Here is a 72089-nt window from a genome sequence, read left to right as displayed (position 1 = left end):
CCTGACCTCTAATGAGGGAGAAAAGGTACCAATAGCATACAAATCACATTTGTACACAAAGGCTGAAATAAAATTCAGTTCAACTGAGAAAATTCTAACTGCGGTTCAGACTGCTGTAGCAAAAGAAAGGCCCTTAGCACAAGGTAAACGAATAATAATCGTAACACCTATACCGGCTATAGAAGCGGTAACTAAAGCAAGCATTCCTAATGCTAAGGCTTTGCATCCGAGATGGATCCAGTGGGTTAATTCTCTTGCTGCAACAGACGTAGTTTACGAATTTGATCCTAACTTAAAAACACAGGAATTTTTACAATATGAATATGAATGTCCTCTGCCAATTGAAATCCTGCCTCTCGAAGAATACGGAAGTATTATATATACTGACGGATCAGCACAACCCACAGTTGGGGGTAAGCAAGCTTACAGTGCTGCGTGCGCGATTGTAAAAGGTCGCTGGCACAAAGGAAAATTTAGACCCCTGGTCACTAAAACACAATCTCTAGGAGATTGCTCGGCTCAACGAGCTGAATTAGTAGCATTTAAGATGGCGCTAGAAAATACTGATCGCGAATTCCCCACACTAATAGTGTGCGATTCTTTTTATTGCGTACAATCTTGCAGAATTGGGTGGAAAATGGTTTCAAAGATGCAAAAGGTGGCACAATAAAGCATAAAATGCTTTGGGAACAGGTAGTTCTTTTACAGAAAGAACTACAAAAGACTCACGTGATACATACACTGAGTCATCAACGTGATGGCGTTCACGTTGCAGGGAATTCATTGGCTGATGAAGCCGCGAAGGCAGCTGTGCAAACGGCTTCCGTAGCTGCGATAACTCGGTCACAAACAAAAATAGACAGCGATATTCTACAAGCTGTCAGTGCGTCAGTAAAAAATGATAAGAAAACACTCCCAAAAGGCTTTCCAGAAAAGTACTTATATTCAACAGATACGAATAATGTTCCTTTTGCTCGAATCCCTGGAGTGGGGGATAGGGTAATTCCAAACAGGGAACACAGGTTAGGACTAATCAAAGCGGCACACGAAGGGCTTGCCTCTGCACACGCTGGCGTTTCCGCAACAATATCACTATTAAAACAGAGATATTGGTGGCCTCGCTTGAGAATACAAACTAAAAAGTATGTATTAGAATGCGACATATGCCAAAGGATAAAAGTATCAACAGTAAAACGACCAGCGCAGACACCCCTTCTTATCTCGGATAAACCATTTGCATGTGTTTACCTGGACCACTGTGGTCCCCTACAAAGGGACGGCAACTATAGATATATCATGGTAGCAGTGGATTCCTGTACGAGGTTCATATGGATGTGGCCCCAGCGCTCGGCTGACGCTAGAACGGTTATAAAAGATTGGCGAGTCTTTATCGGCACATACGCAATTACCACGTTCCATTCTGACCAGGGTCCTGCTTTTAGCTCTCGAGCCTATAAGGAGGCCATGGCCAGCATGGGAATTGGGTTGCGGTATTCTTGTCCGTCGCACCCCGAAGGGAATAGTGTGGTTGAAAGAAAAAACCGGGACATAAAGTGATCTATAACAGCGAAGGTATTAGGTTCAGGCGCTGGGTGGGTCAAACATTTAATAAGTGTCCAGACTAGTCTTAATAACTTGCCAAGAAATTCTTTAAAAGGTTTCAGCCCATACGAACTATTGTTCGGAATTAGAATGAACATTCAGGACCTCGATAGTCAGATGTCAGTGGTACAAGAAAAAACAACAGACTTTGACATCAAAGATCGTTTGGCTGTTTTACAGGAACTGAATGAAACAAGAAAATCCTTAAGCAACATAAAGTTAAAGCAACAGCCATATACCACTGACGAGGCACCACAAGCAACAGCCTCAGCAAGGCCTGTCTGGATTCCAAAGATTGGGGATCTAGTCAGAGAAAAGATCGCGGTGAAGAAGGAATTTGGGCCTTCTTACAGAAAAGCAGTACCTGTCTTGGCAGTCACCGGAACAAGATCAGTAGTACTACCGCCCCTTGCTGGTAAAAAGGAGAACAGAGTCATGTCCATCGACCTGGTAAAACCACAAGCATGTGGCCTATAATCAACAGTAGGCCCAGTGGACTCCCAAGAAACAACAGAATACCCAAACTAGCAACAATCCAAGAGGTTCAAACTGAAAGACTAATCACATTCGATCAGCCTGCAGTGCACGGTGAAGGACTATGCAATAATGCCATGGAACTCGTGCCTCTTGAAACACAGATTGAAACAGTTCATCAAGAAACACCAGTCTACACTAATGTGGCATCAGAAAGTGCTACCGAGAGACAGATTGAAAGAACAATCCCATCAATTGACAGAACTGCCTCTGGTTATTTCATCAACTTCGACAACTTCTCTGAAGATCAAAACGACCCCGAAGTGATGCCAGAAACAAAAAAGACTTTTAAAGAAAAAGCAACGGAACTCTTTCATCATCTGAAGGAAATCTACCTTATTTCACCTTGGTTAGAGTTCTGGTTCGGTCTAGGTGTATTTTTCCTCCTGCTTTGGCTCATCATGGTACTTTGTTTGGGAAAATTCATTGAGGGAAAATATAGTACAATGGACACAGCAAGTCAGAACATCAACCTAGTCCTCAAACCACACAGATCATTCCACGTGAAGAAAAGAGAACTGTCAACAGTAAATGCCACAGCAATTCCAATACCTGGTGGGGTAGTATGGGAAAAAACAGACTATGAGATCTATGGTCCGGTCGAAATCCTGAAGTATCCTCATCAACTGAAGGTTTCCTTAAGTGACTTTGTAAAACCTAGTGCATTCTCTGATGATTGGGACTTTAACAGTATTAATGACATGATGTCTGATTTAGTAATGTCAGCTAGATTCACAGATCATGATTATTTACAAGGTTCATCTAGTTATGAGCAGCTATTCTGCTACACACACTATGGTGATCATTACTTGCATAAATCTGCACAGCCTAGAAATGTTTTTATGTATAATCAATGGGAACATTGTGCTACACCACCTAAAAGCAGTTCTAAAGCATTTTTTGAGAAATTCAAATACTTTTCAGGGTGATGCAGAAACGTTTTATTACAAACTGTTAGATAAAACAGGAATGACAAATTCTAAATTGATATATTCAGAAGCATTTTATGACAAAATGATGACATTTGGTTTTGATTATTGGAAAAATAACATTGAAACGAAAACAATTTGGGGTACAAAAGATTGGCAGGTGCAAGGCCTAGAAGCACTATTTAGAACCTGCATGATACCAGAACAAATGTTGTTTTTAAATGACACAATACACCAAACATCCTGTCTTGGCCTAGCTAAGATCAAAGACCTTAAAACACCGTCTATACCAAAGCCAATACCTGAAAATACAACTGCAGATATTGAGATAGACGTGTCACAAATTTTACACTTTAACAGAACACATCCTGATTGGAAAAAGTGGTTAATCTGGCCTACTGACACAAACAGCTGTCAAGATAGATTCCTGAATAAAACACAGGGGTTAAAAATGACCAGACTAGACCCGAGATACTCCCATAGACAACATCCAGGGATAATAACAACATACAGTGTAGGGAAACTCTGCCTTGAATGGCTAACATCATCCACACTGGCTGAAATTAAGCAACACTTGTCTTTACTAAAAGATGGTGCTGATTTGCGCGATTTCATTCTTGGACCACGCAAACAGCGTCAAAAGCGTTTCATAGCGACCAGTATCTATGCTGCTTACAACGAGGCTTGGAAAGTCAAACAAATTGAAACAGCTGAAAAAATACGAGAAATTGATCGTATTAATTTGGAAAAATCACTTTCTGTAGTAGACAATGGGTTAATGACTCTGTCTTCCAGAATATATTCGTTGGACAATATTGTATCCTCTGCCTTTGATGTGATAGATAGAGACTTGCTAATGTTACAACATGGCCAATCTCAATTACGTTCCATAATACAATTAGGCTGGACGCTGCAAAATCTTCGTTCAGGCTATGTGCCTTGGCGTTTAATCAACACAACGTCATTATTTTCCATTTTTAACCTTACTGATAAACAGATCAGTTTGGCACAGAAAGGAGCAGACTATACAATCCTGAGCATCGAAAAACTTGAGAGATTACCATTGACAATGTCAGAGAGTCCTGTCATTGAATGGATAATACACGGAATTATCACTATTCCGATAACAACTTTCCGATTTAAAAAGTGCCTTGAATACATACCTACTGGCCAGTATGAACGATTGGGTAAAGGATATGTAAAATCACAATGGAAATTACCAGACACACATTCTTGCTACAGTGACAGCGGCAAAAATGTATTTTTTTAGTGGTGAAAACTGTAAACATTCACTAAGCGGTATACTTTTGTGTCAGGATATTAATTTACACGGAGCATGTGATGGAAATTCTAACAACCTTTCATGCCACCAGCTAGTCACACCTGCAACTCAGATAGAGCCCTTCTTTATGCAACTTGCGAACGGGAGTTACATTCTTAGAACGGATCACAGATGTTGTGGCCTTGTGCTAGGGAAAAGTTATCTAGTAAGCGCAACATCCATGGTCAAATGCTGTATGCAGGCATTGTTCCCGAGTGGGCCTGCAGACACAGTGACTCCCATCTGGCCTCGTCTGAATCTCTATTCTATACGAATTGATACTTTAAGCAAAATGATGTCTGTGCTTTTACAGACAACAGTGCCTATAACGTCATCAAAAGAGACGTATGATCTTCTAGTTGCAAGGACAGCTACTGAAGTTCATGAACTTTTATCAACAAATTGCCCCGTGCATTTCGTAGAAATGCTCAGCCAACTCCTTAACATGTCTAGTGCCACAAGCATCCCAGGCATATTTAAGACGATTTTTACGGGACTGCTAACACCTTTTCAAGCAATTTTGGGAATCTTTCCTAATTTTGTACACTCTGTTTTTGGCGGCATACCATTATTTTTGGGACTTGTAGCAGGGATTTTATTTTTGACCGTCCTGCTTCGTTATGGCAAGCCAAAGCTCAGACATAGCTCCCATGGGAATGGAAGAGACAATCCTAGCAATGCGCTACCGGGACAGGATAACTAACGTCCTCGGATTGGCCAGGCTGAGAGATCTAAACATGACCTGGTTCCTTTCATTCAGACCTATATGGCAGAACTGTATCTTACCGGTACTTCGATGTATGCTATGCGGAGATGAATGCGTGTTGGCCATCTGTCTTTCACTTCCATCAGCAGTACCAATGGACGTCGATACTTTGCTCAGTCCAATAACGGCTCACGCATTGTGTTGTCCCCAGCGGCTACCAATCCTGATGACGGCATTCGTTGAGACTCCTGTACTACGACTAGGTGGTAACAGTGGAGCGAGTGACAAAAGCAACATCACCCAGGTACGACCTTCTGTGAGCTTTGCTGATCCTGACTATGATGACAGCAATCATTCTCACACCTGCCAAGTTACAGCACTATCGAATTTGGTTGAACTGTCACCTGATTTTGTAGACCAATTCTTTGAGAGCCTGTCTGATACGATGTTCTCACCCGTACAGAAACAATAACTTTGGAGAAGCTTTCCGACACACAGCGTTCCCATGAACTCTGAATTCGGCCTTCAGTTTTGATCAACGAAAACTGCTAAAAGCGTTGGAACTCTATTTCCCCGTTCAAGCATTACTTCTTTTGAATTGGACATTTTTTAATATTGACCTTTTTTTGGCACAAACAATTCTTTGCTTAAGGTAAAAAATATTCTTAGAGAACAGAAGCTTCAAACTTCTATTTCTAAACACATCTAGAGACATAACAAACTTACATCAGCCTCTAGCACATTTATTGCAATGCATTTATATGTGTTGATTTATCTCGCCCTTCTTCTGTTCAGAGATATTTCATATGTAATTCTTTTTGCATAATCGTTCATTGATTTCATATGCAATAATTTTTGAATGATTTCTATGCTTCAAAAACGTACAGTACCTAAATTTCACGTATTACAATATACGCCTATTTCGAATGCATTTATGTATTTTAGGGTGGGCAATGTTATACATGCATCCTATTGCTCTAGTTTTAGTAATTTAATGGACATGAAAACGTGGAGTGGGTGTTGCGTGTTTATCTAGGTTCCTGATCGATACTGTGACCTTATGCCCCTATTCGGCTATAAATCCATTTATTCCCTATATTGGCATAACCGTTCAAGTGCGATATTCAGAAAGTCATCTCTGGCCTCACACGAACAGAGCCACATTCCAGAATAGTTCTCTGCCACTTCCTTTGCAACCAATTAGTGCAATGACAGATCAGAAGTCACTATCTGATATTCCTAGATTAACACTCCGAGTTCTTCAACAAGATAAAAACTCAGCAAACCTGGAAATCCCCGCTTGCTGTGTTTTGATTAGTAATGGAACTCTAATGAGCAACTGATAGCTATCACTTCCTAGTGACATCTTTAATTGACGTTTTATGTCCAGCAAACTTGCGTCAAACCAGGCACCTGTCAGGTATAAATATTACCAACGTTGCCTTAAGCAATAGCCTGTTGCTGCAGCCTGCTACCCTGTTGCTAGTTGTTGTATGCTGTATGCAGCCTGCTGCTGCAGCCTGCTGCCCCGCTGCTGTTGGTGAAGCTACTTATACCATTATCGCTGCTAAAGCGCGAACGATGGTGTGGTGAGCTTAGGAGCTGATCAGCCGTCCCTCTGCGAAGAGCCCAGCAGATGCCAAGTTGCCCGCGGACGCTGTCCCCCCTCTCCTCCTCGACGCACTGAACAGAGAAATCCAGCTCCAGCGCTCTAGTCTGCCCTCGCGGGTGACTGGGATACCGAGTTCCTCCTGAAGGAGATACCAGACCTCCATCATTCTATTCAGAGGTATGGTGTTGACTAAACCCTTAGATGAGAATTCTTGAAGCAAGCCTTGGCAAAACCAACTTAACTTAAAGCTACTTACTTACTCCCCTTCCACGTGTTAGGCTTAGGTCAGGCACACTGGGGTAGGCTTAGTTAGAAGCACCAGTTGAGTATTTTAGCCTAATGTATATATGACTGTATATATGTTTTATTACTTTTAAACCATTGTATGGCTAAGAAACCATATCAATGCTTTTACAGTATTATTTTGCAATACTTATCTTACTGTACGTACTTTTTATCATAACAAGTCTTGCAATTGTGGCAACACATTTCTCTTGTACGAGAAGAAAGACTGTTCAATAAATGTTAACCCTTTATTGACAAACGCCCATCTCTCTATTCTCTACATATCGTGAAAGTAAACTGCACTAATCTGACTGAGTGAAATACATGTCTATTGTTTCACACGACCCTAGAGATCGACTCTTGATCTGAGGAGCAAAGTTGTCATGTTGCACGGTTGTTGGAAAACTGAATCCCTTCTTGTCTGTGCCAGGGAAGCTGATCACTTCCTATTCAGTCAAGAAAGTTTCCAGTGACCTCTGAGCTAGTTGGTAACAAACCCAATTAAGTTTAGCATAGTCAGTAGAGGCCTGGAAGATCCGCACTTCTACGTCGATACTACTGTTTATGTTATTCCAATGCGCAGGGCCTAGTGGGAAACTTGGAACTACACTACAGGGTTACACTGTAACTGTAAAACTGTAGTTGATCCTAACTCCTTTTATTCCTCAGGCACCTAAAACTATCTATTGCCGGGAGGAAAGGAAAAGGGGCCCAATTACTATACATTAGCAAAAGGGAACCTTGTTTGGGTGTCCCTGCCAGTGTTTCATTTCAAGCATCACCTGATGGTAATTTTGGACTCTAGCACTTGGACATGTCTATCCAGTGCCCATGTATGTGATCTGACCCCTAAGACTTGTTGAAATTGGCCTAAACCTGAGACTTGTTCACATTGGCCTAAACCTGACAGGCACATTTAACTCTCCTATATGGTCATATTGTCTGGTTCTGAAATACACCGCTGCCAGCAAAAGTTAAAGGCCACATGTGGGCTACTACACCTACTATGCTATCCACTACAGTGGCCATGAAAACATGGCTTCAGGCCCACAATATATGTAGTCTGACAATTTCAACAGTGGTCCACTCAGGGAGGATATTTATTCTCAAAAAGAAATCCCTTCCTGCATTAGATCTTAAAATAAATGTCAATGTTTATCTTCAGAAAAGTGGCAAAGTCCCTTTTTGCTCCGGACCTTTTAGACTTTGAAAACTTTCACCAGAACCAATCCATTTATTGTATCTTAGGAGAGGTCCATTACGGTCAGCCTCAAATCGTACCTAGAACCAGGTCTAACACTTCCATAGACTATAATTGAGAGTTTGTACTTTTTAATGTAATTTTCATTAAATCTAGAAAAATCATATCTTTAGTTTCCCTTATTAGAATTATGTCCTTTTGCTCTTATTTTACTCATGAAATATTTCTTGTATTTTAAAATTGGTTGTGGAATTTTATTGTGTTTTCATGTGACTTGCATGTATGTAACAGCTCAAATTACTTTACACATGCCCTTTTGTTTAAGCCTACCTGCTTTGTGTCACTTTACCAGGGATTGTACACATGTTTATATGATTTAATTTATGTAGTAGGGAATGACATTATCCTATGAGGTGTGAACATGTCGAATCTAAATAATATTCCACTACACAATCCATGCACCGGCAGTTCATACTTCCTCGCAAAAGTCTCCAATTCAAACTAACCTATTCTTCATTTCATAAAGAGTTTGTGCCTAGATGCATCAATGGTTTTTGCATTCGCAAACGGTGCGAATCGCAAAATTCGGCCGTTTGCGAATGTAAATCCCGTTTTTGGGATGCATCAACCATTTTGGTATTTTCGCAATTTTAGAAATCGCAATTTTGTTGCGATTTCTAAAATTGCGATTGCATTTAAGAAATCGCAATTTTGCGATTTCTTAAATGCAATGCATGATTACTTTAGAATTGCGAATTCGCAATTTGGAAGGGGTAAATTAGTATGAAGTTGAACTTCATGCTAATTTATAGAAACCTTTCAAACATGCACTATTTGCATATTTGAAAGTTTTAATTTACACACACACATGTCCTTGGGTCATGTGTGTGTGTAAATTGCACTTACAGTTTAATTTCAGGGGTGCAGGGAGGGGTTCTTTGAATCCCCCCTGCACCCTTGAAATTGCATTCACATTTTGCGAATCGCAAATTGAAATTCGCAAAATGTGAATGCCTTCCCAATGATTCCTATGGGCCTTTTGGCCCATAGGAATCAATGGGAAGGGTTTTCCTTAATTGCGATTCGCAAATTGTGAATCGCAATTAAGGAAAATTACCGAATCGCAAAAAATGTTGCAATTTTTTGATGCATAGCATTTTGCGATTTCTTAACTGCGATTCCTTAATTTTCGCAATTAAGAAATCGCAAAATGTTACAATGATGCATCTAGGGGCAAGTGACAACAAGTATTTTCAAAAATCCTGTCTCACCAATATTAATGAGACATGATCGTTGTGGTCAGATGCAAATACAGAGATGGAAGTGAGGCACTTCATGGCGCTGAGTTCTGGGGTTGTGCTGACATTATTACTCTAACTATAACTGTATTAGCTCACCCTTATCCCATTATACTTGATGTGGGATTAAAAAGAATTGCAAACTTGGCAGTATTAAAAACTTTTGTGGATTGGGTCCATCTTTGGACCACACCTGAGTAGTAGATTGCAAGGATTCGCTTATACATTTTTTAAAAGCTCCAGGACCTAGAATCCTTCCTTGGGCTAAGGTTGTCTGTGCTTGGTTGGGGAAACTAGGGTTGCAAAGTTATTGGGCAGAACTAACTGCAATTCATAAAGCAGGCCTTATCATCTTTAAAGTATACTACTGCGCTTAACCTAATGATGGATACACAATAAACAGCTCGAAAGGCCCCCTGACCAATCTGTTTCTAGACTTTGAGCCCTATCCGCTGTTTGAGCAAGTCTTAGATTTAATTTCTTCTCCTTTAGCCAAGAGTCTGCATATACACTTTCACCATAGGACTCTCCCATTAAGATTGTTTACTCATAAATGGCATCAGGAACAAGATTCTATCAACTGCCTAGCGTGTGGCTTGAGTGATGAGAATGGAATACACATTATGTTTTTTTGCCCTGAGTATTACAAATTCCCACTGCGAATGGATTCGCCTAATTTGTCCAAACATGCGACATCTAGACATTTGGTAGCCTTCAGGATCTGAAAAGCAATATCTAGAGGCATTTTGGTGCAAGAATCTCAAAATTATAACAGCAATTATTTAGTGATTGTGCTTATTTTTTCAGTTACTTTTCCCTTCATAACTTTTTAATTTTTGTAATTTCCTAGGATTCTATACATTCTATGCATATGTTTTAAACTGTTTGAATTGTATTAGGAATAATAATAATAATAATAATAATAATAATAATAATAATAAATAATATTAATAATAATAATAATAATAATAATAATAATAATAATAATAATAATAATATAATCCACATTTATAAAGCGCAAACAATCACCCGTAAGGGTCTCTAGGCGCTGGGGGCCGTCGGGAAGACTTAGCAAGCTATTGCCCAGAGTCACATGGTGTTGGGCTAACCTGCATCCGGAGATGGAGATCAAACCGTGATCCCCAGATTCCATTGTCAGTCGCCCTGGCCGCGGCGCAACACCACTCCTAACTGTAATTTTTTGCTCTTTGCACATGACTATTGGCTGTAATTTGCACCGTCCCCCTTCTGGGGTAATTTGTGCTGATCTACCCTGTACTGTCTCCGCTAAATTGTTTCTTTAAAATCTTCTAGGATGCTGCTACCAATGTATTACCAGGCTATGAAATTTGAGATTGTGCTTCATACAGATTTTGCTATAGATTAGGATAGAACGAAAATCTCTAAAAGGCCCAGGATGAAGAATGCATGGATTGTTATTGTACATTTGTTGTTTTTATGTCACATTTTTATTGTGTTTTTTTTAATATGTGCACATACTTTGATGGTTTACGATAACCGAATAACTACTACTACAACACAACCATGTGCCTTACTGGCAATAGCAAACTGGTCCCTGGATCTCGCAGAGAGGTCACCTTCAGATATAATCGAACACCATTGTCAAGGACAATTTTCAAAATGTCAATATCAGTATTGACAGCTGCAAAAGTATGAAAAATATGGACTCATACCTCGTTGATGTTAGTAGTAAAACAGTAAGGTAGCTACGTAGATCAATTCAGGGACTATCGACAAGACACAATGCCACTGAAGATTTTTTCCTCAGAGATTCAGAGAAGCATAATTGAACATCTCTCATTTTTGTTTTTATTCTTGACTTCAGTACCCTCTTTACTGACCTTCATTAGCCCCATAACATTTATCCCACCAACATTACATGCAACCTTACCCTGACCCTGCTCACAGGCCAGGCCGCTCCCCCTCTGTCGCACACCTCCTCCTGCTGCGCCAGTGCTCCTGCTCCGTGGTGCTGTTCAATACCATGGTGCCTGACTGCCGCCCGCCTTTCTGTTTCTCCCTGCTGCCCAGTGTTGCCCTGTTTTGCATAACTTACTGTCTGGTTTGTGTAATTTACTGTTTTGTGCCTTTTTTGCCCTGTTTTTTCAGTTTTTTCCCTTTGCCTTTTATCCCCCCTCTCCCACTGCCTCTCTCCCTCTCCCCCCTTTTTTCTGTAACCCCTGCCTGTTCCCACCGCTGCTCCCAGGCAGCCCCCCCCTCGTCACCCATTTGCCGCCCCGCTCCCGCCTCCCAGCTGCTCCTCCCTCCCTCCCTGCCTTATCATGGCACGCCTATTGCAAGCCCGTCTTTTCCCCTTCCGTGCCTGGACCGCGCCCAGTGCCAGAAACCCCTCGACCCCGCGAACGCCACAACACCAGAATCCACAATGACTTCAGCACCCTCAACGCCGGCCGAAACCACACCTGCTTCCAGGGAGCCCCGAAACGGACGCACGAACCCGTCTACTGCAGCACTTGCAGCTTCACCTGTGACAGAACCAACAAACCTCCAAGGACTGGACCCAACCACCTCCGCTGCTTACTCCTCAACACCCGCTCCGCACTCAAACACACCATCAAGCTCTAGGATCTGATCGACACCTTAGCCCCAGACATGGCCTTCCTGACTGAGACCTGGTGGAACGACTCCTCAGCGCCGGACATGGCCATAGCCATCCCGGACAGCTGCAAGATCACCCGCAGGGATCGCTCCAAAGGAATCGGAGGAGGAATAGCCATCACCACCCACGCATACGACACCCTCAACACTGCCAAACACCTGCACTTCCAGATCCACACTTACCCCAACACCACCCTCAGAGGAACACTCATCAACAGACCCCCCGGACCTCGGGCTCAGTTCAGCGACTCCATCGCCGACCTCTCCAGCACCCATGCACTCGCCTCCACGGACTACATCATCCTTGGGGACCTGAACTTCCACCTCGAGAACAACAACAACCCCAACTCCGCCACCCTGATCGACAACCTTGCTAACCTTGGCCTCAGACAACTCGTCACTGCACCCACCCACTCCACCAGCCACATGCTGGACCCCGTCTTCTCCACGGGCTTCCATGTCACCTTCGACCACACCACCGAATTCCACTGGACTGACCACTGCTGCATCCATTTCACCTTCAAGAAACCAGCCACGCACCACCGCACCCAACAGCTATCTCCCCGCTGCTGGAGCAAAGTCATCGACGACCAGCTGATCACCACCCTCGCCCAGAACCCACCCACCGACCCAACCAACCCAGACACCACAGCCCACAACCTCAGACAGTGGATCGACGACTGCGCCAACACTCTTGCCCCGCTCAAGAAACCCTCCAACAGCCACACCAGCAAGAGAGCCACCTGGTTCACCGATGAGCTCCAGACCTCCAAACGTGCTTGCCGGAAACTGGAGAAGATATGGCTCCACGAATGCACACCGGACAACCACGCAGCCCACAAGGACACCACCCACAGACATCACCACCTCATCAGATTAGCCAAGAGATCCTCCTTCAAAAACCGCTTGGACAACAACGCACACGACAGTAAAGAGCTCTTCAGCATCGTAAAGGAACTCTCCAACCCCAGCGCCAATGCCAACGACATCCCGCCCTCACAAGAACTGTGCGACTCACTAGCCATCTTCTTCCACCGCAAGATCGCTGACATCCAGGACAGCTTCAACACCATGACCGCCCTGACTACGCCAGACTCCACCTCCCCTGTGAATACCACCAGCGCCAACCACCTGACCTCCTGTCCAACGTCAACAACGACTGGACAAGCAAGGTCATGAACTCCATCCACTCAGGATCTCCGTCAGACTCATGCCCACACCATGTATTCAACAAAGCAGACGCAACCATTGCACCCCAACTACAGAAGGTCATCAACATCTCCTTCAAAACAGCGACTTTCCCGGAAAGCTGGAAGCGTGCCGAAATCAACGCCCTCCTCAAGAAGCCCAAAGCGTACCACAAGGACTCAAGAACTTCCGGCCCATCTCCCTGCTCCTATTCCCGGCAAAGGTCATCTAGAAAATCATCAACATGCAATTGTCCCGCAACCTGGAAGACAACAACATCTTGGACCCGTCCCAGTCCGGATTAAGACACAACCACAGCACCGAGTCAGCCCCCATCGCCGCCACAGACGACATCAGGTGCAAACTAGACAATGGCGAAACATCAGCCCTCATCCTCCTGGACCTGTCAGCCGTCTTCAACATGGTGTGACATCGCACTCTAAAGACACGCCTACTAGAAGCTGGAATCCAAGAGAAGGCCCTTGACTGGACCACGTCCTTCCTCTCAGGCAGAACCCAGAGAATCCGCCTCCCACCCTTCCGATCCAAAGCCACCAACATCATCTGCGGCATCCCCCAGGGCTCATCCCTCAGCCCAACGCTGTTCAACATCTACATGGCCCCTCTCGCACAAGTGGGCCGCCATCACGACCTCAACATCATCTCCAATGCTGACGACACCCAGATCATCCTCTCCCTCACCAAGGACCCACACACCGCTAAAACTAACCTCCACAAGGTAATGAAGGCGGTCGCCGACTGGACGAGGAGCAGCCGTCTGAAGCTGAACTCGGACAAGACAGAGGTCCTCTTCCTCGACTCATCCCCTCAGCCTGGGACGACTCCTGGTGGCCGACCACAATGGGAACAGCTCAAACACCCAGCGACCATGCACGCAACCTAGGATTCAACCTCGACTCCGCCCTCTCCATATCTAAAGAGGTCAACGCAGTCTCCTCCTCCTGCTACAACACCCTCTGCATGCTCCGCAGGATCTACAAGTGGATCCCGACCGAAACAAGAAGAACGGTGACACAGGCCCTCGTCAGCAGCAGACTGTACTACAGCAACGCACTCTACACAGGAATCCCAGCCAAACACCTACGACGACTACAAAGCATCCAAAATACCTCCGCCCGACTGATAGGCAATGTCCCCTGCCGCAGCCACATCACCCCCCACCTTAGAAACCTACACTGGCTCCCCGTAGATCAGAGGATCATCTTCAAGGTAATCACCCACCACACAAAGCACTCCACAACGCCGGACCAGTCAACCTGAACAGCAGACTCAGCTTTCACACCCCCACCCGCTAGCTCCGCTCCACCAGCCTCGCCCTTGTCGCTGTCCCCCGCATCCAACGTACAACCTCCGGTGGCAGATCCTTCTCCTACCTCACTGCCAAGACCTGAAACACCCTCCCTACCCACATACGGCAGACCCAAGACCTACTCACCTTCTGAAGACTCCTCAAGACCTGGCTCTTCGAACAGTAGCAGCACCGCTCCCCTCCCCTCAGCGCCTTGAGACACTTACTGGTAAGTGGCGCACTTTACAAGTACTCTGATTGATTGATTGATTGATCGATTGATTGGTTACTGTATTTGGTCTGTGAGATTCCTTCTGCACATAACCCACCCCAGTTCTCTCTTGAACCAGTGCTACTAACGCATTTGGTTTCATATGAATTATGAAAGGTAAAAGTAAAACAAAGAGGTTTCCCTATGGGGAGTATTATTTCCTGCTCCTAGATCAGGACTCAAACTGACAAACACCAATCACACCATTCGTTTTGTGGAACTGGAGAACACTTACCAAAAAGGAACATACCCAAACAAATTATAATTAAAAAAGTGTACAATTTATTATAAAAAAGTATACAAAGATATCAATGAATTATCAATTAAAAACATGAACGTCACATATAAAAAAACAGTTAAAACCACCTAATGTGGGCGTGGAGAAATTAATCAAAGGAGACACTAATATCTGTCTTTGTCATATCATTTCGGACCCTCGTTTGTCAACAATAGGATGAATATTATTCCTTTAGACCAGATTGGTTGTTGGCAACGCCGAATATGACTTAGGGATTGGCGTCGACGCGTTTCGGAAGCATCAAATGATAATGGCTTCCTTCCTCAGGACAGTTTGTATATGTATTCTCCACACGTTAAAAATCAAACCTAATGCACAAATAAAATACAATACAATGCAACTATTAGATCCACATATAGTTTTATGTCAATACCACATTTTTTCACATTTCTTTATCTTCTCCTTATCATCACAAGGAATGATTTTACTCCCCTCTCTAAGAGTATGATCGAGTTTCAACCCTGAGGTATAATAACCAAAGCTAGCTATGTGTGCCCACAGACAATCTATTAGTATTCTTCAATTATATATATTTGTTAAAACTCAACGGGGGCCTGTTTGTAATCACAAGGGGTATTATGTACAGGGATCAGTCTCTTTTTCTAGGCATTATATAGTATTACCACATTGTCTATAAATAAATCCTTGGTGAAAATTTTTTACACACACAGAAACAGCATGTCCCATGTCATTGTGGTTTCCAAAAAGCACATATTATTCCCAAAGGTGTCAGACAGAAATCTTGCAACATCAAAAAAACCTTAGTATGACCAATATTTCTAAAGCATTTTTCTAAATATTCTAAAACATTGTGCCACATTTTGACCTTCTGGTTAGTGTTGTCCACATTCTCTTATCATATATACACCCACACCACTCAGATATCACTCATACGTTTTAATATATATGGTTACTAACCGTGATGGTTATATTGCCAGTGGTGATCTACCAAATGTGTAGTATTCCTCTGGTTTTCGCCTGTAGTAACATCAAGCTTCTACAATCCTATCTGCAATTAGGAGGGATATAATATTAAATATTTGGGTATTGTATTCCCATGACCTTATTAATTTATTATTGAGCGCTGTGTTTATTTACCTCGATATATAAGAAAGCGCTTCTATTCCACAGCTAGTCTGTTTGAAGATAAATCCAAAACGGACTTTGCACAATCCTGCATAAATTACAAAAAGTCAATAAATGGTTTGCCTCTCGCTTGTTAGTCGATGGCTGCATGGTTCTCGTGGATGTATTATCCAGTTTGTATCAAAAGGAAATTACCTTGTTTATTGCACAATTGGGCGTGATCAATTTGGTGCCTCCCCTTTATTCTTAGCACTGTGTTTTGCTGCAACAATATTATAAAAACAGCGTTTCGCTTGGTTAAAGGAGTACATCATCTAACTTTTATTCCTCAACTGTGTTTTGTGCTAATTATTAATTCTTACCTAAAGTAGCGGATCCGATTTCCGAAAGGGGGGTTCTGTTTTTGCAGCCGGGTAGTGTCATACACGTGGCTGCGTAAGAGATATACAAAAGCGTAGTGGCTTAGTTATTTTATATGCTTGAATTGCAGGATCTAGTTTATCTATTCGCTACACGATTGTAGCTTAGTTAGATAATAACTAAGCTTTCCAATATTAATAGTAATAGCGTGGTTCCCGTGGTCGATCTCTTACCTAATGTAGGCGCACGGCTGGTTTTCCCGGAACTGCTCTGCGTGGCGTCTTTTCAATCACCGCTTCGTTTGTTGATATGTCGACTACCCTCGTTAGGGTCGTCGCTTTTAAAGCTCGTCATGCAGTCACGTGATTTATAGACGAATCTTTACAGCGGACCCGGGCCGCTACATTGTTTTTGCATTTTGCGAGTTTAAAGTGGCAATCGAAAACTTTATTAACACATTATGAGGCGGGCATTATTTATCCCCCATTTTTATTCTTTATTCCGTATTTGTAGATCTATATTATTATTAGATACCCTATTTAGACAAGGATAACGAGTGCAGGTCTTCCACAGGTGCTGTATTCAATCTCACCCTTGAAACAAAGAAGGGTTTGGCTTAAGCGCAGTAAGGCTACGCCTACAAGAGTATGAAAACAAAACAACTGCCAGTACTGCTCGTGTTATTTTATCGAAGACACAAGGAGCTGAGTGTACCTTTCACAACTCCTTGGACCAAACATTCAGTCTACACCTAATGTTTGTATAAAGAAATTTATTATCTACTTCCAAAAATTATTAATTTCAAAAAGCTTTTTTTCAATTTTTGTATATATCAACAGAGAATTGGTTTTCAAGAATCAAACACAAAAATTGGGAAAGAAATTTTCAGTATTTACAATCTAAAGTGAACCATGGGAAAGGAGTGTGGGTGATGCGGGGGTTAACAGTACACAACAGAAAATGTCCAATACGATTCACTCAAATTCACAAGCTTGGCATTCATACTACAGTCATTCTACATGAAAAAACTTGGACAAGTGAGGGAATGTGATTGGGTTATGTACAAGGGGAAAGGATTCTCATCTACTATGTACAATTTGAGTAGGCAAAAGTCAAGACTCAGTTCTATACAAAAAACACAAAATACATTCAATAGAAAAATGTAAGCTTGGTCAGCTCGATTCAAATGCACTATATGCACAAACTAGCTAAATCTCAATCGACCAGATGACACAAAAAGTCACCATGGGGAGAAGTTGGATAATTATTCAATCTAGAGGGGTCGACGCGTTTCGAATCCCATTATTCCTTGGGATTCTCCTCAGGACCAGAAACAGACATAGATCTGTAAAACATAAAATCGACAAAAAAACACTCAGTCAGATGTCTGCACGCCAGCGGGAAACTCAACAATTCATTCAGCCTCACACACACACAAGTAGTACCTGTCAAGTTTTCTTGTTGAATTCTTCGGGGAAAGCTGTAAAAAGGAAAGGGATGGTCCGTGAATGCTTTAATCAGTCGGAGACTCAAGGTTTAAGGGGGGCGGTAGGTCGCTGAACAACTTACTGGAATGTGTTTTGTAATCCCTTTTGTGAAATTCGCGTTTTTTCAAATCCGGTCTCAATCACGAATTGGAAGCGGAAGCTGTCGTTAAGCGTCCATCTGTCAAGAGATCACCAAAAACGTGTAAGCACGGTTATATGTTACCGTCCCAATTGACCAAACTCCGTTTGAATTGTGGGTTGTTTCCAGTAGGCTCTTACCATCCGCCGTCTATGTCCGTATCCTTCGTTTGGCAATGGAATTAGGCGCCGTGTTGAATGGTCATAACTGGGGCGATTTAAACAATCGTCATCCAGGTCTCTAAGGATTCTGGGATTTGTAGTTTGTTGCATCTTTTTCTACAAATGATACAATTCCGCCATTTCATTTAATCCTTTTGTAGTGGTGTTGAATTTAAGTATAAGCATTGCCTCCCGTTGTTTGAGTTTAGCTTCCAAATCACCTCCTCTTTTATCTGGGTCAATCTTGGAAATGACTGTCCACTTCAGGTCGGTTTCAGTGTGTCCATTTTCTAGCCAGTGTTGGACTAGTGGTGCTGTGAGGGTTTTCATCTTAATTCTCGATTTATGTTGTGAGATGCGTTGTCTTATCTCCTGGTTTGTCTTACCAATGTATAGCTTACCACAGGGGCAAAAAATACCATAAACGACATTGCGGGTTTTGCAATTAGAAAAGCTCTCATGTTTCCAGAAAATTCCGTCATGTTCAAACAATGATCCTTCCAATGTTAACGGGCAATTCACACATGTCCCACATTTGTGATGGCCTTTTATCGGTGGCAAACCTACATATTCTCTCAATGTGGGAGTTGGTGTTTTTGGTACCATTGCACGTACAAGTTGATTGGCAATGCTCTTGTCTTTTTTGAACGCAAAGAGTGGTTTGTTTTGAAATTGAGGGTCCAGTTCTTCTAATAGGTGCCAATTTTGGTAGATGGTTTTCTTTAGCCAGTTAGATGATGGACAGTAGGTAGAAACACACACAACTCTAGACAGTTTTTCACGTTTACTTCTTTTAAGTAGTTCTTCCCGTGGTGTCCACCACGCTCTTTTCTGTGCTTGTTTCAGCAATTTCGACGGATACCCTCTTTGTAAAAGTCTCTCTCTTAGGGCATTCGCGTGTTCGGTATATTCTTCCTTGAATGTACAATTCCTCCTGATGCGGAGGAATTGGCCCACTGGTAAATTTTGTTTCAAGCTTCGAGGATGATTACTTGAGAAGTCAAGGGCCTTATTTCTGTCCGATTTTTTCCGTTATAAAGTTGTTACCAATTTATCTTCTGTACAGTAGACCTCTACATCTAAAAAGGTGATTCTGGTCTTTGAAAATTGAATACTGAATTGGATGTCCCTGGTACGATTGTTCAGCCAGCTATGGAAATTAATTAATTCATCTTCACTGCCTGTCCATGTTAGGAAGATATCATCAATGAATCGTACCCATCCTCTTATTTGGTCTTTGTACGGATTGTTGTTGTATATGAAGCAGTCCTCATACTGGCTCATAAAAAGTACGGCAAGCTCAGGGGCAAAGGGGCAGCCTATCGCTACTCCCTTAGTTTGGAAATAAAAATCATCTCTGAACTTAAAATAATTTCTGGTCAGAGCTATTTTGGCAAGTTCCAAAATAAAGCTTGTCGGAATTTTCATGGGTCTCTCTCTCTGGTCCAGGTATATTTCTAGAACCTCTAGGGCTTGATCTTGTGGAATCTGTGTGTACAATGACACTATGTCCATACTTACGAGTAGATCTTGGTTCTCAGTAAATGGTAAGGTGTCCAACTTGGAAATAAAATCCGTAGTGTCTTGTAAGTAAGACTTTACTTGTGACATAAATGGTTTTAAAAAGAAATTGATGAATTTTGAAATGGGCTCAAAGAGCGACTCACAACCGGAAATGATAGGTCTTCCTGGTGGTGTCTTTTCATCCTTGTGTACTTTAGGAAGCACGTAGAATAGTGGTATTCGTGGGTGTCTATTTTGCAAATACTCATACTCATTTTTTCCTAGAAACCCTTCTGAAAAGCCTTTGTTCAAGACAGAAAATAATTCCTTTTGTAGCTCTTTTGTTGGATCATGATCTATTTTGCGATAACATTCTTGATCTGATAGTTGGCGAGTAGCCTCTGTGATGTATTCATTAGTCCCCCAGACGACAATCGATCCGCCCTTGTCGGTTTGTTTTATTATAATGTTGTTATCGTTTTTTAGGGTGAATAATGCCTCTTTTTAGGCTTTTGAAATATTAGGTTTGATGTAATTCCGCTTCTTTTTTTCTTCAAAGGAGATGGCTGAGAGTACTGTTTTTTCGAATGTTACTACCTCCTTTGGGACCATGTAGGCCGGTGGGCAGAAAGTCGATTTTTTCCTTAGTCCTGTTGTTTCTGAACTTAACGTTGTTTCTTGTCCCGAGAAGAAGGCGGTCAGTCTGATTTTTCTGCAAAATTCTATGAATTCTGTTTTTAGTCTTACAAAATCCATAGCTTTTGTTGGTACGAAAGTAAGTCCTTTTTCCAAAATACTTTTTTCAATCTCAGTAAGAGGTCTCTGCGAAAGATTGTAAATGGATGATTCTTTTAATTTTTGTAATTGTGACGCCTTGTCGACATTTCCCATGGCTGGTGATACCTTGTTTTGCCTCTGGGTTTTGTATGATCCTGTCCTAAAAAAGGCTGCTGTTGTTGATGTTGTAATTGGGAAGTGTTCTGTTGATAATTTGATTGAAAATGTTGTTGGTAATTTGGTTGATAACCTCCTCTTCGTGGAAAAGTTTGTCGATAATTGCCACTCTCTGACTCACTGCCTCCGGAAGATGATGTATCCGAGAAAGTTATATATTTATTCTGTGATCTTCCTTGGTTATCCGGTAGAAATCTTTTTGCCTCTGGTCTTGAATAGAAATCTGGTTGGAGGTATGGGTACGCCTTTTCAAAGGCAACGTTTCTCTTATCTCTCTCGAAATTACTCTCCTTTAAAGTAACAGTATAGTCATTAAACTCTAATATTTCTTTATCGATTTTTTCCAACAAGGTTTTTGAATCAGTGATCTGTTGGTTATTTTTTATCGCTGATTCCAGTAGTTCGATCTCTTTCAGTTGTTCTTTTGACAGTCGTTGGGCAGTCTCTATTGTTAAAACCATGAGATCTCGGCTACATTTAGTCTCTATGAAACTATAGCCCTTTTTGTACAACACGTCCTCTGTGAAGATGACTGGTACGTTTTTGACTATTAGGCCTGTTGGAATTGTGCCTGCTCTAAGGTGTTGAAGCAAATAATGTCCGTGAAGGTCTGTCCGTATTTGTTTTTTCTTTAGTCGAATCAGTTTATCAGACTCGTTATTGGTCTGTGCGGTGCTACTGAGTGTGGCTGAGCCAAATGTTGGAGGATCCCTTAAGGGCTTTTTTATGTGGTCTTCGCTGTATGCGAAGGTTTGTTCTTCACTCATCCTCCACGTGAACTGCACGTGTCTAAGTCACACTAGATCTGAACCCCGCGGGTACTAAACCCACACTCTATTCAAGCAACAATCATTCATAATCACACACACTGGAACAGAAAATAAGTAAAAGAAGTAGAAAGGAAACAGTTTTTTGAGAGGACACAAGAGGAATGACCGAGTGAAAACACAGTAAATGTGAACAACCCGATGAATGCACAGGAAAGGGTCTACCACACTGAGTAGACTCACGCAGCCAAAGCGTGAAAAAGCGATACCTCGCGAACTATTGTCCGCTATCACAACCTTGAAACAAAGAAGGGTTTGGCTTAAGCACAGTAAGGCTATGCCAACAAGAGTATGAAAACAAAACAACTGCCAGTACTGCTCGTGTTATTTTATCGAAGACACAAGGAGCTGAGTGTACCTTTCACAACTCCGTGGACCAAACATTCAGTCTACACCTAATGTTTGTATAAAGAAATGTATTATCTACTTCCAAAAATTATTAATTTCAAAAAGCTTTTTTTCAATTTTTGTATATATCAACAGAGAATTGGTTTTCAAGAATCAAACACAAAAATTGGGAAAGAAATTTTCAGTATTTACAATCTAAAGTGAACCATGGGAAAGGAGTGTGGGTGATGCGGGGGTTAACAGTACACAACAGAAAATGTCCAATACGATTCACTCAAATTCACAAGCTTGGCATTCATACTACAGTCATTCTACATGAAAAAACTTGGACAAGTGAGGAAATGTGATTGGGTTATGTACAAGGGGAAAAGATTCTCATCTACTATGTACAATTTGAGTAGGCAAAAGTCAAGACTCAGTTCTATACAAAAAACACAAAATACAATCAATAGAAAAATGTAAGCTTGGTCAGTGTTGTGAAAGGTACACTCAGCTCCTTGTGTCTTCGATAAAATAACACGAGCAGTACTGGCAGTTGTTTTGTTTTCATACTCTTGTAGGCGTAGCCTTACTGCGCTTAAGCCAAACCCTTCTTTGTTTCAAGGTTGTGATAGCGGACAATAGTTCGTGAGGTATCGCTTTTTCACGCTTTGGCTGCGTGAGTCTACTCAGTGTGGTAGACCCTTTCCTGTGCATTCATCGGGTTGTTCACATTTACTGTGTTTTCACTCGGTCATTCCTCTTGTGTCCTTTCAAAAAACTGTTTCCTTTCTACTTCTTTTACTTATTTTTTGTTCCAGTGTGTGTGATTATGAATGATTGTTGCTTGAATAGAGTGTGGGTTTAGTACCTGCGGGGTTCAGATCTAGTGTGACTTAGACACGTGCAGTTCACGTGGAGGATGAGTGAAGAACAAACCTTCGCATACAGCGAAGACCACATAAAAAAGCTCCTAAGGGATCCTCCAACATTTGGCTCAGCCACACTCAGTAGCACCGCACAGACCAATAACGAGTCTGATAAACTGATTCGACTAAAGAAAAAACAAATACGGACAGACCTTCACGGACATTATTTGCTTCAACACCTTAGAGCAGGCACAATTCCAACAGGCCTAATAGTCAAAAACGTACCAGTCATCTTCACAGAGGACGTGTTGTACAAAAAGGGCTATAGTTTCATAGAGACTAAATGTAGCCGAGATCTCATGGTTTTAACAATAGAGACTGCCCAACGACTGTCAAAAGAACAACTGAAAGAGATCGAACTACTGGAATCAGCGATAAAAAATAACCAACAGATCACTGATTCAAAAACCTTGTTGGAAAAAATCGATAAAGAAATATTAGACTTTAAAGACTATACTGTTACTTTAAAGGAGAGTAATTTCGAGAGAGATAAGAGAAACTTTGCCTTTGAAAAGGCGTACCCATACCTCCAACCAGATTTCTATTCAAGACCAGAGGCAAAAAGATTTCTATCGGATAACCAAGGAAGATCACGGAATAAATATATAACTTTCTCGGATACATCATCTTCCGGAGGCAGTGAGTCAGAGAGTGGCAATTATCAACAAACTTTTCCACGAAGAGGAGGTTATCAACCAAATTACCAACAAAATTTTCAATCAAATTATCAACAGAACACTTCCCAATTACAACATCAACAACAGCAGCCTTTTTTAGGACAGGATCATACAAAACCCAGAGGCAAAACAAGGTATCACCAGCCATGGGAAATGTCGACGAGGCGTCACAATTACAAAAATTAAAAGAATCATCCATTTACAATCTTTCACAGAGACCTCTTACTGAGATTGAAAAAAGTATTTTGGAAAAAGGACTTACTTTCGTACCAACAAAAGCTATGGATTTTTTAAGACTAAAAACAGAATTCATAGAATTTTGCAGAAAAATCAGACTGACCGCCTTCTTCTCGGGACAAGAAACAACGTTAAGTTCAGAAACAACAGGACTAAGGAAAAAATCGACTTTCTGCCCACCGGCCTACAAGGTCCCAAAGGACGTAGTAACATTCGAAAAAACAGTACTCTCAGCCATCTCCTTTGAAGAAAAAAAGAAGCGGAATTACATCAAACCTAATATTTCAAAAGCCCAAAAAGAGGCATTATTCACCCTAAAAAACGATAACAACATTATAATAAAACAAGCCGACAAGGGCGGATCGATTGTCGTCTGGGGAACTAATGAATACATCACAGAGGCTACTCGCTAACTATCAGATCAAGAATGTTATCGCAAAATAGATCATGATCCGACAAAAGAGCTACAAAAGGAATTATTTTCTGTCTTGAACAAAGGCTTTTCAGAAGGGTTTCTAGGAAAAAATGAGTATGAGTATTTTCAAAATAGACACCCATGAATACCACTATTCTACGTGCTTCCTAAAGTACACAAGGATGAAAAGACACCACCAGGAAGACCTATCATTTCCGGTTGTGAGTCGCTCTTTGAGCCCATTTCAAAATTCATCGATTTCTTTTTAAAACCATTTATGTCACAAGTAAAGTCTTACTTACAAGAGACTACGGATTTTATTTCCAAGTTGGACACCTTACCATTTACTGAGAACCAAGATCTACTCGTAAGTATGGACATAGTGTCATTGTACACACAGATTCCACAAGATCAAGCCCTAGAGGTTCTAGAAATATACCTGGACCAGAGAGAGAGACCAATGAAAATTCCGACAAGCTTTATTTTGGAACTTGCCAAAATAGCTCTGACCAGAAATTATTTTAAGTTCAGAGATGATTTTTATTTCCAAACTAAGGGAGTAGCGATGGGCTGCCCCTTTGCCCCAGAGCTTGCCGTACTTTTTATGAGCCAGTATGAGGAGTGCTTCATATACAACAACAATCCGTACAAAGACCAAATAAGAGGATGGGTACGATTCATTGATGATATCTTCCTAACATGGACAGGCAGTGAAGATGAATTAATTAATTTCCATAGCTGGCTGAACAATCGTACCAGGGACATCCAATTCAGTATTCAATTTTCCAAGACCAGAATCACCTTTTTAGATGTAGAGGTCTACAGTACAGAAAATAAATTGGTAACAACTTTATACCGGAAAAAATCGGACAGAAATAAGGCCCTTGACTTCTCAAGTAATCATCCTCGAAGCTTGAAACAAAATTTACCAGTGGGCCAATTCCTCCGCATCAGGAGGAATTGTACATTCAAGGAAGAATATACCGAACACGCGAATGCCCTAAGAGAGAGACTTTTACAAAGAGGGTATCCGTCGAAATTGCTGAAACAAGCACAGAAAAGAGCGTGGTGGACACCACGGGAAGAACTACTTAAAAGAGGTAAACGTGAAAAACTGTCTAGAGTTGTGTGTGTTTCTACCTACTGTCCATCATCTAACTGGCTAAAGAAAACCATCTACCAAAATTGGCACCTATTATAAGAACTGGACCCTCAATTTCAAAACAAACCACTCTTTGCGTTCAAAATAGACAAGAGCATTGCCAATCAACTTGTACGTGCAATGGTACCAAAAACACCAACTCCCACATTGAGAGAATATGTAGGTTTGCCACCGATAAAAGGCCATCACAAATGTGGGACATGTGTGAATTGCCCGTTAACATTGGAAGGATCATTGTTTGAACATGACGGAATTTTCTGGAAACATAAGAGCTTTTCTAATTGCAAAACCCGCAATGTCGTTTATGGTATTTTTTGCCCCTGTGGTAAGCTATACATTGGTAAGACAAACCAGGAGATAAGACAACGCATCTCACAACATAAATCGAGAATTAAGATGAAAACCCTCACAGCACCACTAGTCCAACACTGGCTAGAAAATGGACACGCTGAAACCGACCTGAAGTGGACAGTCATTTCCAAGATTGACCCAGATAAAAGAGGAGGTGATTTGGAAGCTAAACTCAGACAACGGGAGGCAATGCTTATACTTAAATTCAACACCACTACAAAAGGATTAAATGAAATGGCGGAATTGTGTCATTTGTAGAAAAAGATGCAACAAACTACAAATCCCAGAATCCTTAGAGACCTGGATGACGATTGTTTAAATCGCCCCAGTTATGACCATTCAACACGGCGCCTAATACCATTGCCAAACGAAGGATACGGACATAGACGGCGGATGGTAAGAGCCCACTGGAAACAACCCACAATTCAAACGGAGTTTGGTCAATTGGGACGGTAACATATAACCGTGCTTACACGTTTTTGGTGATCTCTTGACAGATGGACGCTTAACGACAGCTTCCGCTTCCAATTCGTGATTGAGACCGGATTTGAAAAAACGCGAATTTCACAAAAGGGATTACAAAACACATTCCAGTAAGTTGTTCAGCGACCTACCGCCCCCCTTAAACCTTGAGTCTCCGACTGATTAAAGCATTCACGGACCATCCCTTTCCTTTTTACAGCTTTCCCCGAAGAATTCAACAAGAAAACTTGACAGGTACTACTTGTGTGTGTGTGAGGCTGAATGAATTGTTGAGTTTCCCGCTGGCGTGCAGACATCTGACTGAGTGTTTTTTTGTCGATTTTATGTTTTACAGATCTATGTCTGTTTCTGGTCCTAAGGAGAATCCCAAGGAATAATGGGATTCGAAACGCGTCGACCCCTCTAGATTGAATAATTATCCAACTTCTCCCCATGGTGACTTTGTGTCATCTGGTCGATTGAGATTTAGCTAGTTTGTGCATATAGTGCATTTGAATCGAGCTGACCAAGCTTACATTTTTCTATTGAATGTATTTTGTGTTTTTGTATAGAACTGAGTCTTGACTTTTGCCTACTCAAATTGTACATAGTAGATGAGAATCCTTTCCCCTTGTACATAACCCAATCACATTCCCTCACTTGTCCAAGTTTTTTCATGTAGAATGACTGTAGTATGAATGCCAAGCTTGTGAATTTGAGTGAATCGTATTGGACATTTTCTGTTGTGTACTGTTAACCCCCGCATCACCCACACTCCTTTCCCATGGTTCACTTTAGATTGTAAATACTGAAAATTTCTTTCCCAATTTTTGTGTTTGATTCTTGAAAACCAATTCTCTGTTGATATATACAAAAATTGAAAAAAAGCTTTTTGAAATTAATAATTTTTTCGAAGTAGATAATACATTTCTTTATACAAACATTAGGTGTAGACTGAATGTTTGGTCCACAGAGTTGTGAAAGGTACACTCAGCTCCTTGTGTCTTCGATAAAATAACACGAGCAGTACTGGCAGTTGTTTTGTTTTCATACTCTTGTAGGCGTAGCCTTACTGCGCTTAAGCCAAACCCTTCTTTGTTTCAAGGGTGAGATTGAATACAGCACCTGTGGAAGACCTGCTGGTGTATGGTCCATCAGAACATCATTACCCTGATGAAGAAACATTCTCACACTGGTAAATATAGCAGACTATTTTGAGTGACACACATCAAACAGGGAAGGGACCACAACATTCTACTACTTGACCCAACATGTTGTACTTATGTATTTGTGGAAAGTTTGTAATTCCTGTAGAATGAGATTCTAGCATGCACACCATTGACAGGGAGGTTTTCCCACAGGTGTTCCCAGTTTCTCTCTTCTTTATCTAAAACTAGCAGCCTGCCCCAGCGTTGCCCGGGGCAGAAGGGGTCTGGGGGCAGCATTTCAGGCTTGCGTGCACCTTACCTCAGCGTTTGCTCCCAGTCGCACAAACCCAGGCCCCCGCTCCAGTCCGCCTCACTTCACCGCCCCCCACTACTCTCACTTAAATGCACCAAATGTGAAAGCCGTTTTAAAACCTATCATTTATTTTGCTATCCCGCTCCAGTCCGCCTCACTTCACCGCCCCCCACTACACCAAGCCAGTCTACACGCCCCGCTGCAGTCCGCTATCCCGCTCCATTTCGCCTCACTTACCGCTCCTCCCCACGTACTTCACCGCTCCTCCCCGCGTTTCACATATCTCATGGCTCTGCAGTCTTGCTACGTTCTCCGGTCCTCCATGCGCTGTTGTCCTCCATTCCGCTCCAGTCCGCCTTACTTCACCGCTCATCCCCGCGGTTCACGTACCTCATTCCCTCCAGTCTGGCTAAGTTTTCCGCTCCTCCCCGCGCTGTTGTCCGCTCCTCCTCGCGTTCCTGTCCTCCGATGATGTCAGCACGCACGTTGTTAGCACACACCGCCGGCGCTACTTCTTAGGGACTACTTTTTTTTATTGTTTATTTTTTAAATAACGTTTATTTTTATTTATTTTATAGCCTATTTCCATCTACTGGACCCCCCCTTTCCAACGCTGTACTGGGTGTTGCGATTGGTGGTGTACTTTTCGGGTTTACCTGGCTCAAAGGACACAGTTCTCTCTTTATAATAGTAGTATAGATTGATGGAGCAAAAAGCCTGACCTTTCCCCAATTATAAGGGGAACTCCAGGGATAACATCAGACAATTTATTGCTACAAAGTAAAAGTAAATGATTATGGGAATCAAGAAACTTCAAAGTCATCCTAACTATTCTTTCCAGCCTACAATATTGCATGTTGCAAGTTGGGAAGTATTATACATTAAATTTGTCACAGTTACGCCCTCTGTCCTGAAAACATCTGATGCACACCTACTAATCAAATCACATGTGGGGGTCCAAATTGTTAAGGCCTTTTTACAATATTCCCAAAGGTCTGTTGAAATCTCTGAAACTTAGAGAGAAAAGGAAGTATTTTGCCTTGTCGCATCCTCATGAAAATCATGACTGTTGTGACAAACTATGCTGCATGTATTGTTATTTAATGCTAACAGAATAGTTTTGTGTATAATATACTTTGCAAAAAAATGTTATTATCTTTTTAAGGATCTGGGGGTCTGCAAACTAAAACAATTGGAGTAGCGGTGGCCCCATGTTTGCCAGCACAGTGGAGGCCAGCTCACCAATACTTAAAGTAACATATATGTTCAGATTTTTCAGCAAAAATGGTCCTGCTGTGCTGATAGTGCAGAGGCAGCTAGGCCTACGTGATCATGACAGCCAGGGCAAAAGACTGTTCAGGCTGGTCTGTTCCCATGAGGAGCAGGGTCAAGGCTGATTTGCATATGGGATGCAAAAAAATTAATGTTTATGTTTATGTTTATGGATTTCTAGAGCGCATGGCTGCCCGTGAGCGTCCCATAACTGGTGATAGAACAGATGAGATCGAGGGGGGGAATTAATTAGGGGAACAGCCAAGTGTTCAAGAGTTTACGAAACAATAGAAGATTAGGCTGAGCCCGAATGTCGATTGGCAGTGCATTCCACAGTTTGGAGGCATTGTGTGCAAAAAAATGTTATTATCTTTTTAAGGATCTGGGGGTCTGCAAACTAAAAAAATTGGAGTAGCGATGGCCCCATGTTTGCCAGCACAGTGGAGGCCAGCTCACCAATACTTAAAGTAACATATATGTTCAGATTTTTCACCAAAAATGGTCCTGCTGTGCTGATAGTGCAGAGGCAGCTAGGCCGACGTGATCATGACAGCCAGGGCAAAAGACTGTTCAGGCTGGTCTGTTCCCATGAGGAGCAGGGTCAAGGCTGATTTGCATATGGGATGCAAAAAAATTAATGTTTATGTTTATGGATTTATAGAGAGCATGGCTGCCCGTGAGCGTCCCATAACTGATGATAGAACAGATGAGATCGAGGGGGGGAATTAATTAGGGGAACAGCCAAGTCTTCAAGAGTTTACGAAACAATAGAATATTCGGCTGTGCCCGAATGTCGATTGGCAGTGCATTCCACAGTTTGGAGGCATTGTATGAAAAAAAACGGCCTCCAGACCGGGCCCTCTTGATCTTGGGTATTGAAGTCAAATGAAGGTGAGTGGATCGAAGAGTTCTGTTGGTTTTGTAGGGAACAACGAGGTCCTTTAAGATGGGGGGGCCTTACCATGCAGAATTTTGTGAGTAGTGCATAGGGCTTTAAAATGCACTCTTTCAATTATGGGTAGCCAGTGGAGTGACCTGAGGGCTGGTTTGGCTGAGCAACGGTTGTTAGTGCCCGTAAGAAGCCGGGCACTGGTATTTTGCACTACCTGAAGCTTTGCCGTTGCTTTATTAGGGGCACCGAGGTAAAGGGCATTGCCGTAGTCCAGTTGGGACAGAACGAGGCCCTGAATCAGAAGCTTTTTAGATTGGGTAGGGAGTAGAGGTAAAAAATTTCGAGAAATGCGTAAGAGACCATAGCAGGCTCCGGCAGTTTTTATGGCTTGGGTGTTAAGTGTAAGGCCTTCATCTAACCAAATCCCCAGACTTTTGATGTCAGACTTTGGGATTGGAGGTGGGCCCATACAAGGGGGCCACAAGGTCTACAGGGGAAGAGTGTGATTGATTGTCCAAGACCAGGATCTCCGTCTTATCGCTGTTAAGCTTAAGATGGGCCCTGCCCATCCATCTAGTTATATCCCAAGACAGGAGTAAAGATCTGTAGGAGGGTGATCCTGCTGACTTAGTGATACATCAAGCTGGGTGTCATCAGCATAGGTCAGGAGCTTAATACCATATGGGGTGACAATCTTTTCAAGGGGGGACATGTACACATTAAAAAGCATAGGGCTCAAAGAAGAGCCCTGAGGGACGCCACAGTGTACAGAAGTTATCTTAGAGATGAAAATACCATCCGCCATTTGAAATGAGTGGTTATGTAAAAAGGATTTGAGCCAGGACAGGGCCAGCCCTGAGATACCTAGGTTCTCGAGCCGGTGGACCAGCGTAAGATGATTCACGGTGTCGAAGGCCACACTCAGATCCAGGAGGATCACTGCCACTGATCCCCCTGAGTCTATGATCTTTCTGGCCTCTTCCACAACCGCAATCATTGCGGTCTCCCTGCTCTTGCCAGGGCGGAAGCCCGTCTGTGAGGGTTTAAGTAGATCGTTTGTTTCAAGGTAGTCAGATAACTGACGGTTAATATATTTTTCTGCTACCTTGCTGATGCCTGGTAAAAGGGAGATTGGCCGAAAGCTGTTCAGTTCCAGAGGGTCCAGATTGGGTTTTTTGATCAGTGCTTTACCAATGGCCCTTTTCCAACTTGGGGGTACAGTGCCCTGCGAGAGCGAGAGGTTAATCAAATTTGCCATGGGTGCGAGAATAACGGGGGTCACTAATTTTAAGATGTTCAAAGGGGCAGGGTCTAACGGCAAGCCGCTTTTAATTGATTGAAAGATGGAGGAAAGGGAGTCTTTTGTTATAGGAACAAACATATCCAGATTGTGCACGGGTTGCTGTGACGTTAAACTAGGCGAATCTCGTAAGTCAGGGATGCCAGTAGTGTTGTGCAGGGGGAGATGGTTCAAGTATTTTGGATCTTTGAGTTAAAGAACTCGGCTAGCTCATTACAGCGACTATTCGAGGGATCTACGGGGCAAGGGGGGTCATGGGTTTTTAAAAGCTTTTTCGCAATTTGGAATGTTTCCCTCGACGAGTTGGCAGAAGATCTAATTTTTTCTTCAAAAAATGAGGCTTGTGCAGATTTCAAAGCCTTTTTATAATTGAGAATCATGAGTTTATAGTCTTGTTTCTTGTAGGGATTGAAGTCCTTCCTCCATGCCCTTTCAGACTTTTTGCAAAGTTTTTTTAGGAGTCGGGCTTCCTTAGTAAACCAGGGCGAGGTGGTTTTGCCACGGGGTTTACGGGTGGATGTTCTCGGGAGGACTATATCCAATGAGTTTTCAATACTCGTTGAAAATGTAATGTCCGCTGATAAGAGATCCGTCTCACCGGTTAGAGGTGAGAGCTCCAAGATGAGCTTCCATTCTTCCGGGTCCAGTTTAGACCATGGACGTGCAAGCCTACTGGGGGCTAATTTAACTCAGATCTGTGACTTTGGGTGAAGGTTTGATTTGTTCAGTATTCCGTCCATGATCTGTTCATTGTGCATTTGTTACCCTAAGTGGGAAGGCTATGCCACCAGATTCTAGGTAGCCTGGCCGATGAGGGGTGATACACCAAAATCGGTTCCAGGATGCTTGTTACTGGTCTAGGGAGGGCTTGGCTGGGCAGTTCGGGCTGGACTGTACCTATGAGGCACAGGGCCCAGACTGATTTGCATATGGCTGGGTCTAAACTGGGGTGGCATAGTGAGCAAATGAACAATGGATTTAACCCAGAACTGTGACTGGGGGTGAATATTTGATTTGTTCAGCCTTCCGTCCATTATCTGTTCTTCTTGTGTTTGTTGACCTAAATGGGAAGGATAAGCCCGGAACTGGGCCCCATGCTCGCTGCTCACAGGATTCAAGTTAGCCTGGCTTATTTGCGGTGTTACCCTGAAACTGGTCCTAGGGCGCTTGTTTCCGGTCCAGGGAAGAAATGGCTTGGCAGTTCGGGCTGGACTGTTCCCATGATGAACGGGGTCAAGACTGCTGTGCATATAACTAGGTCTGAACTGGGGTGGCAGCTGGGTGAGCTAAAAAACTATGATGGATTTAATCCAGATCTAATAGTGACTGTGGGTGAGTGTCTGAAAAGTTTCAGTGCTCTGTTCATCATCTCCTTGTGTCTGCATTCATCGCCCAAAGTTGGTAGGGTATGCCCAGATGTGGGTCCCTTGCTCACTGTGCCACTGGATTCAAGCCAGCCTGACTGATGAGGGGTGTTACTCCAAAACCAGTCCGAGGATGCTTGTTTCTGGTCCTGGGAAGACCTTGCTTTGCCGTTCGGGCTGGACTGTTCCCATGAGGAACAGGGTCAAGACTGATTTGCCTATGGCTAGGTCTGACCTGGGGTGGCGGAGTGAGCTAAAAAATTATGATGGATTTAACCTATATCTAACAGTGACTGGGGGTGAGCGTCTGAAAATTTTCAACGCTCCGTTTATCATCTCCTTGTGTTTGCCCACTTTCTTTGATAGACATGCTAGTCAATGTCCCTGTAAATTAGTATAATTTGCATGGACCTAATGCTTACACAATCCCAATTTTCTGATTCTGACTTTTGCATTAGAACTGACGTAAGGAAGCTCTCAATATATCAATTGATTCCTGCTTAACACAACAATTACTGCTACAGTTCCATTCATACAAAGGGCCTTTCCTATACTTCTTCAGCTATCACTTCAACATTGCTAGAAAACATGTAATCTTTTGAAATGGGAGTATCATCCGTCATTTCATAACATCGATGAGTTATCTCAATTGCATGCACTAATATGTTCTCTTGAAAGTAGCATTCTTTATTAAAGAATGGCTTAGTACTGAAAGTATGCTTCCATTTGCCACTGAAAAAACTTACTTCTATTCACAAGTCTTTTTTTTTTTTTTACTTCTTATGTTCATAGACAACACAGTTGTATCCAGTGTGCTCATTCTGCTCAAAATCAAAAGAAATAACGTACTCTTCAGGGCAAATGCCTTATCAACTACATCCTCAAAACATTCCTTTTGTTTGACTGCTTGTCTTCTCCTTTTATTCTGCTTCATAGTTCGTACGAGATTCTGAAATACCCTACTGTGAAACATTCTGACTACTATTTCCTTAAAATGCATGTCTTCTTGTTAAACTATCTGCTTTCTAATATGTTTATTACACTTAATGTCACTTACATTTTATCCTTTCTTAGCTAATTTGAATCCTCCCTTTTTAGTTACTTGTTTTTGCTTACTTTGTAGTTTTCCACATACTTTTTAAAGAAACTCCTTAGTTTTCTTACCAGCTGCACTTTTCTGTTTAACCACATTGTCCACATTCTATTCCTTTTATTTGCTCTGTTGTAAATAGAATAGTATCCTTTCCTCTGTTTCTTTCTTTTTCCTGTTCTATTCAGCTTTATAACTGTATTCTTATATACAAATAGATGTCTGAAATAAATAAATGAATGAATATATTTAACTTTATATTTAACTTAACATTATATACTATTAAATTACATATTGTAGGCATTGAAGTTCTAATACAAACAGTCAAGTCATTATGTTTTAGGCTGCGTATGACTCTTACTTTTCATGTTTAAATTAGAGTGTGCCTGCTTTTGTCATTGTTTGCATTAGTTTGTGATGAGTCCATACCTGTAGGCATCTGTGTGTGCTTGGGGTGATACACCAAAATCAAGTGCTTGGGTGTCTCACCATATGGATCAGTGTATGCCTGGATATATCAGCAGATGCAACAGCGTATGAGTGTATATGCATGAGTGTCTGCTGGTTGTGTTTGTGTATGGATCATTGTGTGTATGGGTGTGTCAGTCTATGGATAAGTGTGCAGTTTGGTGTGTTAGTATATTATGGGAGTATACCTGGCTCTGTTAGTATATCCATCACTGTCTACTTGAGTATGTATGTGTACATATCGCTGTGTGCCTGTGAGTATTACTGCATGCAACAGAGAGTATATGAGTCTGACGGCATCTGCATTGGTGTATACTTGGGTAGGTATGTCAGTATATGGATCAGTGTGTGCCTGGGTTTCTTACTGAATGGGTCAGTGTGTCACTGGGTGTGTCAGTGTCTGCATCACCATTAGGCACTGGTGGAGACCTCTGCTCTGCCGGCGGAGTGTGCAGAGATTTTCCTACTCCCCGCTCCGTTGAGAACACGGAGTAGGGAAAAAGTCTCTGCCTCAGCAGTGGAGAGGAGTTAGCCAGCCCCCCCCCCCCCCTAAATTGGTCCCCCACCTCCATCCCGCTAATAAAAAAATAGAACAACTTAATTAAAAAAAATAAAGTCACTTACCTGTATAATAGCGTCCCGAGCTGCCCTACTCCTTCTCGTCGGACATCTTGCACGAACTGCACATGCACATTTCTTTGTTTGAAATGCGCATGCTCACACGTGCGCGCAGGCACAGGTAAGTGACTTTATTTTTAAAAAAATTAAGTTATCACTATAATTTTATTTGGGGTGCCGGAGGTGGGCAGCTGAGCGGAGTTCCACAGAGTTTTCCCACAACTCTGTGGACCTCCGCGTAGTTGCACTCTGCTATGGCTGCCTTGGTATGCTACTTTATGCATCAGAATGTATATGAGTGTGTCAGCATTAGTATCACTGTCTCCCTGGCCATATCAGTGTATGGATTAGTGTGTGACTGAGTGTATTAGTGTATAGGTCAGTGTGTGAGTGGGTGTCTTAGTGTGTGCATCAGTGTGTGCCTGAGTGTTTCAGTGTATGCATTAGTGTATGTGTAGCTGTGTCACTATATGCATCATAACGTACCTGGGTGTGTTAGTGCATGCATAGGTGTGTACCTGGGTGTGTCTGTGTATGTATTAGAGTATAGGTACCTGTATCACTATATGAATCAGAGTGTATCTGTGTTTGTTAACGAATGCATGAGTGTTTCACTGGGTGTGTCAGTATATACATCAGTGTGCCTGGGTGTGTTAGTCTATACTTGACATCACTGGTTTAGTGTATGCATCAGTGTATGCCTGGGTGTGCTAATGAATCCATTAGAGTGTGCTGGGGTATGTTAGTGTGCACATCAGTGAATGTCTACCAACAGTCTACCTTAGGGTGACTTACATGTAGAAAAAAAGGAGTTTAAAGCTTAGCAAGGGAATTTTAAATGCCTACTTGACCTGGCAGGAAATCTCTACACATAGGCTGTGCTTTAGCAGGCCCAAGACATGTTTAAAGGGCTATTTAGAGTTTCACTACTTGAGTACATACTTAAATAGGCATATCCGTCCCTCTCTGCCTGTGTCACTGGATGTGTAAGTAACTATCTTTCGATATGACTAGCTGTCTTAGTATTTGTATAGTTCTCTATTTGTAAATGTAAGCAGCTGTAAATATTACTTACTGGCTCTATTACTGAGTGTTGGGGGTTCATAATTGTGCTGCAACGGACCCTGTTACTACTGGATATATAAGTGCTGTATGAACATGTGACTGAATGTGCCAGTATCTCCAACTTTGTCTGAATGGGTGGTGAGTGCCTCTATGCTTTTGTAAATATATATGTGAGTTGCAGTACGGGTGGGAGACTGGATGTTTAATTGGCATGTGGGTCTGTAAGTGTGCATGTGACTCACTAAAACTTCAAAGTGCATCTCTTACCTTCTACGCACATAGCACCCTGCCCTATGGCTTACCTACATGGTACCTTAGGGATGCCTTATTTGACGTAGGAAGGAAGTTTAAAGCTTGGCAAGGAGTTTTAAATGACAACTCAACATAGCAGTAAAACTGCACACACAGGCAGGCCCGAAAAATAATTAAAGGGCCACTTGCCTGTATGGGTGATTAGGAGTATAACTGTGTGTGCAAATGGCTCTGTTACTGCCGGATAATTAAGTGCTTTATGGGTATGTCACTGAATACCTACATGCCTATGTCTCTCTGTGACTGGCTAGGTAAGTCACTTTACCTTTATAAATATGCATGTAATATGCAGTATGGGTAAGACACTGGATATTTAACTGAGCCTAGGGGTCTCAAACTACACATGTGACTGACTGAGAGTTTAAAGTGCATGTCTTACCTTCTAGGCACACATCACCATGCCCTATTGCTTACCTTCACCCTATCTAAGGGGTAACTAACTGGTACATAGAAAAAAAACTTCGAAGCTTAGCAAGCAGTGTTCAATTGTAATTCAACTATGCCGTAAAGCTACATATACACACACTACAGCTTCATGACAACACATGATCAAAGGACTACTCACACACAGACAGACACTCTCACACCCACAGTCATTCCAACACACCCATTAATAAACCTAGAAAAACAATCACTAACCCACTCATAAATCCTTACATGCACGCTCCATACTTTTGAATATCATACACACTTCATGGACACATGCATCTTTTCAATCACATTTCTTTTAAACTACACTCTAATTCACATACCTGTTAATTGATTTTGTTGGTCAGAATATTTTGAGAACATTGTCAGTTAGACTGTACACCCAGAGAAAATGTCAAAAATAAGCAAAAGAATGGTGCAACACTTTCATACAAAGGCACCATAAATGGCAACCTTTTCAACTTTGTTCTCAGTGATACTACAATGTTTAGCAAATTGAAACATCTGCTTCATATTTAACTTCTCTAAATAAACTTCTCAATGGTCAATATTTCATAACCCTTTCTTGCATTCAGCAAAGAAGCCAAATCTAGTATTGTTTTTGGACACATTTGCAAATTAGTCGCAACCCACAGCAAAGCCCCTATGTCACTTTGTGATGAATTCACAAATAACTACTTGAGTCCAAAAACATATTTAGGTTTGTACTCTTAATACTTTACAACTACTTCATAAAAACCTCCAGAGTAGGAAAATAAACTCTCCTTTATAAATAATTAGTCTAAACCACTCTAACTTTAACTAATACACTACAGTCTGTTTAATACCATTCCCCCACAGTGTCTTAGCTCAGTGTATATAGCAACCCCATTTGGAACCCTCTCTTGAACCAGTAACCAGTAGGTCACAACACATTCTAAAGCAACATATTATTTTTCCAGAGCCAATCACAGATTTACTTACCTATCATTTAAACACACTATCTAATTTCATCAACCTGTATATTTACACTATACAGTCAAAAAATTATTTTTTAAAACAGGTCCTATCCTCCATTTTAACTATGTTTCATTTTGTTAAACTGCCTCATTGTGCTCTAGCCTTCTATTGTGTGCTATTCGTCCTAGCCTTCAAAATGGTATGGATTGTGGGTCATAGCTTTGTGTTTTGGACTACAGAGTGTCCTAGGAAGAGTGGCATGGACAGGGTTTTGGGTTTGCCTAATATAGACATTACTTGGACTGGCCATTGAGGGTTAAATTGGCATCAATTGCTGCCTTTGGTTGAAATCATTGTGGAGTGCCAACACCCTGACCCCATGAATGTGCACTGTGGTGGCAAATACCTAGGCACACTTACAGGGGTAGGACTGGAAATTGTAATGAATGATGCCTTGGCTTAATTAATGGTACTTTACCCTCAGACTGTCTTGGTATTCGCCAACATATGCCAAAGGCAGAAATGGAAGTGGTCAAATGAATTCTGTCCTCAGATAGACAAAGCTAGGAAACATGTCAATAAAATGGCTTCTGCATACCTCAGAGATCATATTAGAAATTAGGTCATTATTTGGCAGTGGTATGCACCCTGTCTAAGAAATGACCATTCCTTCTAGTCAGGTTGAGGGAATCAGACAGCTAATATAACCCATGCTCATCACCTTGGTAGCTTGGAATGAGCAGTCAGACTTATCTCAGAGGCAATGTGTAAAGCATTTGTACATAAACACAGAGAAAACACTACAAATGGACGCCACTCCAGTTTCTAAAAACAACCAATCTTCTAAACTAAATAGGATCAAAATGACAAAAATCCAACATACTTAAAATAAAGATATAACTTTTAAATGCTTAAAACAGCATAGTCCATTTAAATCTATTGATGAAATAACTTTTAGCACAAAGTACCAGGGATACATAAACATCACAAGGTGAAAACAGGCGCAGGGGAGGTGAGGTACTGGAAAGCCAAGTGATGCATCAGTTCCTTACACTCAGGGAAGTTGATATGTCAGTTTCTTGCTTCCAGGGGCAGTGATGCTTAGGTTCCTTACTGCTACACAGGGGAGATGATGCATCAGGTTCTTACTGCGTGTGGAGGTGATGTGTTGTTTCTCCGCACATTAGGCCTCAGTTCCTTACTGAAGCTCAGTGTTGATGTAGACTTGGTGGATAGGTGCGATGCGTGGAAAATCTGGAAGCACTGGAGTTGATGCAGTGGTGGCAAAACAGGCATTGTGTCGACTCTTCCAGCCGTGAGCAGGAGATGTGTCGAGCTGCACATCAGGGTCTGTGTCAGGGTTTGAGTGGGGGCCTGGAACATTGGAGACACTGTGATCTGGACTGGGGCTTCAGCGGTTCTTCCTGCCGTAAACAGTCACTGCATTTATCATTTTGGCCACACCGTAGAGATCCGTTGGTTTTCCAACTGTATGGGAAGCTTGCGGTGGTAAAAACACCACTGAAGGGCTTGACACTTCTTAACAGGAGATAAGCACACACAAGCCCTTGGGGAATCTTCTCAAGCAGGATACCAAAGAAAAGTCCATTCCTTGTCCTCTCAAAGACAAAAGCAGCAAATGCAGGCCAACCAGCAAAGCAACACAGCAAAGGGGCAGTACTCCTCCTGACAGCTCTGCAGCTCTTCCTCTTGGCACAGTCCTCAGTCCAGAAGTGTTCTGAAAATGTGGGGTTACAGGTCCAATACATATACCCCTTTCTGCCTTTGAAGTAGGTATATTTCAAAGGATAGTCTTTGTAGTACACAGATCCTGCCTTGCCCTGTCCTTCCTTCAGACACACTAAAGGGGTGGAGAAAGCATTTTGAATGGCCTGGCACAGCCCTCTTCAGGTGTCAGTGACAACTTCTCCCACCACTCTAGCTCAATAAGCCCATCAGCCTGGTGATGCACAATCAGGATATGCAGGGCACACCTCGGCTCCCTTTGTGTGGCTGTCTGAATGCACAAACAACCCAGCTGTCAGTCTAAACCATACATTGATTCCACAAGCAGGCAGGAGACCAGAATGATAAATCAAGAAAATGCCCACTTTCTAAAAGTAGAAAAGCAAAATGACAGCTAGTTGCATTCTGGTAAAGAATAGAGTAATGTAGTTTAAACAGAAGAAACAAAATAGATTTCTAAAGTATGCACCCTCTGGGAAGCTCAGCCTAGCCATCCAATTCAAAGAGAAAAAGAAAACTAGGACGAATGTCCTAGACACAAGGTGCACTACCACTATTCACTCAAAGAGTGTAAACCATTTACGTTCAATTGATAAACAGACTTAGATACTAAGGGGCCGAATCCGATCTCACTCGGAATGGCTCTGAACGCGATCTGGCCGGGCAAAAGTATGAGGTGGATGCGTGTTTCCTAACTGACTCATACCACTGCACGAGTGAGCAAGTACGATGCGGGAAACGTGAAATTGCCGACTGAGACGTTTCCGGGTCTGGATTGCTCCGTACGTGTCGGCCGTAAGCGAACCGCGCAATGCAATGGAGGCAAATTCCGACGGAGCCAGTACGATGCACGTGTCGGACAGCCGGATCGAGCTGAAGTTTCTGGCTCGCTAAACGTCCGGGAAGCTGCCTTTGGGGGTCTGTGTCGGACCCCCATCACCCGCAGACTTATGACTCAGACCCAGGGGAAGAGCCAAGGATCTCCACAACACAGGTATGTAAGGTGCAGATGGCACCAATGCTTACCCACTGTAGGGGGCACCCTTGTGTGAGACGTACCCATTCAGTCAATGGAAGCCCATGTATGACCGGCTCCCATTGACTTCTATGGGAGTCTGACCGAGCCGAGTCTGGCAGCATGTGGCAGCATCATACTCGCTCGGTCGGACTGCAGGAGTCCGGCTCGGTCGGAAAACACCTCGGATCCAGCTCATTTGGAGAGCTTTCCGACCCAGATCGGAATCGGGCCCTAAGTTTTCAAAAGTAAAAATCAATAGCAACATTTCAATATGTGAAAGTCCATCATTGAGTCATCACTGTAACACTGGATGTAGCTCATTCAACTTTTAGTGTACAAACGCAGGCATGTCACAGGAAAAGCTTGTTCAGTATGAGTTAGATGGTAATTGAGTGCTTCTCACATGTCGTAAACAATTCCCAATGCATTTTGGGCATTAATAGTTGCCCTTTGTCAAAGGGAATTTACAAACAAATAATTATCACAATGAGAATGCATGATTCTAAATTTGACAAAACAAAAACTGCACAAAGGGCTAAAAAAATACCATGAGATAAACATTGAAGGAAATCCAGGAAAATTACTCCCACCGAAGCTCATTAAGAATAACCTAGTTGTCTCCCTCTCATGAACAAACCCAGGAAAAAGTGGAGAACACAGTTCAAAAACAAAGCAGACACAAACCGCATGTCGTGGGCTGGGAGAAAGAGGGCCACTACTCGCCTTGAGTTAAAAGAATCATGTGAAAATACACTTCCAAACAGTATTAGGTGATTTAAACTAACATGCGACTACAACATGATATGCCATAATGTTTGAAGACAAATACATCTCTGAACAGTGTCAATCAAAAAGGTGCGGTGAAACTAAAACACGCTGTACCTAAACATAAAATAATAAAGAACAACCATAACCAGTACCTCCAAGCAACAAGGTCTAAGAATGAGAACAGGGTTGGAAATCTCCGTGATCAGTATGTGCGTGCTACCTAAAAAGTAACAAAATCCTGTTAGAGCATAATGTGTCGAAGGTCAAAAAAAGAAACACAAAAACGAGTACTTAAGCTTACCAAGACTCAGTGTTGAAATCAATGAAAAACTCGGTCAGCTCAATAGACAGTGCTTGTGATAGCGTTCAATATGGTGTTAAAGTTAAGAGGGGGGGCAAACTCCTCTGTGCTTAGACCAATGCAAGGACATGGTCAGCTATCTGCTGTGTTGAGAAACAGGTGTACGTGTAAACGTGCAGCCCGATACTGAAATAAGTGAAGAGGAGAGGCCTCCTCCCACTTTAAGGAAAAGAGAGAAAAGACTCAGGAAAGCCAAGGGGTATGAACAATAATGTTGGGAACACCACAAAATAGCAACCATAAGTGAAATATTCATCGCATGACAAAAAAACATGGGAAATTAGATCATATGATAGCATAAACTGTGAAACTATAAAAATGCTAACCTGAGTGATATTATTTGTGTGACAAACAGCAATTGCATAGGGTCAAAATAAGACATAAAAAATGTTATGACATATTTGTGGAAATATATGAATGCTCAATTGACAAATAACAGTTGTAGCAATAGCATGATATATACAAAGCATTAACAAAGCAAATTGTATGAAAACAAGAAAAAATGAAATTACAAAAAATACAACGATGAATGACAATTTCATTGCGTGACAAACAGCAATTGCATGGCATGTAAACAATTCGTAATGTAGTGACACATATACATGGAGATTTATGAATGGTAATTGATGAAGCAATACGGAAAACCCCATAATTGCGAACGTTGTATAAAAAACACATAGTGGTCATCAAAATGAATACAATGCAACTGAACTCAACATATTTCAATCATGGTAAACAAAACAATACAAATGAAAGAGGTGTAGAACACAAAAAGAACCCTAGATGGATTGGAACAATAACCAAATAAATCTACTGAGAAATACATTTTGAAAAGGATAACAGTGGAGTAATACTTAATGGCATATATATGCCATATGTATATGTGAGAAACAGTAAGAATGACTGAAGGACCCAGGTGGTGCCTGGTAGATGTGGAACCTGAAGTGGATTAGAACAATGTTCAAATCAACAACAGAATCTCTGCTGAGGAAAAAATACTGAAAAGGGAAACAATGGAGTCATTCTTAACCACAAGACATGACATATGCACTTCAAGGAAGAGAAAGTGTGAAGTATTTGACAATTGCTAATGGTGCACAGCGTGTAATATCCTGCAGGGAGGAGAAAAGTTCACAAAGAAGAGCCCGATTTGTGGTAGGTCAGAATGTACCTAAATGCAAACAAGAGGTGGATAAGATCCTAGCTGAGAGTCCAAAATGTGTAAGGAGAATTGCATGTGTGTTACAGGAAACAAGAAAGTTCAAGCTTATCATTTAGGCCTTTCGGCATGAGAGTATCCAAAAAGCGTATCCAGCATGTTTCTCGTTGTGTCGAAAGCTTGGACATAGCTGAGTCAACCTGAGTCTTTACCATTTCTAAAATAGTCAACCTTCATTGAGAAATAGTGTGGTGGTTCTCAGGCCAGTGAAATGCAAGCGGTGATCTAGTGGTTTTTGTTCTGAACCAGCTTTTGTGCTCAGGTATGCGTGTGTGCAGTATTCTCTCCGTTTTACCCACATAGTATAAACCACATGGGCATCTAATCGCATAAGTGACATTTTGGCTTTTGCAGTCCGCCGCCAAATTTAAATTGAGGTTTTTGCCAGACTACGGATGAGATATGCCGTGACCAATCATCACATTACTGCCATGAGAACAGTTAAAGCATTTGAGCATACCTTTATGCTCCACTGCTATGCCTGTATCACGACAGGAGAGAATTTCTATCAAATTATGTGATCTCTTATGGGCAAAAATAGGAAGATCCGTGAAAATGACTTCGATTCAGGTTTGGTTTGTAATAATTCTCAACTTTTCAAAATCACATGTTTGATGGCAGATGATTGAGTGGAACAAGTAGACATGAAAACTTCTCTTTAGGCTGCCTCCTTTACTTGTTTTTTTTCAACAAGTTTCCTCTTTGCAATGCTTGAACCTGCTTCTCCATCCACTACCTCAATGGGATAACCTCGATCTAGAAATTTTTGTCTAGATTAACTCAGTGTGGTTTTGTATTGTGCCGGGTCCAAAGATATTCGTTTGACTCAGAGAAATTGAGAATAAGGTCGATGTTGCTTAAGGGGCAGAGGATGAAAGCTGGAATACAACAGGGAATTGTTGCCGTCAGTCGATTTCTTGAACAAAGAGGTCTTGATGTTGGTACCCTCGAGTTCTATGTTAACGTTCAAATAAGAAAGACGTTGTTGATCCATACTATATGTGAACTGGATCCTTGGGTTCCTGTTATTCAATAACTTCAAATTGACTTCAAGATCATGCTGTGTACCATGCCAAATGATGAGTATATCATCAATGTACCTGCGATTAAGTATCAGGTGATCGCTCCATTTCGTATCCGATAAGATGTGTTCTGTTTCAAATTTCTATCTATCTCACTATCAAAGGAGAGCGAGAGGACAAGGTAGCTAGTCCATATCCCCAGGATTTTATATGTGAAATCAATAGGGACTAGCCTATTTGTGAATTTACATAGACTCAAGACTGTTAGACAGGGTACAAACCCTTTTGTTTGTTCATGAAGCCCTCACCCACCAATCTGGTTGGTGGCATGCTTCATCATCGGGCCCACCCAGTGACACCGAGTGTGTCCCAGGTGTGTTTTGACGCCTGAATACAGCAGAGCAGGTATGTTTCTGAGTGTGTAGTGTAGTGACGTGAGGGTGAAAGTTTAAAAACTATACAGGTATCCCAGTACCCAAGGGTAAATTATATTTTAATAACTGGGTCACTGTTAGCATTAAAAAAAAGGCTGTTGGATGTTATAGGAGTGTTAATTAGGGTCTCCTACATCCAGGTGTGGTCTACATGTTTCAGCCAGGCCTTTATGACTAAAACTGGCTTTCCTCAGGACCAAAGTGTGTAGGTGCAGATTACTTAATTTTAAGTGATTGTGTAATTTTGAAAATGTGTACCACTCGCTAAGGTGCTTTACATGTGTGAGGGGGATTCCCTCTTGGAGCATTACTGGTATACAACAAGTATGACAAAACACACATACAGGGGAGAGTCTTACTATGGTAATATATTCACAAAAGAGTTTGATTGCCGATATCTATTGTGCTGTGTAGACGATAAATAAATGGCAAATGGTGTAGTCATATTGGTGGTATGACTAAGGTGAAAGTTATCATATATACATGAAGTTTTGTGGTGGGCTAAACATCGTAAGCGCATCAACACAAAAAAACAGTGGTAGATTATCCTCACGTTGGCTTGCTGCCGAATTAGCCCCATGGAGTAGTCCGGCAGAGGAGTGGACCCTAGGAAGATAAAGGGGCCTCAGGGGTTAGGGACCTGTGGAGCGAGAGCTTACCCGGCTCGTAGCTGAAGCGCTCGGTTTACTCATGAAACTTTTGGTCAGTGTCTGCTTTGAACCTCTTGTTGTCTCTGCGGCCTCCGTAAGACTGTCCTGGGTCGTGTTTGTGCCTTAAATGCTGTCTGCATCATTCAGAACACCTGTGCGGGGAAGGACAGAGAAAACAGACTGTGAGAGGACACGCTGAGTCATGGCTATGCTGAGCATGTGTGGGAGAGTAGTGTATCCTGCTGTGAGCATGCTCATGTGCGCGGGAAAGTAGTGTATTCTGCTATGAACATGCGTGGTACCGATTGACGGCGCATGCACATTGGGTGTGGCTCTGTAAGCTGTACCCAGTGTACACAGATTAGTGTACAGGTGAACGGCTGAGAGCGCTAACGGTGAAAAAAGGACTTAAAAAGAGCTGTAGTTTTAAGTTGTGAGGCCAGGTGTATTATAATTGGCTAATACAATAGAGGAACATTTAGCACAGAGAGGAATCAAAAGTAGTGTTTCATGTGGGGAGAAAAAAGTCATGTCTTCAGTGAGCTCCAAGGTATGGAATCATTCAAGCCCAAACCCAGTTGCTGGGTGGAGAGGTGATAGATTCATCTCTGTTCTTTTGTATGAAGGATCCGGTCATTGTCTGTTTGTTTGATGCCAAATTGTTCAATGACAGTCCAGGACATGTCATTGGGGGTGTGGTGTGCCGTGAGGTAGTGCTCTGTCAGTCTGCTGATGTTTTTGCCACACCTGATCATGCTTCTGTGTTCAACCACTCTAGTCCTGATTTTGCGGGTCGTCATGCCTACATAATGGAGCCCGCAGGGGCAGGTTATGAGATACACAAGGTTGCTGGAGTTGCAGTTCGTGGGTTGGCATTGTGTCCAGGTTTTGCCAGGTTCAAGGTTGAGAGTTTTCGTTGGTTTAGTGAGATGGCACACACTGCAGTTGTTACATGGGTAATGGCCAGTGACTTTGGGGAGGCCCCAACAGTTGAGGACTGTATTGTCCATAGATTTAGGCCTGGCACGTGGTCGTGTTGACACTAGTTTGTCTTTAAGGTTGTTAGCATGTTTAAATGCAAAGCGCGGGGTCTCCCATTCTTTTCCAGTAGCGATTCTCTGTTTATATTGCGGGCCCTTTGGCTGGTTTTGGCAATAATGGCGTTGCGGTATCCATGCTCCTGCAGTTTGTGTGATAAGGTGCGGGATTGTCTTCTGTAATCCACTAGGTAGCTGCAGTTCCTGCGGATCCGCAAGAATTGCCCAAAGGGTAGGTTTTCTCTTAAGGGTCTGGGGTGGAAGCTATCAAACCGCAACAGCGAGTTCCTAGCTGTGGGTTTGTACTAGGTGGTAGTGCGCAGAGTCCCTTGTTCTGCTGTAATGTTGAGATCCAGGAAGGCCAGCTCGGTGGTACTAGAGTTGCACGCGAATCATAAGTAAGGGTCACGCTCATTAAGTCAAGTGAGAAAAATGTTTAGTGCATCCTGTGTTCCCTCCCAAATCACGAAGATGTCATCTATGTACCTGCGCCAGGTCTTTATGTTTTGTGAGTATGGGTTGGTCAGTGGCATGACGTGTTCCTGCTCGAAATGGTGAACGTACAGTCCTGCCACGCTTGGAGCAAAAACACTACCCATAGAGGTTCCGTTAGTTTGTAGGTAGTAAGTGCCTTCATACTCGAAATAGTTTTCCTTGAGTGCTAGGGCTGCGCAGTCAAGGATGAATTGCCGTGGTATATTGTACATCTAGGGGTTTTGCATCAGTACATCTTGTAGGACTTGCAGGGTGGCGTCTTGTGGGAGACTGGTGTAAAGACTTTGTATGTCCAGTCCCACCAGGAGTTGGGTGGTGTGATCGAAGTTCGTTTCATTGATGATGTTCAGGAGGTGTTTGGTATCTTTGATGCAGGTAGTTGTTTCTTGTACCAAAGGGTTCAGGAAGTGGTCACAATACCTAGAAAGTGTTTCCAATAGTGAGTCGATCCCTGAGACTGTGGGACTTCCTGGGGGTGGTATGGTGCCCTTGTTCACTTTGGGTACAGTATAAAAGTAAGGTACTTTCGCATTTTTGGTGCACAGGTATTCTGCCTCTTGGGTTGAGATTTGTTCAGCGTCACTGGCTCTCTTTAACAGGGTGTGTATGGTGATTTGCAGTTCCACGGTGGGGGCTTTATCTAGGCGTTTGTAATTATGTGTGTCGCTGAGGATTCTGCGGCATTCTCGATCGTAGTCAGTTTTATCCATAAGGACGATCCCTCCCCCATTGTCAGCTGGTTTGATGACAATGGTGGGGTTATTTTGTAGGGGGTTGTATGATGTCCCGGCCTTTTTTCGATAGATTGTTGAAGGCTTCTTTGGGGTTCAATTTTTCTATATCAGTGTAAACTGCTTGCTCAAAGGTAGAGATTTCTGTGGGTACACAGGTAGGAGGTGGCACGAGGGTGGATTTTAGCCTAAGGCCTGTTTCATTGGGATTGGTATCGGTGGTAGTTTCTTCCGGTGTCACATTGTCAAAGAAGGCCTTCAGTTTGAGCTTTCTAAAAAACTCAGCTAGTTCGACATGGAGTTTAAATTTGTCCAGTTGTGTGGTAGGGACGAACGAGAGGCCTTTACTGAGGACCGCTGTCTCGCTTTCTGTCACAGGTGTACTCGATAAATTAAACACCAGGGATGTGGGTGTGTCAGGGGTCACTGCTTGCTCGTTCCTGGTTGTTCCCGGGATTTGTTGCGTGTGTTGGCGCTGACTGGGTCTTCTTCTTCCCATTGCACTTGCTGGTAGTTCCGTCTTCTGCAGCGTGATCTGCGGCTCTGTCCTAAAAAAGGGGGTCTTTGGTTCCCTTGGTAGAAGGGCATTGGGCCAGGTGGGTATAGGGTTGGGTATCCATAGTATGCGTGTTGTATTTGTCCAAATGGCGGTGGGCCGAAGGTGTGAGTTTGTTGTGGTGCCTGCCAGTTTTGTGGCCAGCTTTGGCCTCGGCATCCTCTGTTACGTTGTTTGTCTGTTTCAAATTTCATCATAAAGATGTTGCCATAGCTAGGAGCCCCGGAAAAACCCATAGAGGCACTGTGGGTTTGGAGGAAATACTTTTGCTTCCATTTGAACTAGCTGTGATACAAAGAAAACTGTACCAACTCCAATAGAAACACTTTTTTTGGCTCGTAGCTCCTCTAGTTTGAGGAGTGCCCATTCAACTGATTCAATCTCTTCTTAGTGAAGACTGGACGTGTACAGGGCCACCACATCCACTGTACACAAACCGGTCTCTGCCACTTCTGGCACATCATTGTTCTGTAAAAGTTGTAAAAGTTGAGTGGTGTCCTGTAGGTATGACGTTCCAGCTTGAACAAGAGTTTGCAAAAAAGAATCCAAATAATGTCCCAATGGTTTGTGTATTGAGCCACACCCTGGTATGATAGGTCAGAGGGGTGGATCTCTCAGATTTTGGTGTATCTTTGGGAGCATGTAGATTGAAGGGCGTCAAGTGTAAAGAAATTCCAAAGTTTTATCAAAAATCCATTCCATATCTTTGGCATGTAACAAAATGTTCATGAGAGTGCTTTGAAACTCCCCTGTAGGATCTTGGATCAAGGGTAACTAAGTAGATTCATCCGAAAGCATTGTCTGAACCCTATTTTCATAAAACGAACAGTCCATGAAAACTAACGCTCCTCCCTTGTCTGCTGGAAAGAAAACCAATGATGAATTCCTACTTAATGTTTTGAGTACCAGTTTGTCAGTTTTTGTCAACTTTTGGTGCTCAACTAATGGGACTGGTACTTTAGGTAAGTCCTTCTTAACAAGGGTCTCAAAAGTGTGGATGACCTTATGGGATATGGACGAAATGAAAGTTGTTGTCGTTGTTTTTGGTTTTTGTACCTGTATAGCGCACAGCTACCCGCAGTGGGTTTCCCGGCGCTTGCACGAATACCACAAGGGAACCCTTCCTGGCTTTCCCTGTGAAGTGTCCACTCCTGGGAACCCCCATGGTGCAGACCAGGCATCCCTCGCGTTGTGGGGGCCGTTGTGGAGACTAAGCAAGCTATTGCCCAGAGTTGCAGCGTGGGACCCATGATCAGAATAGGCACTGAGGCGAGAGAATATCCGGTCAGGGGAATTAATGAGCCCGAGACCCGCCGGGGCAGGAATCAAACCCTGGTCCCTGGCCAGAGCTCTGCATCGAGGTCTGCCTGCTCTAACCATTGAGCCACACTTCTCTACTTTAAATTCTCGGTAAACAGAGACATCCTGGTCTCTGGGTCTACTATCCAAGGGGCATATTATCTAGATGTGCGTTAAAAAACGCACTACGCACATTTTCATATCGCCGGCCATCGCCGGATTTTTTTGCTGTGAGAGCGCGTAATTATGAACGCGCATCACGTAGGCAAAATCAAATCCGGCGATAGTCGGCGATATGGAACATTAGCGCATTAAAACAAGCGTTGTTTTCACGCGCTAATGTGTGCCTTGATAATATGGGGGGTGGATTCAGCTTTTTGATCCACGCCCCCATGTTATCTATGCCTAACACATGATCAAAGCAGGCATTGGGATACCTGCAATAAACGAGTTTATCGCAGGTCTCCTTCTCCCGACGCCTGCCTTGATGATAGGGTGTTAACACCTCCAACCACGTTTTACATGTGGTTGGACGTGGGAACGCCCACCCTGCATCCCATTAGCATTATCTATCGCCCTCAGCACGGGTCGATAGATAACGTCAAGAATACGTCTCTAACTCAGGTTAGAGACGTATTGGGAATAGTGCAAAATGAAAATAAATGCGTTAGCGACTTTAAAAAGTAGAGTGTAATTTCAGTCTCAAGAGACTTGGTGCGAAAAGTAGGCACAAACGAAATCCCCTTGTCCAACACAGCCTCTGTGATTTGGTCAATGTAGTGGAAGAAATATTGATCCCTGATGTTTCTTTTGTCTCCTGCCTGAGCCGGCGGGTTTCGCAGACTCTGTGGCTTCTGCGGGTTTTGCTACATCTATCTGTGCCATTGCTGGTTCTGTTGGTGGATTGTTGGCGGCAGGGCTTATTTCTAAAAAATAAACCTTAGGGGCATTGTTGTTGCCTGGTACCACATCGCTCTCTGCAGAAACAGAGGTAAAAGGATCAGGTGCTCATGTCAACTGAGTGTCACTGATAGATACTAAACTCTCCTCCGAAGATGTAGTGCCTGATTTTTTCTTTTATTGCATTTCTGCGCATGAACCTCTGCCCAGGAGTATACTTCATCAAGTATGTAGTTGATGGTATCCCTCCTGAATTTGCGAACCTTACATTTGTGGATTTCTTTATCATATGTGTCCAGTTTGGCATTATTCCCCTTAGGGCGGACTCCCAATTTTCAGTTTCCATGCTTTGAATTAACCCTTCTTGCATTTCTCGTATTTCCTGCTCTAGACCCACAAGTACTGCAGACAGTTCTTCAACAATAAGTAATATCAGATCAAAAGAACACTTATTCAGTGTAGCGTACCACTTATCCATGAATTTTGTATTCAATTTGAACATCATTGATTTGTGGGCCAAGCGCAGTCCCCTTGCTATCGTACTTGCTGTGTGGTTCTGTATCAGAGTGGTGGCATGCAACCTTTGGTTACTCTCCCTATGCATAAGATATTCAAGCTGTCTTCATTGTTGAGGGACTTCCCCGTGGGCAGTGCCAAATGTCCGAACCTCACGGATAAGGCGATAGATGTCTTGTACCTCAGAAGAGCTATAAACATTGGTTTCAGCCTCATTATCTGTCAAGAGTAAAATATCTTCGAAAGACATTGTGTAGTGCAATGTAAGCTGTGTTGGGAAGAAAGAATTCAATGTAGAAAAGCAAAATGACAGTTAGTTGCACACTGGTAAACAATAGAGTAATGCAGTGTAAAAAGAAGAAACAAACTTTCCATAGGTGGCATTTTCAAACACCCATTTTAAAAACCAACCACTAAAAGATGTTTTTTTTTTAATTCTGAGTTCAGGGAACCCAAACTGCAAATATCTATCTCTTCCCAATTGAAATTTATACTTGTAAGATATTACAAGGCAGCTCCAATGCTAATTTATGGGTGAGATAGTCCTGGCAATAGTGCAAAACAAAATTTACAGTTGTTCACTATCAGGACATGTAAAACACACTAGTACATATCCTACCTTTCACATACACTGCACTCTATCCATGGGCCTACCAATGGCCTACCTTTGGGAAGTCTTACATGTAGAAAAAAGGGAAGATTAGGGCTTGGCAAGTGGGTGCACTTGCCAGGCCAACATGGCAGTTTAAAACTGAATTTTCAGACACTGCAGTGGCAGGCTTGAAACATGCTTTCAGGGGGACAATCAGTTCTGCAGGCCCACTAGTAGCATTTGATTACATGCCCGGGGTACACGTAATGCACTTTACTAGGGACATAACAGTAAATCAAATATGCCAATCATGGATAACCAATCATAATCATAATTTACATAGGGGGCACTTGCAATTACCAGCAGTAGTAAATTGCCTGGAGTGCACAAACCAGCATTAACAAGGATACAGTCAAAAACAAGAGGTCAGAAGCAAAAAAGACTGGGGAAATCCACGTCAAAGATGCCAGGTCTAACAAGTGTCCCACCCGCTGAAAGTAGGGAGAACTACACAACCTCGGTGAACAGTCAAAATATCGAAGTTTAACTATCGATATGACAAAATATTGAGTTTAAAATATCGAGTGGACATAATATCGACTGTCAAAAATATAGTGGTGCATAATATCGAAAGACAGGTAAGAAATATGGTTTGTCATAATATCGAAGTTAGTAATATCGACAGTCATAATATAGTTGTTAAAAATATCGATTTTGTTTTAGTGTTTTAAGTGTTAGTATATGTGTTAAAAGTATGTATTATTTTTGGAATGAATGTTTGAATTTGTTTAAAATAATTAATTTTATGTTAATTCATTTTTGCGTAATTTAATTCCGTGGTGGGTTGTAGGTTTATAGGGGAATAGGGTGGGAAGTAATTTAATCATAATATATTTTGGGGGAAATATTTAGAATTAATGAATTATATGATAATTACTTTTTGTGTAATTTAATTCTGTAGCGGGTTGTGGGTTTATAGGGGAATAGGGTGGGAAGTAATTTAATCATAATTAATTAAGTAATTATGTTATCAATTAATAATTTAGTATTTAATCATTTATATTGGTAATTAAGTTAATTAATTCAATATTAATTAGTTATAAATTGATTAATAACAATTAATAACTATTTGGTAATTATGTTAATTGTGTTATTTTTTATTAGTCATTAATTAGATAATAATTATTAATTATTAATAATTAATTTGTAAATGTGTTAATTGTCTACTTTTTTTAGGAGTCGGTTGAGGGTTGATAGGGAAGTAGGGTAGGAAGTACTTTAGTTTTAATGTAAATTTGATTAGTTGTTATACTATATTTATTAAAAGTAATTTTATTGTGTTAATTGTGTGAATTAATTTAGATTTAGCAGGTGCTCCGAAACGCGTAGGGCTGTGTATTTTATGAACGCTGGGATGTCCCATTTTTTAAGAATAAAAGAAACACTGATTCAAAGGGTAGAGTTCGCCTGTTTTTCCATGTTCATCCTCACAGGTGGGATACCTTATTTTGAACATTTTATTCGCCAGTCCTGGTCAATAAGATTGTACTACCACAAAACGAAATGGAAACTGGGCTCCTACGCACAGACTGTCTGTGTTACGCTTAGCAGGCTAAAACAGGTAGTAAGGCGAGTGAACCAGGAGCCAGTGCTTGCAGCTCACTGGAGAGCATCATTTGGTGCAATATCAATGGTTTTAAGGCAGAATCCACTGGAGGATGATGAATTACGATGTGGAAAAAACACTACGAGTCACAGAAATCTCTAATCAATTAACCGACGAGAGGGCGTAACCTACCAGAAGGATGTTAAATAGAACTGATGATCGGACTCTTTTTACCACACCTTTCTGCCTGCTGACATCACCGTGAGCAAGGAGCAGGAGCTCCGAAATGAGTAGGACTGTGTATTTTGTGAGCGCTGGGCTGTCCGTTTTTTCAAGAATAAAAGAAACAGTGCTTCAAAGGGCAGAGTTCGCCTGTTTTCCATGTTTATTCTCACAGGTGGGATACCTTGTTTTGAACATATACATATATATGTATATATGTAATTATATTTTAAATTATGTTTTAAAATTTTATAATTAGAAATATGAATTATTTTTTTATATTATTAAGTTAAAATATATATATATATATTCATAATAAAAAGTAAAACGCATATTTAATATTTTTTACATTACATTTAATATTTATAAATTGTTTCCTTTTTTTATTATTTTTAAGTATGTTTTACTTAATTATATTTATTATTTAATTAATTTTATATTACTTTTAAGACATTTAAAAAAGTTGATAATTTAGCAAACTATAATATTTACGACGATATTTAGGATTCAATATTTTTGTACTTACCTATTTGTAGATGGGAATTCGATATTGTCATCAATATTTTCTCATCGATATTCTGGCAGCTCGATATTCTGCTCCTCGATATTCTATCAGTGATCTCCCAACCTCATAGGGGTTTGCTTCACTAAGGCGGAATAACCTGGATAAACCACCAGCATTGGTGTGTTCTGTGCCAGGGAGGTGTTCCACAGTAAAGTCCATTCCCTGTAGGATAATGGACCACCTCAACAGCTTTGGCTTCTCATCCGTCGTCTGCATGAACCATTTGAGGGGCCTGTGGTCTGTCTAAACTTGGAAGTGAGTCCAAACCAAGTAGGTCCTTAGCTTCTTCAATGTCCAGACCATAGCAAAAGTCTCCCTTTCAATTGCACTCCACCTCTGCTTGCAGGGAAGTTACCTCCTACTGATGAAAGCTACAGGTTGATTTAGGTCCTGTTTGTTCAGCTGTGAAAGCAAGGCTCCCACACCATTCTCTGAGGCATCAGTCTGCACCAAGAACTCCATGGAGAAATCAGGAGCCTTGAGCACATACGCCATCAATATGGCCTCCTTCAGGGTATCAAAAGTGGTATGGCATGCCTCAGTCCAGATCACCTGACATTGCTACTTCCTTCAAGTCAGTTTAGTCATGGGTACAAAAATAATGCCATGCCCCTTGACAAACCTCCAGTAGCACCCGGTGAGACCTAAGGAGACCTCTTTCTGGATCTTGGGCGGTGCCTATGCCTGAATGGAATCAATCTTGGGTTGTAGGTGTGCCACCTGGCCACTTTCTACCTGGTGCCACAAGTACACCACAGACCCCTGCCCTATCTACCACTTACTGGCCTTAATAGTGAGGCATGTCTTCTGCAGGGCCTTCCACACTTCCCAGAGGTGGTGCAAGTGATCTCCTCAACTGTATTTGAACACTGCAATGTTATCTATATAGGTGGCACTGAAACCTCCAGCTTAACCAAAACCTGGTTGACCAACTTCTGAAAGGTGGCAGGGGTGTTCTTCAACTCAAAGGGCATAGACCGGAACTGCTAGTGCCCCACTGACATTGAAAACGCTGACCTGTCCTGTGCCCCTTCGATCAAGGCAATCTGCCAGTACCCAGGCATTAGAACAAACAAACTGAAGAACTTGGCAGCTCCCAGCCAATCAATGAGCTCATCAGCTCAGGGGATGAGGTGAGCGTAAGTCTTTATGACAGCATTGAGCCCACAGTAGTTCACACATAACAGTAGTTCTAGAGTGGCAATGGGCGCAGCAGCTATGAGAACCAAGACCACTGGGCTGGACCAAGGATTGCTGGAGGGTCATTTAACCACTAGACCAAACATCTTGGACACCTCCTCCTTGATGCTAGTCTTCACTCTGTCTGTCAAGCTGCAAATCTTGTGCTTCACAGGGGGACTGTCTGCAGTATCACTCACCCACCTCTCCTCTAACTCCTCTGGGGACAAACGCTTAGAGGAAACACTGCTGCTTGCCCGGAAGGTACCCTTGTCCAAGGTAGGATCTGATCCACAGCATCCCCTTGCAAGCTTTGCTCCTCCACTCCCACATCATCATTCTAATCTTCTGGGTGCCCAACAGCCTTCTTAGCTGCCTACCAAGGCCTCAGCATAATTTGCAGCTCTTCTTTTCTCAAGAGATATCGAATGGAACACGATAGACGGAGTAATGCCATTATGACAGGATTGTATCCAGTCCTGGCCGAGGGCCTGCCCAAAGCGACCCCGGAAACACCGAAAAATCTGCCCCCTCCATTGGTTCCGACTAAATTACGTCACAAGACCGCAGCAGACATTTTCCTTTCTTCCTACTTAGACGACGTAGCTCCCGCATATACCAATGTACCCGTCCCACCTGCACCTGTACTACCCGCTGATCGTCTGCCCCCAGGTTCGCAACAGCAGACCCCTCCCGCATCATTTCCCGCACCTGTTAATACTTCCCCTATTGTTCATCCTGGTATTAACCCGCTTAATCCTCTTGGGGCTGGCGCTGCTCAGGCCCCAACCCCTTTTCAGCAGATACCGACCACACAGCCAGGTCATGCTCAATCCTCCGCCTCAGGAGGTGCTACAGGAGGTTACCGTACCCCGCCACCTACACAGCGATTGACAATAAGAGACTTAGCTGCACAACATACCCCGAAAGGGGCCCCTTTAGAAAAGCTTAAAGAATATCTTACAGACTGTAGATATGATCCTGTTCCAGGCAAGCAAGGGCCCATGATGTTAGCCTCGATACGTTTAAGACGTGCTGCAAATTTTTTAGTTTTATTGCCAGGAATGCTAGATTATCTAGACAGGATATATTGTTTTGTTCAGACTGGGGAGGGTCCTGAATGTATTCACGAGGCCATGGCATATCAGAAAGTAGACACTCAAAGTATGATATTAAGATTCCTCGTAAACTGTTTTATAAGAGAACGAGATCGGCCTGGTGTAAATAAAGAAGAGATGGAGGTACTAACTACATGGAGTCAGAATATAGCAGACGGAAAACATGATAAACAGAAATGTATAGAGGCCATGTACAGAAAGGTCCGTAAAGAAATAGTAGTAATGCATGAAAGAGAGAAGGATGCAAGGGAAGCAGAAACAGACAAGAATGAATTCCCAGAGGAGGATGAGCCAGAACTTACAGACACGGTGGCATATGTGGGTAAGGGTAGACCCTTTAATAAAACGTTACGCCCAGAAAGCAAGAGACTTTTTCACTCTGCTATGTCAAACCCAAGGAATCCTGAACATCTATTTCAGGCTACCGATAAAATACTTCAAGAACGAATGGGGTACCATGTACTCGATTCCATGGATGAACAAGAATTAGCCAGGTCAGCAGTACAATGGGCTGACAACTCCGATAGATATAATGATGACGTAGTAGCGCAAACCTTTTTGAATCTTTCCCCAGACGAACAGCGACTAGCTGGTATGTACATGATACAACACCTCCTTACGTTGTATAAGAGCCAACATTCTGATCCAGGTCCCCTACCTGATGTATTAGTAGAGTTACTAATGAATAAATGGAGAGGCCTAGGTACCGATTTAATTAAAGTAATTTTAGAACATCGACATAGATATAGTACTTTCCTGAATCCACAGTTTGTTTCAGCTCCACCCCCAGTAAGGAAAATGTTTTACATAGACAGACAGAATCCTTTACGAGAAGTACATCCAGTCAGGAATGCTGATGATACCCAGACACGTGTGTATGTATACACGCCTATAACTAAAATGGAATTATTAGAAATGAAGAAAATAGTGCCGAGTCATGATAAAGACCCTGCAGGTTTCCACCGTGAAATAAAAGACATGTTACTCATGGGTGATTACACCTATCCCGACATTATGAAAATATTGAAAGTTTTACTACCTGCCGGTATTTACGAGAAACTCAAAGAAAAAGAATGGGAGGTGGGAGACCAAAAGATTGATTGGGCTGCATTAGAAAATGAAGAAACGACTCGAACCCCAGGTTTGGGTCTTGGGGATAAAACTAAAGCATTACCAGGATTGTTAGTACAGGTTTTGCCACGTTTGTTAGCAACTAAAAAGGAGGACTGGGATGCAATCTCAGCCTGCAAACAGAAACCCGATGAAGACACTAGTGATTTTTATTCCCGATTTGAGAAATGTTTTATTATTAATAGTGGCCTGAAAGCAAGTAGCGAGTCATACCCACACCTTTTTGTATCCAAATTAGTCGAGAATTCATTGCCCCAGGTTAAGAACCATGTACTGAAAGTCGAGAGCACATGGCAAGCTAATTCACCTTCACAAATGTTACAAATGTTACAGTATCACCAGAATAGGATCACGGAAGAACATGATCACGAACAGAGACGTATGAAAGACACAAAAATGAAAATGCTAGTTGCTCAGTCAGTTCCAACTGACGGACATAAAAGGGGTACTACACAAGCCAATAATTCAAATTCAGCAGCTCCTGTTAAAGGGACATGCAACTATTGTAAACAGCCAGGTCACTATGTAAACGATTGTACAGTTTTGAAACACAACATAGCCACAGGTAAAACTAAAGAGAGACCACGTCCTCCTAGACAGGACCAGGCCCCACAACACGTTCCCCAGAATGTACAGCCTATGCAAGCTCCACAACAGACAGTACAGACCGTAGCGGTACCACAGCCACAACCCATTGCCGCAACACAACATGCAACGCAGCAGATGTACCAATATGCACAAACTGACTATCCCGATTACCAGCGATACACATGAAACAGCCTAGAGAGGGAGGTCGGCTTGCCTCTTATTGAGGTTCCTGTAGATCAAGAGGGTCCTTATGTACATAGTCAGGTATTAGGGAAAGATAGAAAGTTTTTGATTGACACAGGGGCAAGCAGGACAACAATCAGTTACGACGAGGTTCCAGGGGCACCCCTCTCAGGCTCACAGAATGTTTCCCTTGGTTTTTCAGGAAAGCCTATTGTTAATGAAGTATCGAAACCAGTTCCACTTGCAGTTGGTCCATTGTCCCGCACTACAGATTTGTTGCTCACGAAATCATGTCCAGAAAACTTGTTAGGTATCAAGACCCTGAAAGCTCTAGGAGCTGTAATTTGTTGTTCTCCGGAAGGAGTAAGACTGTTTCTGCGTGACTTTAAGGGTCACTATGTGTTGAGAGATATTGATACCAGATTACAGAATGTTCCTGCACATTTATGGGCGAAAGGCCCCACTGATGTAGGTTGTATGCACATCACTCCATATCGTGTCACACTGAAGCCAGGAGTAGTACTACCACGCATTCGACAATACAAGTTACCACCAGATGCTGTAGTGGCTTTACTGAAAATCATTGACGAGCTCATTGCACAAGGAGTGGTTGTAGAAACCGACTCCAATCTATGTAATTCCCCTATCATTCCAATTCTTAAACGTACTGATCCAAATGCCCCTCCAGTTTATCGATTAGTTATCGATTTACGAGAATTGAATAAATGCATTGTACCATAATATCCCGTGGTCCCAGACATTTCGTCCCTATTGACAGCCATTGATTCCGAAGCGACGTTCTTCACTGTAATCGATCTCAAGAACGCCTTCTTTAGTGTCCCTATTGACCCAGAAAGCCAATATCTTTTCGGATTCTGTTTAAATGGCCGAAGTTTCAAATTTGCACGTGCACCTCAAGGATTCACAGAAAGCCCCAGCATCTATAGCCAAGCATTGAAGAGACAACTTGACAGTATCCACATGCCTGACAACACTGCCCTACTCCAGTATGTCGATGATTTATTAATCACCGCCCGTAGTGAACCAGAATGTGAACAAGCGTTACTGACAGTTTTACATTTCCTGGCGGACAAGGGACACAAGGTGTCTCCTTCGAAGCTACAATTCTGTGTTCAGCAAGTGGTATACCTTGGGCACTTGCTGACCAAGTGGGGTAGGCAGCTGACACCTGAACGAATCCAGTTAATTGCACATCTTCCGCAACCCAAGACACAGAAAGAAGTACAAGCCTTTATTGGACTCACTTCCTATTGCAGACAATGGATTCCACAATATGCATTCCTAGCTAAGCCGCTCATACAGTTGACAACTCAGGAGGCAGCGACATCGACTGTCCTCCCTTGGACTCAGGAACATACACAAGCTTTTGACGAATTAAAGAAAGCCTTATGTCAAGCACCAGTTTTAGCAACACCATGTTACAGTAAGCCTTTTACACTTTTTGTCACTGAACGCGAAGGTACTGCATTGTCAGTACTTACACAGGATCAAGCAGGTTCACACAAACCGTGTGCTTATTTTTCTAGTACATTAGATCCAGTAGCCCAGGCGCTGCCTGCGTGCTTGAAATCAGTAGCAGCAACAGCTCTAGCAATTAGACAAAGCGATTCCATAGTGCTAGGACACCAATTGACAGTACAAGTTCCACATTCCGTGGAAGTCCTTTTGAACAGAACACAGACTCAACATTTGACTATAGCACGACTGACAGGTTATGAATTGACATTGTTTCAGCCCCACATAGAAATCAGACGTTGCAATACATTGAATCCTGCTACACTTTTGCCATTAAGTGAGACAGACCCTTTGGCACATGATTGTGTTGAAGTAATTACCATTACGACGAAACCCAGACAAGACTTAACAGACACCGTATTACCAGATCCAGACCTGACACTTTATGTGGATAGTTCATGTATGAGAACAAGTACAGGAGAGTTAGTGGCCGCATATGCAGTCACGACGGAAACTGAAGTCATAGAGACACATCGTATTGACACACTGTCAGCCCAAGCAGCAGAGCTCATTGCTCTGACTCAAGCCTGTATACAAGCAAAGAACAAGAGAGTTAACATTTACACGGATTCACGTTATGCATTCGGAGTCGTACACGACTTCGGTGTACTCTGGCGAGAAAGAGGTTTTTTGACCTCCCACGGTGCCAAGATCCAGCACGGCCCCCTCATTCAAGCTCTGTTAGAAGCAATACATTTGCCTACAGCCATATCCATCATGAAATGCAAAGCACATACGAAAGTCACCGATACCATTTCCCAGGGTAATGACCTGGCAGATCGAACAGCCAAGCATACAGCTCAGACTCATACTCACTCAATTGATATGACAAAGGCAGTAGTCCCGACACTGACACATTGCATGACAGTTAGGGATCCCGCCCTAGATGTAATTGACATACAGACACATGCTACACCAGACGAAATAAAGAAATGGACTGAACTAGGAGGGATACAGACAGAACAGGGATGGATGACGAAGGGAAAAGCCACATGGTTTCTCCCCGACTCTATGGTTCAAGTTATCATTAACACAGCACATAGTCCTGCACATTTAGGAGAAAAAGCCATGTTAGACAGTATTCAAAACCTTTGGTTCAATAAGCATTTACGAGCAGCAGCAAAACAGAAAGTGCGTACTTGCATGATCTGTTGTCAGTTCAACCCAGGTAAAGGCACTCCCGTAGAGCAAGGTGGATTTCATCCTCCCGATCACCCTTTTGAAGTCCTCCAGATGGATTATATCCAGATGGAACGTTGTCGAGGATTCAAATATGTCCTCGTAGTTGTATGTGCACTCTCCCGATGGACAGAAGCATATCCAGTCCCAGATTACAGTGCTCCGACCACTGCCAAGCAGCTGGTACGTGAATTTTTCCCCAGGTATGGTTTGCCCCGTATCGTGTACTCAGATAATGGTCAGCCATTCTCGTCCGAGCTTATGAAGCAGGTATCACTCCTGCTAGGATATCAGTGGAAGTTCCACTGTGTCCGACATCGCGAGGCAGCAGGTCTCGTGGAACGACACAATCAGACCCTGAAAACACGTCTCCCCAAGATATGTAAAGAGAAAGGCGTAGATTGGATAGTAGCTTTACCAGTTGCTCTTTTTTATATGAGAATGATCGCACATTCAAGAACAGGGCTATCCCCATACGAGGTGGTCTTTGGCAGGCCACCGAATATGTGGGGGACGCCTCTGCCTCGTAAAATCACAGATGTAGACTGTAATATGCTGACAGATTACCTTGCCTCCTTGATGTCTGCACTACAATCATGTCGTTCACAGGTAGCAGCAGCCTTTCCCGACAACACCGAGGTGAAGCCACACGAGATCGTCCCTGGAGATCTGGTGCTTGTCTGGAATTTCGATCGGAGGAATCCGCTGGAGCCCCGCTGGCAGGAGCCGAAGCTTGTTCTTCTCACAACAAGGACCGCAGTGAAGGTGGAGGGCCGCAAAGGCTGGCTCCACTCGAGTCATATTAAGAAATACTATGGACTGCCGCCAAAAATAGACTCCCAGCCCTGCCCCGTTTCAGAGACTGATACTAAACTCCCCCTGGTAGAAAATACTCCTCAGCAGGAGTACAAACTGAAATTAAGGTCTAGCAAGTCAGACAGTTTAATTGTTTAAGTCCTCCCCTAGGTGAAGCGGTTAGACAGGTTCCTGACATGTACAAGTTAGACCCCAATAGAGAGAGAGATAGACAGAAACAGATCAAGAAACATGAATATTGTAAATCTCTCCGTAGTCACTGCATTGTGACATTATTGATTATGTTTTTTCTGAGTCTTACGATTATTGCTGCAAGCATATTATTACACATGTACTTTCCTATCTCCGTACGTGCACATTCTTCCTCAAATGACACTGTCGAGCATACTTTCAGTGAATTGCCCCCTCACGAGTTATCTTACCGACTTGCGCTGCGCAACAATACATTCATCAGTATGTTACATCATTCCCATCAGACCAGCAATGCTACAAATTGTTGGATATGTGGCCGACTCCCTCCCTATCAGAAATACAAGGGAGTTCTGCCCCTCTTTCCGTACCCGTTCACACACAATGGTTCCTGTGGTGCATGGTTTAGTTTAATAAATTCATTAAATTCTGATTCCATAGTTTACCAGGGCAATTGGGTATGGGGGAATCTGAACACAGTTATGCATAAAGCATGTTTCCCTGACAAGGAGGGTCTTCTCCAAAGGACAGGGACCGATCTAGAAAACGAAGTGTGTGGATTAGGTAATTTTACACTTAACCTCATGATTCTGAATGTCTTGTCTGATACAAAACCAGACTTACCCGCTATGTCAGTATTACCAGTCAAAGGTGAATTATGTGTCAGAAAGAATGGTTCAGTACACCTAGGTCATAGTGTATGTACTACTGTGATTGAATTCAGTGATAAAGGCAAGTCTACATTCAAAGCTTCCCGTCATTCCTATTTCATTTGTGGTCATACAGCTTATGTTCGCTTACCTCTAGACTGGGATGGTACTTGCTACATTGCCTTCCTTCTGCCACCTGTTTTCCTAGCCCCACCTGATTATCATAGGGACTCCCATCTAGTACATAATAGACCCAAGAGAGATCTCCCGATTGTCGACTATACTGAAACGGCATGGGAGCAATACACAGACTTTAATAAAGGTTTTTTTCCCTATTTAGGTACTGTCTCGAATAGTAAACTGATACGTAAATTAACCAGAACCCTTGAAGCAGTAGTGAATGAAACTACTTCCGCCCTAGGCAACCTAACAGAGGAACAGTCTGCTATGAGACTTGTTGTTCTTCAGAATCGTCTTGTTCTTGACGTCATCCTGGCCGATAGGGGCGGAGCTTGTAGAGTCATCGGATCGAGCTGCTGTGTTTTCATTCCAGAAAATGCACCATCAGTATATAAAGCCATAACCCGTCTTCACAAGATTGCAAGTCAGATACATCAGAATCCAGGCACCTGGACCTGGTCCGGTTGGCTCTGGAGTGTGTTATCAGCCTGGGGATGGAAAGTCCTATCCTTCCTCGGAATAGCCCTTCTCATAGTATTCACTTGTTGCCTATGTTTACAGTGTGGGCCAGCGATTTGCGGCCTGTGTGCCACATCATGCATTCCCCATCCAAGTTCACGTTCTAAATCCCGCAAAAAAAGGAAGAGCAAATGGTGTTATATGAACAAATAGATAGACTAATGAAGATCGATATATCATGAAGGGTCCGTAGGGGACAAGGAGGGAATGAGGTAATTGGAATTTTTATGGTCAATTGTGTCCCCTAACGTAGACCCCAACGGCTCCATGTACATGCTTCAAGTACATGTAATTTCCCTCCATGACCTGCTATGAAGACGCAAATACATTTGCGTCCAACGTTAACATGTCCTCTTTCAGATCCACCATGAATGGGTCGATAATTCCGTTCCTAAGTATGCCGTGCCACCGTCTTTACATGGTGCACTTTCACGTTTTCCTGGCTCTGGCGAGCTAGGCCCTGATTTCTGCCATCAAGCCCTTTCTGCCTTTCTGCCTCAGAAAGCTGCAGCCTGGATCTGCATCCATGACCCTTGCCTTACTCCCTGCGCGGCGAGCGGTGCCCGGCTCGGCCTGCTTGCCTGCCAAAACTGTATTCAGCCTTCAAGTTATCTGCTCCGCTCCTCGAAAATACATTCCTGTCTAGTAATTTAGGTAAACATCTCCCCAGCTGCAGAGCAAAGGGCCCGGCCTTTCTGTCTCCGTGCATGAAATTCATTGCTCCTGTTACCATGGTAGGCCCATGGCCCCTCGCATTACACGTAGACACGTAGACACATATGCACGCACTAGCAGTCAGTATAGAATAGCCTCTGCCCGAAAGACCTTTCCTTCTAGATAAAACAGTTCTTCAACACAAGATATCAGATATGATTTGGGATTAGGTTGTTCTGACACGCCAGACTTCTGTCTCCCCTTTTGGTGCTAAATGTCAAGTCCCCTTCACCCTCCAGTTCCACGTCAATCACACGTCATGTTGCCTGCGCGCGCATCCAGCCATATATTTCTGCTGACACTGCAGGATTCCTCTATGAATCCACCCACCTATGACACTTTCATGTGACGTTTCTAGCACACACCTCCGTGTACGCCCTCGTGCACGCCTTCTGTTATGCACATGTGTTCTTATCTCGTTTCTTTCAGCTGTTACGCCTTCTGTATCCATCACCATTGAATGCTTTTACTATATATAATGTGCACTGTTAATAAAGCATTGTCTATCCCTTCCTGAACCCTCGTGGTGATGGAACATGATACCATGGTTCGAACCATTCCATTACATGGAATAAAACCCTTATAAACTCAGATGCCACGGACTCTGCCTCTCATTTTGATTGAGCTATTTTATTGAACTTATACCGCATAGAAATTAAGAATACAGTAAATATTTATTTACCACACAAGGTAGGATCTGATCCACAGCATCCCCTTGCAAGCTTTGCTCCTCCACTCCCACATCATCATTCTAATCTTCTGGGTGCCCAACAGCCTTCTTAGCTGCCTACCAAGGCCTCAGCATAATTTGCAGCTCTTCTTTTCTCAAGAGATATCGAATGGAACACTTGAATCCTTTGCAAACACTTTTAAGTTGAGGCACTGTGTAGGAATCCAGTCTTTCCTCCTCAGACTCAAAATCTGCAGGCAAAACTTTTGGCTCCCCAAACGGAAACATGATTTGTAGACTAACGAACTCAGGATTTGAGAAAGAGAAAAATCCAAAACAGTATGTGGTTGTGTAATGGTCTGCGCTCTGGTAGTAGTGTACACCAATCACTGTATGCTAAGTTCAACCACAAGTTCTATCCTCACCGCTGACCACCAATGGTAGAAATGGGGGTCTATACTTGGCAGTGGTATGCACACTGCCTAAGAAGGGACCCTTCTTTCTATTCTGGCTAAAGAGATTACACAGCTGAAATAACCCCTGCTCACCCCCTTGGTAGCTTGGCATGAGCAGTCAGGATTATCTCAAAGGCAATGTGTAAAGTATTTGGACACAAACACAGTAACACAGTGAAAACACTACAAATGGACACCACAGCAGTTTAGAAAAATAACCAATCTTTATTTAAACCGTACAAGACGAAAACAAAAGTAATCCAACATACATAAACCAAGATAGCACTTTTAAAGGTTTAAAACAGTGTAGTCCATATACAACTTTGAATGTGTCACTTTTAGCACAAAGTACCTGGGAGGAGTCAAAATCACAAGGTGAAAACTGGTGCTGGGGAGATGAGGCACCGGAAGGCAAAGCTATGTATCTGTTCCTTACATTCAGAGCAGGTATTGTGTCAGTTCTTTGCTCCCAGGGGAGATGATACTTGGTTCCTTACTGCTATGCGGGGGAGGTGATGCATCAGTTCCTTACTGTGAGAGGAAGTGATGCGTCGGTTTCTTACTGTACGGGGAGGTGATGTGTTGTTTCTCAGGTCACGAGGCCTTGGTTCCTCGCTGAAGCCCAGCTTTGATGTAGACTTTAGTGCACAGGTGCGATGCATGGAAAATCTGGATGCACTGGAGTCGATGCAGCAGTGGCCAAACAGGCGCTGTGTCGATTCTTCCAGCCACGAGCAGGTGATCCATTGATTCCTTCAGCCGCATAGCAGGACGTGCATCGGAGTCGGAGCGGGAGTCTCAGACATCTGAGGCACAGTGCCTAGACTCAGGCTGCAGTAGTTCTTTCAGCCATAAAAAGGCTTGACTTCGATCTTTTCAGCCGCACCACAGTGATGCGTTGGTTTTTCAACAGCATGGCACGCTTGTGCCGGGAAAAATGGAGCTGAAGGGGGGAAGCATGGATTTTCAGTTCTTGATTCAGCAAAACCACCTAACATGGCCCAGAACTGGAATTGGCACCACTTGGCAGGTCAGAACTCGCAGCAGAGAAGTTTAGTGAAGCTGCAGATGTAGTCTTTGATGGCCCTGAGACTTTTTATAGGAGGCAAGCACACACAAGCCCTTGAAAAATCTTATCAAGAAGGATACCAAAGCAAAGTCTAGTACTTGTCCTCTCCAAGACAGAAGCAACAACTGACGGCCAACCTAGCCAATCAACACAGCAAAGGAACAGTACTCCTCCTGGCAGCTCTCTCCAGCTCTTTCTCTTGGCAGAGTCTCTTCTTGATTCAGAAGTGTTGTAAAAGTCTGGGGTTACAGGTCCAATAATTGTACTCCTTTTGACCTTTGAAGTAGGCATATGTATTTATTGTATTTTTAAAGTTTTACATAACGTGAACAAGACCCATACAGGTACCATAACGCTTTACGCATGTTCAGACAGCAAAGCAAATTAAAAGTTGTAAGGTTTCCAAGATATTGGAAAGATCAGTACAAAATGTAGAAACAAATGGATTCAGTAGTTCAAATGCAATATTCATAACAAGATCAATCAACAATACAATGATAGCAAGCAGTATTTATGGAAGTAACTAAGAATGAAGAGATGTACTGGGAGAGGAGATCCTAAGATCTAGGGTTTAAATTTGTTCATGAGTAATATTTTAACTTCTTTCTTGAAAGAAACAGCTGAGGGTTTCAGTCTGGTTTAAGGGGGCAGGGAGTATCCAGATTCTCTGGTGATCCCTGAGAAAGTTCGGTTGTAGATTTTCTTTTTGGAGAATCTCTGTGGTTCAGGAGTAAGGTGCTTCAGCTTCTGGAGGATCTATTGCCAGTCGAGAGTTCCAACTTATGAGCAAGTTATCTTGCAGTATTGAAGTGTAGGGCTTTTTTGGTCATGCATGTGATTTATAAGAGAGCCAGTTGAGAGCTTTTAAGTCAGGAGAGATGTGGGTATTTCTTTTTGATCCCATGATGAGTCTAGCAGAAGAATTGAGGGAGGCCCTTAGGGGAGCAGTTGTAGAGCTGGGCAGGCCGCACTTCCATGGTCTAATCTAGGATTTACTAGGGCTTGCACTGCAATTTGAAGTCATTAGGTGGGAGGAAGGTTTTTAATTTTCTGAAGATGTTCAGTTGGAGGTTTGCTCCTTTGGTGGTGGCGCTGATGTGCTTCTGTAAGCAAAGGTTCTTGTTGAGAGTTATTCTGAGTAATCTCACTGAATCAATAACTTGGGGCAGGTAGTTGAAGGTAGTTAGTTGTTTCAGCCAATCCTCAATGATGGGTGATTGGTTGGGAGGAGTGATTAGTAGGAATTTGGTTTTGAGGAAGTTTAGTTTGAGGTGGTTGTCTGCCAGCCAGCTTTAAAGTTAAAGTGAGGGATCGGATTTCTTCAAGGGGGAGACTTTCAGGTATAGTTTTGTGTCATCAGCGTACATGTGACAGTGGTTGTTGGAATAACTCAGAGTTTCAGTTAGTGACTCCATGAACTAGTTAAAGAGAGTGGGTGAGAGGGAGGAACCCTGTGGGACAGGAGAGGCCTTTGATAGGGACTACCTGACTTTGAATCTTTGCGTTCTGTTTTGTAAAAATAAAGAGAACCAGTTTAGGACAGACCCTGATAAGCCCATTTTCTGTTCCAATAGTTCTAGGAAGTTGTCATGTTTATTGCCGTGGACAGATCAAGGAGGATTAGAAGGCAGGATTCATTTTGATCCAACATTTTAGCGCATTGTCCACAATGTGTATAGGAACCGATTTGGTGCTGTGCCCCAGGTTGAAGCCAGACTGGAATTGTCCCAGAAGGCAGAATTGTTAAATGTGGTTACAGGGTTGATGTGAAAAAAAAATCCAGGACCTTTGCCAGAGTGGGAATGTTGGAGATCGGGCGGAGGTTGCTTAGATCTGTGTGGTCTGCTGATGTTTTTTTTATGATTGGAGATACCAGCCCCAACTTTAGGCAGTCAGAGATAAAGCTTTGAGGTAGAGCAGCATTGACAATCTTGGTCCAGTGTTGGAGTATCAAGAACTTCATCTCATGAAGAAATTGGAGGGAAGACTGTCATTGAATAGGTTTGTGTATTTCAGCGCTCCTAGACTTTTACCAATGCCACATTCCTTAAAGGGTTCTGAAAGATGTTCATGAGCCGTTGTTTTTGCGGGAGTGCCCAGGTGAACAAGAGGGTAATGCTGTCAGTAGGTAGTTATAGTTAGGACCTAGTTTCCATAGGAAATCCGCAACATTCTATTTGGAATAACTTTGGCACCGGTCGACAAATCTCAAAGAAGATGGCCTGCTCCGCTCCGCTCCTTCCCTGAAAATTTCAGGTTGATTTGTCAAGTGGGGGCCGAGAAAAAAGTATGGGCCAGGGGGCAACGTTGCAGAGAGGTGTAAAAAAGGGGATGGCCTCAGAACACCTCTCTGCAACGCAGCCCCCTGGCGCATACTGGAGGTTCCTGGTGGGCTACTTGGCCCCCAGGGACCCCCAGTATGCAAGGGGAATTAGTTCCCCCTCTGCAAATTTGCCAGGGGGCTGCGCTGCAGAGAGGTGTAAAAAGGGGTGTGACCTCAGAACACCACTCTGCAATGCAGCCACCTGGCACATACTGGAGGTTCCTGGTGGGCTATTTGGCCCCCAGGGACCCCCAGTACACAAGGGGAATTAGTTCCCCCTCTGCAAATGCGCCAGGGGGCTGCGTTGCAGAGAGGTGAAAAAAGGGGCATGGCCTCAGAACACCATTTTGCAACGCAGCCCCCTGGCGCATACTGGAGTTTCCTGGTAGGCTAGTTGGCCCCCAGGGACCCCCAGTATGCATGGCGAATTAGTTCCCCCTCTGCAAATGCGCCAGAGAGCTGCGTTGCAGAGGGGTGTTAAAAAGGGCGTGGCTTCAGAACACCTCTCTGAAACGCAGCCCCCTGGCGCATACTGGAGGTTCCTGGTGGGCTACTTGGCCCCCAGGGACCCCCAGTAGGCAAGGGGAATTAGTTCCCCCTCTGCAACTGCGCCAGGGGGCTGTGTTGCAGAGAGGTGTAAAAAGGGGCGTGGCCTCATTAACCTCTCTGCAATGCAGACCCCTGGCACATACAGGAGGTTCCTGGTGGGCTAGTTAGCCCCCAAGAACCCCCGGTATGCAAGGGGACTTAATCCCCTAACTTAGAACACGCTACGGGCCGCGTTTGCACAGTGGTGAAGGATGGGGACCGGGCATGCACTGTGGCACGTTTTAAGTTGGTGAATTAATTCCTCTTCAATACAGAGGTCCCCTAGGGGTCAACTAGTCCAACAGGTACCTCCAGTAAGCGCCACGGAGCTGCGTTGCAGAGTGTTGTAAAAAGGGGGCGTGCCCTCTGAACACCTCTCTGCAACACAGCTCCCTGGCGCATACTGGAGGTACCTGGTGGGCTAGTTGGCTCACATGGGACCTCAGGATTGAAGAGGAATTAATTCCCCAACCTAAAACGCGCCCCAGGGCGTGTTTGCACACATGTCACCTGGGCTCCGCCCACTTCTTTCACTATTGAGCAAAATAATCCTCTAAAATCAGCCGAACAACGAATTCCGATTTACTCACCTGTTATCACAAGAGACGTCAGTGCTGCATCTTAGAGCCCAGTACGGACCCTGAAAAGTAAATCTAAGCGTACTTACCAGTAACTTGTATTTCCTTCCATAGGAATCTATTGTGTGGTTTTCACCAGAAAAGTTTCTGTCTATTTTTGAAATGTACAAATATTCCTCTAAAATCAGCTGAACTACGAATTCCAATTTACTCACCTGTTATCAGGAGAGACCTCAGTGCTGTATCTTTCAGCCCCCTACTGATCCTGAAAAGTAATTCTACCCATACTTACAGTAACTTGAATTTCCTTCCATAGGCTAACATTGATTGGTTTCACTTGGAAATTCTTCTAAGTGTGGATTTTTGGAACTTTAAAAAATTCCTCTAAAATCAGTCGAACTGCGAATTCCGATTTACTCACCTGTTATCAGGAGAGACCTCAGTGCTGCATCTTTCAGCTCACTACTGTTCCTGAAAAGTTATTTTAACAGTACTTACCAGTAACTTGAATTTCCTTCCGTAGGATATCATTGCCTGCTATATAAAATATATATAAATTAAAAAAATATAAAATAAAATAAAAATTTTTACAATTTCAATATTTTTAAAAACATTTTTTTCAATTTATATTAAAAATATGTAATATAATTTAAAAAATAAAATATCTAAAAAATACTTTAAAACAATGTAGTAAATCAGTATAAAAAATAGAACAATTAATATATTTAAAAATTATCATTTAGAAAACCTTTGAAATTCACTGAAAAAGCGATAGGTTTCAGCCACGTTATAGTTAGGAATTAGCATTTAAAAAACCTTTTGAAATTCACTGAAAAAAACATCGGTTTCAGCCATGTTACAGTTAGGAATTAGCATTTAAAAAACCTTAGAAATTCACTGAGAAAACAATAGGTTTCCCACATGTTATAGTTAGCTGGACATTTCACTCATACAAAACCATTGAAATTCCCCCGTTTTTAGTTACTTCAGCTAACTATAACTTGTGTGCCTGCAATGCACTGCTGATGACGTCACATATTACATCAATTATGACATGGTCAGTGACATCACGCATGACATCATTGATGACATCTCAAAAGACATCACAGGCCCCAGAATTTTTTATTTCTTTATCGAATTTATAAAGCGCACTATCACCTTACAGCCATCCTTGGCGCTGAGGCTCCAGAAAGAGTGGCAGAAGAGGGAGTGCAAGGATAACAACCGGCTAAACCTTAGGAAACAACCAGGTTTTCACAAGTTTCCTGAAAGGGAGAAGTACCTCAATTTGTCTCATCTCCAAAGGCAGACTGTTCCAAAGTTTAGCAGCAGCAACTCCAAAAGATCTACCCCCTGTCCTAGCTTTCTTAAATGTAGGTACTCTCACCAGATGTGCCGTTGCTGAGCGAAGCACTCTGGTTGAAGTGTACCAGGCAAATTTAGCTTGCAGTGATCTAGGACCAAACACGTGAAGGGCCTTAAAAACAAGGCAGAGGGCCTTAAATTGTACTCTCTGCCTAAGAGGGAGCCAGTGGAGTTCAGCCAATGTCGCTGATGCGGACGATCGTCTAGGCCAGCTTAAGACCAACCTAGCAGCGGCAGACTGTATTCTTTGGAGTCTATCCATCAGCGAGGTCGGGGACTCGAGTAACAGAGCGTTACAGTAATCGAGTCTGCTCAAGATAGTACACCTGGCCACTAAAGCCCGAGCCTGAGAGGGAAGTAGGGGTAGGATCTTTCGAAGGGACCTAATAAGTGCAAAGCAGCAGGACACAGTTTTCACTGCCTGTGCCTCCATGATCAGCTTGCTGTCCATCATGATGCTCAAATTGCGGACAGTTTTAACCGGTTGAACTTTTATTGATGTTTCTGGAGGCCAGAAATTATCCGGAAAAAGCAGAGGAATCCGACTCCCGGCACAGAAAAGCACCTCAGTCTTGTTAGCGTTAAACTGCAAGGAGTTATTTTGTAACCAGCCGGCAGTGTCCTGCAGACAATCATGAAATATCTCCAGCGGGATCGATTCCTCACCCTCCCAGGACAGAATTAGTTGGGTGTCATCTGCTTAATTGATTGCATTGACCTTATAAGACTTGATCAGTGCAATCAAGGGTTTCAAGTAAAGGTTGAACAAGATCGGGCTAACTGCCGAACCCTGAGGAACACCTTGTGACACCGGAGAGAACGCAGATTGAAAAAGGGGAAGGGACACCGCCTGCTGTCTGTCCTGTAAAAAGGAGCGGAACCAGCGCAAGGCACCACCTCTCACCCCGGCCTCACTCAATCTTCTCAAGAGGATCTCGTGGTTTACCGTATCAAATGCGGCAGACAGGTCCAGCATGATCAGAGCTGCTGCCTGTCCCCTGTCTGCACGCCTTTGAAGATCATCAATAGCGGTAATCACCGCCGTCTCGGTCCCATGGGCCGGGCGAAAGCCAAATTGTACTTCCTCCAGATATTGGTGCTTCTCCAGGTGTTTGGAGAGGAGTGAGCTAACCCAGCCTTCCACAATTTTTGCGGTGAAAGGTAGCAAGGAGATTGGTCTATAATTCTTTAAGCATTCTGGGTCCAAAGATGTTTTTTTCAGCAGCGGGGATCGCAAGGCCTCTTTCCAATGCGTGGGAACTACACCACTGGCCAGAGACTGATTGCAAATCCTGCAAAGGGTAGGAAATAGTTCCTCTCCATAGTCTTTCCAGATCTTATGAGGGATCGGGTCCAGGGGTGAGCCAGAAGAAATACCCCGTGCAAGCCTGCCGAAGTCCTCCTCCGTAACGGGAGGAAACTCCAAGAATAAATCAGCAGGCTGCCAGCCAAGGCACTCATCCCCACCCTCCATGCCCCTATCCCCTAGACCATGGGAGCTACTGGATTCAGTGGCTGTACTGAGGTCGTTAATAATATCATCAATTTTTTCTTTAAAAAACTTAGCCAAGTTATCGCAAAGTGCTTGCGAGGGGGGTATCGACTTCTTAGAGCAGTCAGGGCAAGTTAAACTGTTCAAAATGTTAAAAATGCTCCTAGAGCTATTTGCGGCACTACAAATCATAGAGCAGAAGTAGTCGGCTTTGGATTTGTGAATCAGGGTCTTATATTCAACAAGTTTGGCCTTTCAAAGCAGTCTGCCTGAATCTTTATAACCTTGCCCCCATTTCCTCTCGGCCTGTTTACAGGCTAGTTTCAAGGCCCTTAAAGATTCATTAAAG

This window comes from Lissotriton vulgaris, chromosome 6, assembly GCF_964263255.1.
Source record: "Lissotriton vulgaris chromosome 6, aLisVul1.2, whole genome shotgun sequence".
NCBI classification, from domain to species: domain Eukaryota; kingdom Metazoa; phylum Chordata; class Amphibia; order Caudata; family Salamandridae; genus Lissotriton; species Lissotriton vulgaris.
This window is presented reverse-complemented; position numbering follows the sequence as displayed.